At 32.1% G+C, this 72,089-nt stretch overlaps 3 protein-coding genes across 6 annotated transcripts in view; all 3 read left to right on the top strand.

Moving 5' to 3' along the window:
• The window catches only part of LOC111707671 (CD63 antigen), a 14,300-nt gene extending 7,427 nt beyond the window's left edge, over positions 1-6,873 (top strand). Inside the window, exons 3-10 of the mRNA XM_023480813.1 lie at positions 1,334-1,446; positions 2,756-2,858; positions 2,987-3,087; positions 3,394-3,452; positions 4,005-4,077; positions 4,654-4,751; positions 5,158-5,272; positions 5,486-6,873. Of these exons, the coding sequence (XP_023336581.1) occupies positions 1,334-1,446; positions 2,756-2,858; positions 2,987-3,087; positions 3,394-3,452; positions 4,005-4,077; positions 4,654-4,751; positions 5,158-5,272; positions 5,486-5,555 (732 nt within the window). The 3' untranslated portion in view covers positions 5,556-6,873. The remainder of the gene's footprint in view (positions 1-1,333; positions 1,447-2,755; positions 2,859-2,986; positions 3,088-3,393; positions 3,453-4,004; positions 4,078-4,653; positions 4,752-5,157; positions 5,273-5,485) is intronic.
• An 8,792-nt stretch (positions 6,874-15,665) lies between these two features.
• LOC111707674 (A-agglutinin anchorage subunit) lies at positions 15,666-23,876 on the top strand. Its single transcript, XM_023480816.1, has 6 exons — positions 15,666-16,052; positions 17,690-17,736; positions 18,054-18,944; positions 19,313-19,429; positions 22,354-22,403; positions 23,563-23,876. Exons 1-6 carry the CDS (start codon positions 15,972-15,974, stop codon positions 23,805-23,807), a joined length of 1,431 nt encoding a protein of 476 aa, XP_023336584.1. The 5' UTR covers positions 15,666-15,971; the 3' UTR covers positions 23,808-23,876.
• A 14,753-nt stretch (positions 23,877-38,629) lies between these two features.
• LOC111707669 (uncharacterized) lies at positions 38,630-68,293 on the top strand. Of its 4 annotated transcripts, XR_002766495.1 has the most exons (23): positions 38,630-38,713; positions 39,673-39,743; positions 43,737-43,822; positions 44,534-44,605; positions 45,415-45,491; positions 47,752-47,799; positions 52,889-52,964; positions 54,487-54,585; positions 54,817-54,889; positions 55,084-55,135; positions 55,279-55,317; positions 56,215-56,305; positions 57,422-57,490; positions 58,543-58,635; positions 59,999-60,096; positions 61,807-61,871; positions 61,944-62,035; positions 63,359-63,438; positions 64,166-64,200; positions 64,663-64,717; positions 65,429-65,478; positions 66,699-66,813; positions 67,598-68,293. XR_002766495.1 is itself a non-coding variant. In XM_023480811.1 (22 exons), the coding sequence occupies exons 1-21, from the start codon at positions 38,641-38,643 to the stop codon at positions 65,455-65,457; spliced, it is 1,473 nt and encodes a 490-aa protein (XP_023336579.1). In that variant the 5' UTR covers positions 38,630-38,640; the 3' UTR covers positions 65,458-65,478; positions 66,449-66,472. The 4 variants fall into 4 exon arrangements, 3 of the variants coding, with proteins under 3 accessions (XP_023336579.1, XP_023336578.1, XP_023336580.1); XM_023480811.1 differs by lacking the exons at positions 66,699-66,813; positions 67,598-68,293 and adding an exon at positions 66,449-66,472; XM_023480810.1 differs by lacking the exons at positions 65,429-65,478; positions 66,699-66,813; positions 67,598-68,293 and having other exon boundaries at positions 64,663-65,377.
• Positions 68,294-72,089: the final 3,796 nt, after the last annotated feature.

The raw sequence follows: 72,089 nt of genomic DNA, 5'->3' as shown, positions 1-72,089 counted from the left end.
AAACATTATAGAAACCTAAAGTATAGAAACAGCTAGGTACAACAACAAGGCGTATTTTGCGGGAGAATATTTTTTTATATTATAGAGAAATTAAACTTTTTTGTAAAACATTTTAGCTTATAATTATCATTATCATTATTTTTGTTTTTACATACCCTAGACTATACTACTACCTATTTTATTATATACATTTGTACTGCTCTCTTTTGTGTTTAAGGTCCCCCCAGATTTTTTGTACTGGCATCATTATTGAAGCTTACATGGTTACATAAAATTGCGTGTTACTTTTAAAAAAAGAACAGTTTTATGAAAATGATACAGTGAAACCCTTAATAACGAATACATCGGAAGAATTTATCAAATGTCGTCTTGACAATTTTTCAATGAATTTTATACTGTATTACATAAATTTCAGTATTTGCGAAAATAAATAAATAGCTATTAATATGCGGTAACAGTTTTAATGAGTTCCATATAATCATTTAATTAAAAAACTAAATATCTGCAACATTCCATTATCAGAAAGTGAAGAATACGACATTTGATGAATACTTTCGATGTATTCGTTATTAAGGGTTTCACTGTATCTGTTTTATTTTTACAAAAAAAAAAATCTCAAAAATACTAAAAAAAGTTCTCCGGTAATGCTATAATATGATTTCATAAAATTCCGTTTTACCATTTGAATAAATGGATTTTATGAAAATTATATTTACTCTACAATGATTATTTAATTTCTCTGAAATATGAAAAGTATTCTCCTGCAAAATAAACCTTGTTGCTATATACCTAGCGGTTTATTTACGTTCAGTTTCTATAATGTTTGACTCCGTCAGTAGTTTATGTCAATTGTAGAGTATGCAGGGCTACCAACAAAGAATGATAGTATAAAGACGACCGGCCTGAAACTTTTAAAATTGATGATCCATTGAACTTAATCTTACGCACCCCTGACCCTATAGTTAAAGTAAATTCAACCTAAAATCTGACAGCGTCAACCTTGTTGCACTGGCTAGTTCGGCTAGTCCTATTGAGTGTCTGATTTATTTACCCAATTTCCGGGCGATACAGTACAAACAGGGACCGGAAAGGTTGACCCGGCTCGGAAATTCAAATGTCCTACGTCTGCCCGTTTAATTATATAGTTTATTCAATGGCTCACTTTGCAAAGATAGAAACAATTGTAGAATAGTAATTATTAGGAATCAGTTGTATGAATTCCTCACTGTCGTCTTTTGAGGTCTCTTAGTCCGAGTAACTCTGTATCAACCCGAAGAGAATAAATACATGTTTCAAATGTCGTCTTCTGCCATGTTTATGTTTCTATGTTTAGTTAAACTTCTGGTCCTATTGGTTTTACGTCAACCCAATTTTAATGATATCTCTGGGCCTCTACACCTTCGCTGTATCAGTTTATGGATTCCTCATCTCAAACCAAGAAAACAGGTGTGTGCATACTAGACTACAGTTTACCCAAGAATTCCGGAGTCATCTAAAGAATTTAAAAAATGTTGTATTCTTAACTTACTGATAATGGAATTATGCTACAGATATTTAGTTTTTAATTGTATAATTTTTTGGAGCTCTTTAAAACTGTTTCCACATATTCGTGGCTATTTATTTATTTTTACAGTTACTGAGATTAAGGAATACGTTAGTGTAAACCCATTGAAAAATTGTCAAGACGACATTTTATAAATTCTTCTGATGTTTCTGAAGTACCGGGACGTTAAACTGTATCAGAAAGATTAATATGAAGCCATGATCTGTTTTGAAGACAAATTACGATGATATGGGGGAAATTACAATGATGTGGGGGAAATTACGATGATATGGGGGAAATTACGATGATGTGGGGAAAATTAGGATGATGTCGGGGAAAATTACGATGATGTGGGGGAAAATACGATGATGTGGGGGAAAGTGCGATGATGTAGGGGAAAATTACGATGTGGGGTAAATTACGATGATGAGGGGGAAATTACGATGATGTGGGGGAAATTACGATGATGTGGGGGAAATTACGATGATGTGGGGGAAAATTACGATGATGTGGGGGAAAATTACGATGATGCGGGGGAAAATACGATGATGTGGGGGAAAGTGCGATGATGTAGGGGAAAATTACGATGTGGGGTAAATTACGATGATGTGGGGAAAATTACGATGATGTGGGGGAAAATGTTTACAAAAAATCTATAGAATAAATGAATTAAAATTAAGATTTCGAATGAAATAGTTTTTGATTTTTACTTTTTGGTGCTCAAATACTAAAAAAAGAGTGATCAGCACGAAAACAATTAGTAATTGTTATTTACTAAAATCGAAGAAATTTTAGTCAGGATTGTATACAGAAAATTGTAATATCCTGATGAAAAATGTACTCTAATTTTCTTATCCATATACGTTTTCAACCTGATGGTGTAAACCATTTTTACTTCCAACATATACTATTTAATCTATTTCATAGCTTGAATATCAATGCATAATACAGGGTTACCCACAAAAGATGAGACTATAAAGACGACACAAAACTCTATAAATATGACGATTTAAAGCTTGATTTTTGGTTTCTGTATTCAATTGAGTATTTTATGGTTTATTAAATGAATAAGCAGAGAAAAAATCGTCTCTGAAGTCTCATCTTTTGTGGGTAACCCTGTATACGTCTACAAAATACGGTTGCAAATATATAAGGATTTATATATAACTACGATGAGAGTTTTATCAGTTCTTTCATTTGTTTTTGTTCTAGATGCCTGATATCCATGATAGCAGTATTCCTGGGAATAGCGTTCCTAGCTCAAGTATGCTCCGTTTTCAGCGCCATGGAAGTAAGGAACCTTATCAATAACGAGGTAGGAATACAATAATTTTTATTCTTATTTTCATTATCATTAGAATCATTATTATTATTATTGCTGTTAGCATTATCATTATTAATATTATTAGCTTTTTTTTTTGGACTATGAAAGAATATTTTTAGGTTATTGATCCCAGCGCTATACTTGAAGATATGCAACACTATGGTGAAGTAGGTTATGAGGCAAAAACAGCTAGCTGGGATGAAATGCAGAAAGATCTCAGGTTGGTAGATTTCAAAACAGTGGTTCCTTAAAAATGTGAAATTGCATCACCGACAAGTCATTTTAAGTAGAGATAAACATATTTGAAGAGGATAAGCAGTTCTATTCTCGTCTTCGGAACAATGACTCGAGGATTTTCTAACATCGTGTTGGTGGATTTCTTTATTGTCGAGGAAGACGACATTGGCTCCGCTGCAATATATATGTTATCTATCTATTTATCTTTCCATCTATGTATCTCTCTATCTATCTATCTGTCTATCTATCTATTTATCTTTCCATCTATCTATCATACCTATCTATCCAGGTGTTGCGGAGGTGACAAGTTTGATACTGGATATCAGGATTGGAGATCAGCTACCATTGGTAATCATCCTTCTAAAAAAATTTTAAAAATTGTGTAAAATTGTTTGGTTTGGCACCGGAAAAAATCTTGGTCAAAGACGACCTTGCAGCCGAGCAAGATCATTTGTTTTGGTTAACAAAATCCTACTTATAAAATGATTAACAGATCATCGTCAGAACTATGACTGAACATAACAATTATATTGTTCTGAGAATAGTGTTTTTTGTTTTTATATTTAAAAAGGAAATTCCAGTAATCATTAGATTAAACTTTGGGCTACAGGGTTACCCACAAAGAATGAGACTTCAGAGACGACTGTATGGAATTTATACTTGTAATAAGCCAATACATTTAATAAACCAATACATTTAATAAGCCAATACTTTAAATAAGCCAATACATTTAATAAGCCAATACATTTAATAAGCCAATACATTTAATAAGCCAATAAAAAACTATATACAAGGCAGAATACTTGTAGAACTTTCAGCTGCCGTATCAAAAGTCTCCTGCTTAGTGGGTCCCCCTGTATTTTATCTGAAACAAAGTAAAACTATTGAATGTAAAATCAGGAATCCAGAAGAAAAGTGTCCCAGACTCCTGCTGTCATGAAATGAGAGAAGGATGTGGAGATCAAATTGCGAAGTAAGTTTTTTTATAAATCATTTCATTTTTAGCAAACTTGAAAACTGGGAAATATGTGGGCTGAATATCAAGATATTCTTAAACCCTATGTGTTAAGGACAAAAAACGAAACGGTCGTTTCAAAAATTGTCGTTATTTAAAAAATGTTTTTTAAATTAAAAACGAAGAAGTTGTTTTATAGTTTTAGTTCGTTGTTTCGTTAACGAAGGTAGGTCGTTTCTAATTGTTGACAATCTTTAGCCACCGTTAACGATCCTTCGTTAACAATAGTTATACAAAGATTCAGACCCCCCCCCCCTCCCCAGCTTTTATGGGGTAAAACTATTTCACTGTAAAACAAATTGACCTTAAATCGAAAAACCCATATAATCGAAAAAAAACTAAAAACAAAACGAAAAGTGATCGTTTTTCGATAGTTTTTAAAAACGATTAACAACCCTATATACATAAGACTAACTATTGCTCATGCAAGCTGAATTTGGATTAAAGATTAGTAAAGATACTTGAAGAAGGAAACCCGACTGAGCGTGTTTTAAACAGTTTACAATCCAAAAGTACTGACTTCTGATTGTTTAGAGCGAGTCCGTCCCAGATATCGCTAGGAATCTACAAGGATGGATGTGTGGCAATTCTCACCCAAAAACTCAAAACTGATGTAGAGCCTATGATGATAGGTGATAATTTGATTAAAAATTACTTTGTGTAACGTCAAAAGATGTATCTTCTTCTAAATTTTTATTGAAAAATCATTAAATGGTCAAAATTACAAAAGTTTGATGGCCAATCAGGAAAAGATTTAAAATAAGAAACCAAAAACATTAAATGTAAGATAGCTTGGACCTTAAAAAATGTGAAATAGCAAGACGACATTTAAGCAATAGTTTGAAATTAACTTATTAAGTAAAATCCTTGATTGTACACTGCACAATGGCTGTGTTAATATTTCAATGACTATTCAAAATTATAAATTGAGTCTATACAGTCTTCCTCCCATTCCACAGCTTTATTGGGCCCACTGTATGATCTTTACTTTGTGAATAGTGACTATCTTAAACTATTTAAAATACTTGAAATGTCTAGTTTATTCCTGTGTTGGAGTTGTCCTTGCTATTGTTGAGCTAATCACAGTTGTTCTGGCCTGTGCATACGTTGCTCAAATCAACAGGAGAAGAAAGAGAGATGAACTCTTTACCAGGTAGATTTGTCTTTGACTTTGTCTTTGACTTTGTCTTTGACTTTGTCTTTGACTTTGTCTTTGACTTTGTCTTTGACTTTGTCTTTGACTTTGTCTTTGACTTTGTCTTTAACTTTGTCTTTGACTTTGTCTTTGACTTTGTCTTTGACTTTGTCTTTGACTTTGTCTTTGACTCTGTCTATGTCTATTATATCTAATTTGTGTGTGTTTAAGAGTGGGGAATGCGGGGGCCCAAGATGAAGAGTTCCTCCCCTCCCTAACTACAAAGGAAACTAACTTCTGACTTCCGGGGAACTCGGAACACGTGAATTTGCCTCCGAAACACGTGACTTCACCTGCGGAACAAGTGACTTCGCCTGCTGAACACGTGACTTCACCTGCGGAACATGTGACTTCACCTGCGGAACACGTGACTTCATCTGCGGAACACGTGTTCTTAGACTATTCCCACGATGGTGTACCTGACAGCAGTACGACTAGTTTACGTTTAAGCCTTTACGAGAAAAAAATTCTGTTAAAGCGAGAATTTTTCAAATAACTTTTTTTAACCGTTTCATTGATTTTTTAAATTTTTCATTTATTGCTTAATGAAAGAACTTTAAAGAAACCGAACCCCCCAGAATTGAATGCTTTTACTGTTTGCAAAACGTTGAAAAAACGTTAATTAACCTTCACCCTATACATAGCATTGCATATTTGTATATACTCAATACTTAGTGTAACAGTAGTGCCAAATTAAAATCGTTATGCAATTAGTAATTTGTATCAAAATGGCCTAGATATTTTGCATCAGTCACTTTTTTTCTGTATTGTCATTTACTTTGTTTGCAACCCATTTTGCAAATTTTACAATAAAACTACTACTCTTCATCCAGTGTATGCGAGTTTTAAAGGTCTATTCAGTTTTAAACCGGTTCTATGTAGGACAGTAGGGCTAGGGATGTTCAGCTTTTTATTCAACCTGTTCATTAACTAAAATCGTTCAAAAGACCAACCTTTCAATAAATCCGTTTGTTTTTAGCAAAGATGAAAGAATTGAACGTCTCGTTCAGGTAAAGGCATTTTCCATTCTTCCGTTCGTTAACGATCTTAATCTTATTAATGACGTTAACGGAAGATATTTAAAAAATTAAACACGTTAAATGGAAATTTATATTTTATTGTCTGTAAGATTATGCAATTTTAAGCAGAATTGTTTTTTATTTTGAAACACATCTGTTCGTTCTTTTTTATTTTACGTTCTTTTTCTTTGTGAACGGATATTCACGTTCATTAACGATTTCAAAACGGATTTTGAGATTTGTTAATAGAAACCTTTGTTAATTTTAAAAAACTTAACGTTCCTTAACGAACAATATCCTAGTCCTGGTTCTAGGATTTTGATTTGAACATCTGCTGGGATTAAGTCAAGATCAAAACTGAATCGGGCTTTTAGATTCACAACTCCGGCCGAATCTTTTTCTTCAGTCTTGTATACAATGCAGTACAGTACAACACCATTATGTACATGTTATCAAGGCATATTATCAAGTTGAGTACATAACGTGCAAACCTTGTAAAGTTGTACACAATGCTACTAAATCAATAAAAAGATAAATTAATTCGTTTCAAATAAAGTATACTAGCATTATGTTTGATACCGTACAAAAAATGTTAAATATCTAGCAAAAAATGATTTTTAAAATATTGAAAAATAAAAAAATTATTTTAATTCAGTAGGAAACTCATAATTTTTATTTTTACACCTCTAAGGTTGAAATCAAAATAATTGTATGAACAAACAAAATCTGAAAGTAAGTGAAAAAAAATGATAAAGATTGGAGAATTTTGTCCAAAAATTAACTGTCCATGAGTAAATTCTGTACAGTCGTCTCCGAAGTCTGATCCTTGTGTATTATGTATATAGCTGAAAGTAAGGTGTGGACTAATGAATGTCAACTCTCTTCATGAATTAATTATTTAAATCAGAGAATGTAGCATACGTATCTATTGTTTAAAACCTTTAAAATATTTAAATCAAGAATTACTTTAACAAAGACATTTAAATATATAATGTTTTTATACATTAAACTAGGAGTACTATTAGCTTGAAGGAACTATAAACATATTTTCAGATTTTGTTGTTTTTTATCGTAATAATTGTTTAGTTCTGTTGATCGTCAACTTTTTCTTTGCTGCAGAAATCTGCAAGTCATTTTTGTAAAGAAACCACTATCCAAAAGTATCAATCAAAAGTGGGCCCACTCAACTTAGAATCTCAAAACCAAGCTAAGAACCGTGGTCCTAAGTTTCCCAATAAAACGTTGAGGCAAATCGGTCCAGGGTTCATAAGTTATGATCGGACAAACAAACAGAAAAAGACAGACAAACAGAGATTACAACTTTATATACATACTAAAAATTACTCCTGCCGTTTACCCGCACTTAAACGCGCGATTTTATCGGGAATCTAAATTGTCGCTATTAAAGTTGACCTACTCAACTTAGAATATCAAAACCAAGCTTCACGTGACCTGTCACCTGAGTTCCCCAAAGGCAAATTGGAGTTATGATCGGACAAACAAACTGACAAACACCCAGACATAAAAACAGAGATTACAACTTAATATTTATATTTTTATTCATCATTTATATTTGTTAAAAGCAAAATATAAAAGTTTACAAACTAATACTCTTTTCTCTGGATATCGCATTTTATGATTGACAGGGTTTGCCAAAAAAACAGGTGCAATACAAGACTTTTAGCGTATAGTTTAGTTATTCAGAGGTGGTTTTCAGAAATGGAGTTTCTTGGTCCCAGTCTAGTGCTTTTCGTTTTCTAAAAATGTGGTATGATGACAGCACTGCAAGGCTTCATAGATATTCGCTCATTGCTTTGAAACTAACACTGGGTTTGCAGAACTTATGGAGTTTCTTTAGATTTGCTTTATTTGATGGTGAGATATATCCTGTTCAGCCGATTTCGAAAGGATGAATTGACACATCCCTAGTTGTTATATCTGTGATAAAATGTTCATACTTGTTCATCTTTTGAGCGTTGGCATTTTTGATATTTGTTTCCAACGGGACAGTAAGCTCAAAATATCCATCTTTTCCTCCATTCTATCGATTATTACTAGATCTGATTTCTCTGCGGTCACAAGGAGGTGGGGGGGGAACAGTACCTCCCCCTGGAAGTGTATGGGACGGGATGTCGGCATACATCAAAAATCGGTCAATATCAATTAATCCAGTGATATACTTGATAATCTTTTTTGGTGTAGTGCAACCTAGTAGCCATTCAAAAAATGGTTTGTAGTTTCTTGTCTTCTTCCTTGCAATTCAGCGCTTGCCTGTAAACATAGTTTACAGAGATCTGATGCAGATTTTCCCCATTGTAGAAGGTTAGCTTGTATTGGCAGTGTGTCCAAACAGGAGTTGAGTAGGAATTTCAGTGAACCTTTCTTCAGATTGAACATGTAAGATTTCCAGATCATGTCAGATTTTTCAAGCATTGCCAGGCAGAGAAAATGTCCTTGTTTTATGAGTGTTTCTGTATGTTCTCTCCAGAAATTTTCGTTTTCAAAAGATACTTTTTCACTGACAGTTGTTTTCATTTTTTTATTGCATTGGTGTTTGAAAGCTTGGTCATCCCACTCAGGCATTTCTGCTTGACCAGAGTTCTCTAATGTGGCTTGTAGAAACATTTTTTCTGCATAGTCTGTGATGGAATTTTTGCGGAGCCAATTTTTTCCCCGGTCTAATTTAGATTGTAAGGCAGAGTTAACTGTTTCATCACCCAGTATTCTTATTCTAGTGTATGCTTGCGTCATAGTTGTTTTGTACAGGGTGGATATTGAAGTGATGTCTAGGCCAGGTTTCAAGTGTAGAGCAGCATTTGTTGCACAGGGTGGTAATCCAGTCCATTTTTTCAGAAATTTATCAGTGAATGTATCATAGTTTCTTCAGATGACTTTGTGGTATGAACAGTGAGCAGAAATCGAATAGAAGGAATGAAATAATGTTTGTAGATCCAGACTTTATATTCATCTCGAATAAGTAGTGCATTAATGTTTATTAGTTTTTTTTCAAATTCACTCTTGATGTAATCGAACGCATAACTAAGTTTACCAATAGGAAATAGAAGTTTGTCAAGGAATTTCTGCTCTTCATGAAATATATTTGGAATTTCAGTTTCACCAATAGTAAAGTTTATTCTTCTAGGTACACCTGATCTGATGGAAAATGATCTACATTTTGCTGGTTTTAATCTCATTCCCATACTTTCAATCTTGGATTTGATTTCATTTTGAATTTTTTTATGTTTACTCAGATCTGTTGTTATCTTAATATTTATATAGGTATAGATATAAAAATTATATGTTTAGAAACCACAAGGAAGTTACAAACTAAGACCTTTCTATAAATCTGCATATTTTATTATAAAGTGCGTGCCAAGCTAAGTGCCCGTGAATACCTATATGTGTGCTGTGTAGATAAAATTTGTATTTTAGTAGCTCTACTCCACACTACACTATAACCACTACTCAGTTACTGACGGACCCTCGAGTAGTGAACATCTCACAGAGAAACGACTGATTAAATTGCATTGTTACAGGCAGTCTGTATATACTGACTTATAAATTAATTAAACTATAATTTTCTAAACAAAAACAATTATGCATAATAAAGAATATATTTTGTTGGTTAGGACTCGAGGAAAAGAATTAAGTTTAAACCCAAACTTTTGTGACAATCTGTATTTGGCTTTATTGCTTTAGCTTAAATATACTTGCATTCCTTTATATATATTTCCGCATAGTTATCAACTATACCCTAAAAGGTAGTGTCAACATAATACTAACAGACCTATCTGTAGAAGAAAAGAACCATTGGCAGCTTGGGAGACCAGTGGATTTTTTACACTCTAAACCTCAAGATATAATTCTCAGACAGACTATGTTTGTTGACAATCGTTTTAAAGGGACTGTTAACGTAATATCATGTGACCCCACAATTAGCAAGTCGTTTACCCGATTCACAAGGGTACTCAATTAACTTTTATCGAGGAAAATATCGTCGTTTTTCTTAAAAGGTTTAAATTCTCGTAATATCCTACTTTTTCTTTGGTACATAAACATTCAATTCATAGTTACAGAGAAACTGCGATCAAAAATAATAAATTTTTGGATAGAAAACAAGGATAACTCAGCATTTTTGCCCTGTAAACTGCTGAAAATGGACCATCAGGTTTCAAAACATCTAAACTTTTTCTTCAGAATATATTAGAATGCAGTCTACTGAGTTATAATCTCAATTTTCTTTTTTTGCGATATTTTTTTAACTGTTGATGGCAATGTCCTCAAATTTTTTAACTTTTCATGAACAGTCATAAAACATATTGTAAAAAAATCAAAGCACTAAGTCAACTGCCTGACTGACTAAAAACGGCTTGAAAAAAGTCTTTATGATGTGATTTTTAAGGATTTCACTTCAAAACCCTATATATTAGGCAGTACATGATAGTCATGGCTTTGATTTTTTGCTAAAAGATGTCTTACTTAAGACTGTAAAGGACAACTCACAAAGTATGTGGACCCTGCCATTAACGGTTTAAAAATATCGCAAAAAAACAGAATCAGCTTAATCATGTCTTAAACCTTAAGATATGTTTGTTTTTAGACCTGAAAATGCTCTTGCTTACTGCAGTATTTTAAAAATGAATTTGCTCAAAATTCCATGGTTGGCATTTCCGGAAAGTTGAGATTATAATTCAGTAGACTGCATATTAATATATTCCAAAGACAACGTTCAGGTGTTTTGACTTGAAACCTGATGGTCCATTTTCAGCAGTATGTGAGTGTGACAAGAGTTAAAGAGTAAAATCATGATTTAGACGTGCAAATCTTTAAATGAAGTTTCACAGTCCCTTTAATCCTGCTTGCATGCAGTATGGTTGGTTGAATGCTTGCATGATGATTACTCCAGATGCAGTTGAAAAAGAAGGACGTTAATTGTTTTTCAATTCTTTAGATATTTCAATCCTATATATGTCCTTTGATATATAAATAAAAAAGACAAGTCACGCATTTTAAAGGGGGGGGGGGTTAAATAATGTTTATAGAAAAAATAGATAATCTCTGCTTGGGAGTGGATTCAAAACGCCCCAAAACAAAATGTCCAATAACAAAACACCCAAGATTTCAAAATGTCCAATGTTACAAAATGTCCAAAGCAACAAAAAGCCCAAATAACATAATGTTTAACTTTAAATTGAGGGTGTTTAATTTGTTAGAGAAAATTCAGATTCCAGGCGAGGCTGGGTTCCCAGGAGGCTAGCAACTACTAACTCATATATGCTCATGCAACCCTTTTATGAAAACTAGGACTAAGTATGTCCTGCCTGCATAAATAAAACCATCATGTTTTTACGTCTTTTTCTTAAACATTAAAAATTACCTAATTGAATACAAAAAAATATTAGCTAACGGGTAAAAACGTTGAGACTATCTAACTGTCCTATAAAGCTCAAATCCATTTGAGAAAGATTTTTTTAAATTACTGAATTGTTAGTAAATCAAAAATTTAAATTAAAAAATCGAAAAATTAGTTTCCAAAAATATTTTGATTACTCTTGGTGAATAGTATTTTACAACATTTATATCTTTGATTTCAATTAATTTGTTTCTTTATATTTTAATTTTTGCTTCCTAATAAGGGCATATCTTATAGTCTATTTGAAACTTTATCAAGAAAACTCGTGATAACCCTGACATTCAAAGGTTTAAAAAAGAAATAAAACTGGTTAAAAAAAGCTTATATTACCCATTTAAACCCTGTATAATTAAATAAGTGCATATACAGACCTTCAAATTCACATATTTGCCAAGCCAAGGCAAACTTGTATTGAAGATTGAAATCCTATCTCACACGGATTCAAGCCACTATAGGACAGGTTCATATTTGCCCAAAATACAGTGTTACTCTCAAAATACGATATATTAATGACGACCTAAGAACGCCAAAAAATCGGATTTTATCCCTCTACCTTTGCAACCCAATGTCGTAGACCATATATATTTTAAACTATGAATTCTGTAAAATCAAATAATCTAAGTTTGAAATATCAAATGTCTATCAGATTAAAAAGATAAAATAATAAGAAAATTTGAGTTTGTGGCAAAGACTCAATACCTGAGGTCTTCTACCATCTGTTAATTATTTATTTAATATTTTAAAAGGAAATTAGATGCGGGAAATCCAATGTTTAAGAAAAAATAAAGAAATTCCGCAGTTGTCTTAGAAGTCTCATTCTTTATGGGTAACCTTGTGGATTAAATATTTGGGATGAAAGTGACCCCGGAACAAAAGGAAAATCAGTGACAATCTTAGATTGCCGAGAAACATCCTAGATTTTGTAATATCAGGAAGGTTTGCATGATTCAATAAAAAGGTGGGGCTCCCCTTTCCCTTGGAAGTTCTAAAGAGACTGCAAAATTATTAAATATTAGCAATTTAAGGGGGTCGAGAATCATCAGAATTTAATGGTGATTTTCAGTTTTAAGAGCCGAAAATGCTATTATACTAGTTTTGGGTAGGCATGGCGTAATGTACGTCAACAATTTTTAAGTAAACAATTCTTTAAATTTTGTTTAAGTCTTGAAGTTTTGTAGTTTTTTATTAAATGATGTTGCTAATCAAACTTTTATGTTTCTGTTCGTTTATGGGTTTTAGAGTTTATCTGATAACGATTGTAAAATATTTATAGTAAAACTTGTTATTTCTAATGTTGTCATGTGAGAATTAAAAGTCATGCTATTTAATTTTTGTGAGCAAAACACCCAAAATTGTTTACAATGGTGTTTTTCTTATCATCAACATTTCAAATGCTTAAACCTAACCAAAAAAAATACACTTTAAAGTAACAAAGATTTAAACCATAGACAAAGATAGACACTCAACCAACTCATCTCACGAAACCTCGATTTCAAGAGGAAGTGGGGTTCATACAGTACACATACTGCAAGGTTTGTTTTCAATTACTAAATACTAAATGATCTTAAATAAAGATAGATAGATATGTTTCCCCTAAAATGTAAACAAAAAATAAAAAAACAAAGGATGCACAGGAAAAATAACTTGTTTTTAAGAATACGTTCACAAACGACCCCGATTTTTCTAAAATTGTGCAGTTTTTCCCAGCTTTCCTGTTGTACGCAGTACACTGAACCTCTATTAATATCTACTTTGAATTGACTTGAAGTACAAAAAAGAAGATGACTTCATCATTGTAACTGCAAACGAGGCTTAAAGGGACTGTTATTGTAATTTCAAGTGACCTTCCATTGAGACATTTGTATCCTGCATTCACAACTGTCTCCTTTAAACCTTTATGTGATCAATAATGTAAACATATATCATGAATATCTTATTTAAGACAATCAGACAATGATTTAACCCTATTCCTGCTGGGGGGGGGGGTCAATTTGACCCCCCCTGTAGTTTTTTTTTACATAACTCAAAAAGTATTGGTCTGAGGCTGCTGAAATTTCTGACTTTTCTTACATACCCAAAGCCCTCCCTTTAGGTCTAAAACCGGGCTTTAATACTAACTGCCTGAGTCCTCAGGCACACTGCCTGAATGACTGCTTTTGCCTGTAACAAACTAAATCTTTGTTTTGACCCACTTTTACTTGTCAGATTTTGATAAAATTTAGCTTTTTGGAAAGCCTATGACATTAGGAAACGGATTGCACAAGTTTTGCGAAAAAAAATTGCAAATTTTTTGCAAACAACCTGTCAAAGGAAAATTGCACATTTTTAGTTTTTCTTGATTAAAAATCAGGTTATTTGAAATTTTGCAAAAAATTTTGCATATTTGAAATGGCATGGTCAAGGGCTTTTCAAAAATGCATAATTTTTCATTTTTTGGACAAATTTTTTTTTGCAAACATTTTTACTATAAAACTGGATTTTGCGATAAAAAATTCAATTTTCGCAAATTTGCAATTTTTTTTGCAGATTCTAAAAGTAGAGCACAAGAGCTTTCTAATGATGTATCATTTGTCATATTTGGACATAAAACATGGGATTTAGAGGGGGGGATCAAATTGACCCCCCCCCCCCAGCGTATCCTGGTTTTCAAGTACCCCAGCAGGGATAGGGTTAATTGGTATTGTTGTCAATCGGACATGCCATTCCCTAAATGAAGGGTCTTTGACAGTACTTCTTCAGTCTTTTGATGATATGCTTTAAACAACAGGTGTCCAATATTTAGCTGGTTCATTCAATTCAAAGAACCTAGTAAAATACCCTACCCTGGTTAGGCGGGTCCAAACTGCATATTAAATTGTGATTGTTTATTTGTAGTTGAATAAAATATGAATGCAATATTAATGAAGAAATTTTTGAATTATTTTTTGTTTTTGTTGTTGTTCGTATATTGATGATGATTCACAGCTATGTATTGGATTATAATCTCCGAATACGGTGTTGTCCGCCTGGGATCAGGGCGGTTTTAATAACAGAGATTATTATCGTTAAACGCTATATCTTTAAACTCTGTCATTCTGTAGATAAATTATTTAGAAACCTGTTTCTTTAACACCCCCACATCCCACCCTTATGTATATTATACACCTTGGAAAGCTTAAGAAAGTACAAAACTATTTTGTTAAAGTTAAAAGGACCCTGTAGAGTGTAGACTTACTTCCAAAAAAACATAATAACTTTTTTTTAATTTTGAAGACTTTTTGTTAAATACTAAAATGCCTGTATTTTTTGGGGGTGAGAGGGATATATAAATATCAAAGATTAGCTGAAGTGCCAGGCGTTGCCCGTGGAATTTTAAACACACATTTAAAAAAAAGCCATTTAAAAAAAAACTTTTTTAGCCTATGTTACCCACAGGGTAGCCATGGGTTTTCTCAAAAAAAATCAGCCAAGTTTTGCCAGCATTTTGTCCAGATAACTAACATATATATATATATGAGCGAAGAGCTTTAATATATAGATTATTTATATTTTTGGTGGCTTATAATAAGTTTATGATGTTTAGAGTTTATTTTGATATATCCTAAGCGTATCTTATATACAATGATACCAATTTAGCATTTTTTGTTGGTGTCCCTTTTAATGTTTGTATTTCTTAAAATTATACATTTTATAATTTATTTTAAAACATTTTTCAGATAAAAATGGGCCAATCTAGGAACACAAGTCAATCATTTAAAATATTTTAATAATAATATTCACATTTCACATTTTTCTGGTTTTCATTGAATGAATTTTATAAATTTCCATTTTAATTTTTTTCAAGTTATTAATTGATTGTGTACACTGCATAGGAATGGTGTATTAATCTCAAGATAATCAAACCATAAATCAGATTCTAAATACAGGAATTAATTCCTACCAGTTCCAGATGTCAACATGCCAACAGCTATGCATAAATCATGCATAAGAAGTATTTAGATCTATCAAACAGACCCTTAATGCACGAACGTTCTGAGAAAAATGACAAAATCTAACATATAAACAGATTATTAGTGTAAATCTACTAAAAGTTATTTGAAATCTACAAATCATCTAACATTGTTTTAAATTTAGCGAACATTAAGTTCACAGGCTAACAGTGAAGAATGTGTATCTAAAAACTAAGTTAAAATAGATAAACACTGAGTTAAGAATACCTAACATTGTGTGAAAACAAGAACACAATATGAATGAAATCTATCTGAACCTGCATAATAGGAGTCCAAAACATCAAGCAATGAACACATTGGATGTGCAAGTAAAAAAGGTGACAGTTAAAAAAAATATTAAGGTTTATGTACATAAAGTTGTATCGCAATTTCTTAGAGTTAATTGACCTTTTGCCTGAAAAACCCTTATTTCTTATACTTATGTCTTTGCAACCCGGTGAGTTATGTTAAATCAAATAATCTAAGTTTGCACATGAAGGACTTACACTACTATCAGGTTACAAAGATATAGCAAAAAGAAAATTTGAGCTTGGGCAAATACTAAATTCTTTTTATTTAATACAGTTATCTCCCAGCCGGAATAGGGTTAAAGGCTCTCTATTATAGGCTATTAAAGGAAAAGACAAATTGAGTCTCCAATTTCTTCCTTAAAGCAGGCTGAAGTCGATTAATATCCTACTTTTCCCCTGCTGCATTTTTACGAAACCCTCCAATTGAATTTAATCGATTTTTTTTTAAACCAAGATATCTTCTTTGTTTGCTTAAAAAATGTAAATGGTTCCGTTTTGTATTGGGAATGGCGCATGCCCCATACCCCTCTGTTAATGGTTGGCTACTTAAAATTCCCTTTGTAAATCGGGTATGCTCTCTTAAAACGGAGAGTCAGCTAAAATTACAACGACATTTCCTTTAAGGAAGAAAACACACTTTTAAAGACTTTTATTCAATTTTGATGGAAATCACACCTAATATTTCCCGTTTTAGGATGATTAAATGACTTTATCGCCCTACAACAGGGCGAAAATGTAACTTTTTCACCCTGCTATTAAAATTTTAAATTTCATACTGTGAAGATTATAATTTGTATCATTGTAGGGTGATAAAGTTACTTAATCACCCTACAACAGGGTGATTAAGTAGCTTCATCGACCTGCTTTTAAATAATCTGAGTAAAACTGGATAAAACTATAATATATGTAATCGAAATGGGTATCATGAGTGCGAAAAAGTTCTTGCTGTGATTCTTACTTTTTCTAGTTTGTTTTCGATCTTAAACAAACTAGAAAAAATAAAAATCCGGCAAAATCTTTTTCGCACTTAATAATACCCATTACAATGGCATAAATAGATATTGAATGTTCACTAAAGTCTCATCTTATATTTTCTCTTTCTTCTATACATAATTTAACAAAGACAAATAAGACAAATGAAGTAGTCAACCAACGAAGAGCAGATGTTAAGACTTAGAATTATAACATATATTATTGCATGGCTGAATCAATGACAAGAAATTAATTAAGAAGATTTAATCTTTTGATTACAAAAAAACAGACCATATATATACATTTATATACAATCAAGTATTTCTTAATGATTCCAGTTTCTTAAGCTTACATTTGATCTAAAAGCCAATCTTTTTTTTTAATTTTAAATTTTAAACAGAAAAATATATATATAATTCGGTGCTTTTTTGTTCCCTGTCACTATTAGTATGGAAAATTATAAAAAAATTTCTTATTGATTTTTTCTAAGAACAGAAACTCGTTTGATTTTTTTAAAGTTATTTTAAATTGTGCAACTTTTAAAGTTTGCACAAGATGGAATAAGATGTCAATATAGAATATACCAATCGCTTAAACACATCTTAACTTCAGACTTGCAGACTTGCATTATCTTTAACGAATTTGAAAAGTAAAAGTTTCTAAAATCTTTAAATTTATCATTATACATTTAGATGAGAAGAAATGGAAACTATGGATTTTCGGGTCCTTCTGTCAGCAGGTATCTTGTTCAATGTTTTTTTCAAATCCCAAATCCCACCAATTTGATAGATCTATAAAAATCCTAAATTTTATTTGAATTATTTAACACAGCCTGGAACCCCAGCTTTTTAAGGAGTTTTCCCTATAAAAGTCAAATTGCTACTCAAGTTAGATTATTCCCCCAGGCTTAGAACATTCGTGTAGTTCTACCGAGTTCCCCTGAACAAAATTTGAGACAAAACGGCCTAGGGGTTCATGAGTTATGGACAGACATCAATAGAAACAAATAGACAGACAAACATAGATTACTACTTTATATAGATTAAATCATTTCAGATTTTCCTTCAGATCTTCAGATCCGTTCTCATCTTCATCATCCCCAGTCCGGTCATCTATATCATCTTCGTCTACTGAATCTCATCCCTCAACTCAATCTAGTCTTCTGTCTTTATCCCAAGCAAAACCTCTTTCAGTCTCCTTGTCACTAAAAGCATCACTATCCTCCCCAGCATCCTCTTCAGGAGTATCCTCAGACCACTCTTCTGGATCATCTGGATCTTCAGGTTTCACAAGCTCAAGGCTCAACAGATCATTTGAAATTAACGATAAATTAAGCAGATATGATGGTATTGGTTACACAGAGAGAAACGATGGAAAGGATACTAGTTCTGATATGATTACTGTAAGCAAAGACATTGTCAGTTCTACTGGTGGTTACCGTACTTTAGACAGAACTAGTTCCAACAAAAAGGTTACCTCAGAAACAGTCAATTTATCTACCAGCATTGTCATATCTGAAGATGATTGTTCTATGCGCAAAATCTGCACACTAGACAGAGGAAGCTCTTCTAGGAGAGACGCTGCCACAGAAGAACTTGTCATCACTGAAGGCAGCAGTTCTTCTGGCACTGTCAGTACCCTCGACAGAGGTAGTTCTAAGGATAAAGATGTTTCCTCCGAAAAAGACAAATTTGATGGAAGTTTTGACATCAGAGACAGGGTCAGTTTAAACAATGGTATTAATACCTTAGATCGAGACAGTTCTAGCGTGCATAAAGAAGCTAACAATGAAGACATTGCTGATACTTCTGTAAAAGTTTCCAACCCAGACACTACTGACACAAAAGACAATGGTAATTCAGCCAGACAACGCAGTTGTTCATTCTCTCAATCCAGACCTTTTCCAGAAGGAAGAAGTCGGAGAAAACTGTCAAACTTCTCATTCAGGTACAGGATTTGGGTAAAATATAGTCTAAGGGACTGTAAGCCTAATTTCAAGCGACCCCCCATGCAAAGATAACAACAAGTCCGATTCACATCGGCACCATTGCAAAGACATTTATCTGATCAGAAACGTGGAAGAATTTGTAGTTTTTCCATGTTCTGACAATTTAAAATAATCAACGTGTTCAACATTTTAAACAATGATATTGAATTTTCTTGATCCAACAATCTGTGCAAAGAGAGTTATAACAAGTAATTAAGTGCTTATTTTTAGAAAAAATATTTTTTAGCGATGTCTCACCGACTTTTAGAGATATCCAGAAGGAACTAACTTAATCTGTTTCTACAATCTCTTATCGACAATTTTTTAGGATTCGTTCTTCATCTGTTTCCTCCTTCTCCTCCTCCTCCTCCCAGGAGTCAGGGCAGGGGTCGGAGGAGTTCTGGAATCAATATCGGAGGCAACCAAATCCCTCTCTCATATCCAGGTACCAACCTACTTTCACAAATACAGTAAGGTATAGAATATTGTTTAGAAAATTATGTCCAACCTTCCTTCGGTCCTTTCATTAAATTCAAAAGTGACTGTACGCGGGAAATTTCAAGTTCCCCCCCCCTTTAATCCTTTGACTAAAATTAGATAAGATTAGAATCTAAAATAAAAATGTTTTTTATCATAGCTTATTTTTCCGAGGACATATTGTGGGGAAAATAAGTTTGAATAATTAAAATATGCAACCCAATATTCTCATAATTAATGTGAACATAACTATAAAACCCACGAGGTCACAGAGTTGTAACAGTATTTCCGCATATTTCTGATATTTTCTTCATCTAGATCTGAGTGTAATAAGTATATACAAGCCATATATACAAGTACCCAGGCATATACATATATATATATACCAAGGGTATATAATTTTAGTTTAGGTTTACAGCAAGGTTTATCAATTAAATATATCATTTGTATAATTGAATGTGTAAACCGACATTTATATTCGAGCCCTCCCCCCCCCCCCCATTTCCTGGACCTATTAACCTTGTAATGAGATAAAATGCTAAATCCTTCTTGATAGGAAATAGATCCAATTTAACGCTATTATATCTCATTAGATATTAGATTTATATATATGTAGATATTAGATATATTTCTCACATTTAGATGAAATATCTCGTTAGATAAAAGATTTATATATTTGTAGATATCAGATATGTCTCACATTTAGATGAAATATCTCGTTAGATAAAAGATTTATATATTTGTAGATATCAGATATGTCTCACATTTAGATGAAATATCTCGTTAGATAAAAGATTTATATATTTGTAGATATCAGATATGTCTCACATTTAGATGAAATATCTCGTTAGATAAAAGATTTATATATTTGTAGATATCAGATATGTCTCACATTTAGATGAAATATCTCGTTAGATAAAAGATTTATATATTTGTAGATATCAGATATGTCTCACATTTTAGAAAAAATATCTCGTTAGATAAAAGATTTATATATATATATATGTAGATATCAGATATACCTCAACAAATATATCTAAAAATATTGAGCCGAAGTGAGTGAAACATCACATCTATTTCACCCTGTATCTATCTATCTATCATTTCCGAAGTACTGATGTATCCATGTTCTTATAATGCTTATAATACATGTGTAACATAATAGCATTACGTATCTTCTATTTCCGCTATTTTTCACAGAATTAATTATTTTATACTTCGTCTTCGAGGATGTATAATGCCAAACTTATATAAACAAAATGTTGTTTAGAATCTCATTTACCCTATTTATCCTGGGGGTTAAAGGAAGCTCAAATTTTCTGGCTTTTCTAATTAACATATGCCCCTTACTCTTAAGGCTAAAAGCTGGGCTTTATACCTACTGCCTGAGTCCTCAGGCGTACTGCCTAAATGCCTTATTTTACCTTTATAACTAGATTTCCCAAAGGAATTGAGTTTTTGCCACAAACTGAAATTTTCTCATCCTTATATCTTGGCAACCTAATGATGGAAACCCTTGATATTTCAATCTTAGGCTATTTGATCTAACAGAATTCATAGTTTGAAATATCTAACGTCTACGAAATTGGATTGCAAAGATATAGGTATTAGAAAATCAGAGTCTGTGACAAGAGTCAATTTCTTTGACATTATTTTTGTACATTATTGAAGTAAAGCACAAGGACTTTCCATACGTTTGTATATGTTATACGTTTGTATCACAATACGAAAATAGAGGGGGGGGCAACCAGTCATGAAACTACACGTCAGGATAAATAGGTTAAAAATTGAACAAAATATTAAAAATATTATTTTTAATGAATTTGACAACAAAAATGTTAACCCTAAATATATCTACCTATCTATCTATCTATCTATCAATATTTATCTTTATATCTATCTATTCGATCTATCTATCTATTCGATCTATCTATCTATCTATCTTTATATCTTTCCATCTATATATCCATCTATCTATCTATCTATCTATATACTTTATATTTCTTGTATCCATCTATCTTTATATTTATCTACCTATCTATCTATCTATCTATCTGTATTGTTTACTAAATGGACTAACAATGGATCTAGGACATGAATTAGTTTGAATATGTGAATATGGAATGTGAACTAGCTATATATTATATATAAAATTTATGTCTATATGTATAGTTTGCTTGTCTGTTTGGGTGTCTGTCTGTTTGTTTGTATCCAATAAACGTAAAACAGCTGAACCGATCGGGCCCAAATTTCAAAAATTTGTGTTTAGATTTTTTTAATTTTGAAAATGCGTGAAAAAAATATATGAAATCCGCAAACTTGTGTTTGTTCTTGTTTTATACAGTACAAAGCGAAGTTCCTCACAGATAAAGCCATAATTAAAAGTTGAAATAGAAGATGGGCGCAAAGCGCTCTAAAAGCTTAGCATACATAATGTATTTACATATAATATATAGGTTATATAGACTATAGTGTATATAGACCATCCTATTCATAAAAATATAATTAATCATTCTTAGTTTTCAATATATTCAGATTTATGCAAGGGGATTCAGAATTCTTAGATTAATTTTGAGAAAAATAGTAAAATCTTTCAAAAACTTAAATTTTTCATGATGTTAATTAAAACTAAATTTCACATTTAATTTAATATTTCAAGGCAGAAATTGTCTTCATCAAATAATCATAGTTGAAAGATATTGTTGGGGATTACAAAGTTTAAATTTAAAAGGAGTAAACAGTTTTTGTAAACCTATTGAACAAATATCATTCTTTCAGGGTATTTATGTTAGGTTTCTTGACTTATGTCTTGTCCTAAAATGATTTATTTCAACAAACAATGTACTCCCTTACAATTAGATTTTCAATACTTTAAATTTTGTTTTATTTTAGAATTGTAAGAAAAGCGATTCAAAGACATTCATCAAGTGCTGGCAAAACAGGTTAGTAATTTTTAATCAGCTGGAAACTTTTGAAACTGAGGAATTAGATAAACCTGTTCTAAGCAGGTTAGTAATTTTTAATCAGCTGGAAACTTTTGAAACTGAGGAATTAGATAAACCTGTTCTAAACAGGCTAGTAATTTTTAATCAGCTGGAAACTTTTGAAACGGAGGAATTAGATAAACCTGTTCTAAACAGGTTAGTAATTTTTTATCAGCTGGAAACTTTTGAAACGGAGGAATTGGATAAACTTGTTCTAAACAGGTTAGTAATTTTTAATCAGCTGGAAACTTTTGAAACTGAGGAATTCGATAAACCTGTTCTAAGCAGGTTAGTAATTTTTAATCAGCTGGAAACTTTTGAAACTGAGGAATAAGATAAACCTGTTCTAACAGGTTAGTAATTTTTAATCAGCTGGAAACTTTTGAAACGGAGGAATTAGATAAACCTGTTCTGAAAATCGTTTCCCTTACAAAGTAAGACAAACGTTCTGAAGAAATTTTAAAAGTTAAAAACCTGAAAACAAAAAAATCAATTTAAGCTGTCAGCGTAAATTAAAGTGACCACATCCCGAATTATATTTTTTTGTCTGTCCTTAAAACTTCTTGAATGCTTAAAATTACTTTTAAATAAAATCAGTCTTATTCAAAAAATTAAAGATCTGATTTTATTCTTTAAGATTCTTACCATTAACCAGGAAAATTAAAAAGAGTTTAGTTTTTATCTTTAAATGTTATCCGTAAATTTGATGTGGGAATTTGCATGAGTTGTATACTGATTTTCTTTTAACGAATATGAAGAATATATTAACAAATATTTTAACCTAGCCGAAGTAAAAAAAATCTATTTAATCCTTAAACAATTCAAGATTTTATCATAATTCATCTTTACAAATGTAGTATTTACTTATAATAATTTATTGTAAATATTCATATGTCTTTGAATAATTAAGTATCTTATGGGGTGAAAGTATAAAAAGGGGTTTACAGACGGCCCTATTTCTTGTAATAATTGCAACTTTTTTATTTTATTTTATTCAACAAAAATATCTGATTTTGATCGGATTTAAGAACTTAGAAACCTCTCTTTAAAAACCCCTGTGTTAAAGAGAGTTCACAATTACGTTTTAACAAATAATTAATATTAGTTTTTGTTGCAGTGTTCACCACTAAATATCCTGCTAAAGATGCAAACCTAACTTCCACCACGAACACGGATACAGGGTGGAACAAGCATAAAGACCTTGTGAAAATACCTACAGGGTGTTCCTGGATAAACCCGCACAGCCAGACCGGGCCTGGTCGAAGGCTCAGTGAGCTTGGGAGTAGAAAAGAATGGATAAAAAACTATGAATTGTCAACGGAGAAAATGAACCAAGTCAGTCTTAAGATCAAATGTAGTTAAACTACCTGAATTTGGTGATTTGAAACATTGTGTTAAAAATACTTTTAAATAAAAGAAGTTTAAGGTTAATTTTAAATTAGGCAATATCTGACAGGTTTAAGAAGATTGATTCTACCGACGAAAAGATTGGTTTTCATTCACCAAAAGGAAATTATTTGTTGAGACTTCCCACTTCCGGTTTAGTTTCCGGCATTTCCTGTTTCAATTTCCGGTTTCTAAAGATGCTACAGAGTGTCCATAAAAAACTCACTACAGTAAGATTTCTATAATCCTGAATATGCCCCTCCCCCCCTTTCCCCTTCTTTTAGAAAATGTTGTAAGATAAACATTTTTTTGGGACGCCCCTTGTAAAGTGTAAATTAGTTAAAGCTGAAACCACAAATATTATTTTAAAAATTCAGATTCCAATGTTGGTAAAAATAATTCAGTTAAGAAACCAAAATTATTATTTATTATTTTCCGGGTTGGTTCCTTTTTTTACACTGCCTTATATTTTTCTATATTTAAAAATTGTTTTTCGTCTTTCAAATTTTCAATTTCAATATAAGAATATTTTTCCTTTGATCATCAAATTTCATCAAAATGCTCATCAATATGTTCATCATCATTATCATCATTATCATCATCATCATCATCATCATCACTATAATCATCATCATTATCATTATCATCATCATCATCATCATCATCATCATAATCATCATCATCATTATTATCATCATCATTATCATCATCATCATCATCATCATCATCATCATCATCATCATCATCATCATCATCATCATCATTATCATCACATTATCATCAAATGAAGGAACCCATGAAAAACCAAATTGTGTATTGCCAAAAGATATAAAAAACGTTAAATATACTGGTCTGGTAGATAATTAAGTTATTATATTATGAATGATTAACTGATAATTGGCTGCAAATACCTGAAGCTATTGAAAAACTGCATGACAATGTATTTCAAGAAAATGGCAAAATATTCTCTCTGGTTTTACAAAAACTTAACATTTTATTCATTTATTCAAGAATTAAATGACCAAATATCGAAACTGTTGTCTAGATTATCGTCAATCTTGAACGCTTGATCTCGATATCCAATTTGACCATTTCTAAATTAGATGATAATTGCTTGATCCCTCAACTAAAGTTATCCCTGAAGGGTATGATCAATATGATAGAGAAATTAAATAAATCCGCGGGTCAACACAAAAGATTTACAAAACAAAATTTCTAACTTTAGGGTGAAAGAAAGGGAGTATAACAATCACTATAGATTTATATTAGAAGTATTACAAAAATTATCTAATTTGATTCTCAAAAAAGTGACAATTGTATTTTGCGATCTCTTAAGTTTAAAAGTTGAGTGAGTTAGTACACGTAAGTACTTAACTTCTTTTGAATTATTTCAAATTAAAATTTGTTAGTTCTGTTAAAGAAAAGAGGTATGATCTGAACCCGAATACTCACAGGGTACAATTACTACAGTCTACACTGTAATCAAAGCGGAGTTCTGATTTAAAATGATCTCTATTTCCAAATCTATATGTTACATGTTAAGTTCCAATATGTATTCACAATATTACGTAGGTATATAATCTAATGACAATATGTAGCATCTGTAAACTTATTTCTTTTTTGGATCGTCATACTTACAGAGTTTAAGGTCGTCTTTACATTCTCATCTTTTGTGGCTTACCCTGTATGTTCTGCTATTTTTAATGCTTTAAATGATTTATAGTACAGCATACACAGATATACAACTGGTGTTGGGTTTATGATTGTAAAAGGTCAAAACTATTTTCTGTAAAAGCACTTATATATTGCGTGAGTAAATAAATAAACAAATATATAAAAATCAAGATAAATTGCAGATAAATGACAATGTGTGCGCTTTGCAGACATAAATACGCGCTTAACACGCACACTGGACAGGGTGATTAAAACTATACATGGTTTAATATTGCACTTGATGATGATAGTACAGGGCGTTCAAGAAAAAAATGCTGTACTTTAAACTGAAAATATGGTTTACAAGTAAGCTGTAAAGAGGTTTAGAAGGGACATTTTTGATTTTATTTTTTTAAATAGTATTTCGCTGACGCTGGATTTTCGAACATTCCTGGAAAATATGAAAATGTCGTCTTCATTATCAAAATCCTCTCTCAGATCATAATAAATAAACAATATTATGAAATATTAACTATATCTATATACGAATGCGTCGTATGAGTCGTTTTTAACAATCATATCCTTATAGACGCAACAGATAGCAGTAAGATTAGTTGCAATCAAAAGCGCTTATTTTTTGTGGTAAGCCTATATATATATCCCCTTTTATTTTTCGCGAACACTCCCAAAAATATTTAGTAAGTTTAAAGATTGTTGAATTACAGACCAAAATGCGATTGAATTCGAATATAAGAAACCAAAATCTTGCCCTAGTTAGTCCAAAGTGTACACTTAACTACACAGAAAGTCAAATTTATGCAACATTATTCGTATGATTTTATGACTATTTGACATCGCAGCTCCCCTGGTTATAATTTTTCTCAAGAGTTTAAGTAAAATAAGTTTATTCGGGTATATGCTTAATGTTCAAAACTTTTTGTTCTTTTCAATAACCCTTTCAAAAACGGAGTTCTAATTGTAAACATGTAAAATTCAATTGTACAAGAAATTTACTTTGCGTGGGTTGTAAATGATATATCTTCCTTATTTCTTCCATTAATCCAGCTAGGAATTATTTAAACTGAGTCTGACGCACCATTTACGCATAAAACACAAAATCAAAACTTAAATAAAATGCAGATAATTCCTCGTTCATGGTATTTATAAAATGCGTCACACCTGTAAAAAATATTCTAATTCCTGAATTGTGCGTACAGCGTGGCCAATTTGAATTAATAATGGATATTATTTATACATATTTATACATAATATCCAAATATTCAAGATTTAATCAAAACCGTGCCCGATAACCAAACCTACAAAAATGCTGGCCTACACGTTAATTTAAAATATATAAAACATATTTATCAATCAAATCAATAAATCAATGAATTAATGAATCAATGAATTAATGAATCAATGAATCAATGAATTAATGAATCAATGAATCAATGAATTAATGAATAAATGAATCAATGAATCAATGAATCAATGAATCAATGAATCAATGAATCAATGAATCAATAAATCAATGAATCAATGAATCAATGAATCAATGAATCAATTAATCAATGATTCAATGAATCAATGTCAATGAATCAATGAATCAATGAATCAATGAATCAATGAATTAATGAACCAATGAATTAATGAATCAATAAATCAATAAATCAATGAATAAATGAATCAATGAATCAATGAATCAATGAATCAATGAATCAATAAAACAATGAATCAATGAATCAATGAATCAATAAATTAATGAATCAATGAATCAATGAATCAATGAATCAATGAATCAATGAATCAATGAATCAATGAATCAATGAATCAATGAATCAATGAATCGATGAATCAATGAATAAATGAATCAATGAATCAATTGATTAATTATTATATAAATCAATCGATATGAACCAATCAATCAGGCAAACAATCCATTAATCAATCAATCAATGAACCAATGAATCTATTAATCTATAAACCAATGGATGAAATAGATCAAAAATCTTGTTTGCTACAACGAATCCCAAATATATGAATACATAGCAAGAGCTTTTAATAATGTTGTATTAAATATTTGAGATCAAATGCCGCGGAAAAATGAGTTTAATATTAATACATCAATTGCATTCACATTTCAGGGCTATTAATTTGCCTAGAATTAAAAATAAAAAGAAGTTTCTTTGGAATTATACATTATACAAAACTTTTGCGGTTCGTCTGTAGATCAAGGCAGAATTCAAGGCAACGATCTTATAGCTATGTCGAAAACGAAAACTAAATTACTCTCAACACTGTAATCAAAGCGGAGATTCTGTATCAACTAAGGTATATTTCTTCAGTTTAGATTAAAATTGGGTCTTTAACAGCGTAATTACAAATTATGCGCTGTTATATATAACGTAGATAAGCAATCACAATATGGGTATGACAGATATATATAATATATATATCTACGTACATTGAATGGTTTAATCGCAATACATGATTTACGTATTTTCTTATAGGCACATTTAGCTATATGAAAAATATACAACGTAATTTACTATGGACCTCTATATTTGCTACATGTCCAAAATAAGTCAATGTTTCAATGAACTTATTAACTCCCGAACATTGTTGAGATTGAAATATTAAGAGAATTGGAAACGTCATTAATAAATAAATTCATGATTAAAGTATTGACTTCACATATATCTTATTATTATCAAGGAGACTTCAGATCCTTCAGACGTATTCAAGGTTTCAGAAACCTAATAATATCATTTATATTCAATTAAACATTTCATATACCATACTGAATGTGCAGATACAGATACAGATACAGACTACAACTACAGATACAAATACAGATACAATATACTTACAGATACTGATACAAAATACAAATACAAATACGCACAAATATAGATACTGATACAAAATACAAATACATAAAGTTACAAATATAGATACTGATACAAATACAGATACAGAAAAAGGCATTACAAATGCAAGGTACTTCTGATTATGAACCCAATTGAAATAATTAATTTTGATCAATTTAATTTAATCTGTATCTAAATTTATCTGCTTGATGCTAAACCATCCATTAATAACTCGGAGGCTAAAAGTTTTGATTGAATCGACTAAAGTCTTCTTCTACGTAAAATTCAAAGGGGCTGTAAACGTAAATTCAAGTGAGCCGGTTGTAACTCCCGATTTACAACGGTACCCTTAAAAGCTTTGTCTGATCAAGAGTGAATTAGATATCAATGCTTTTGTTTCTTAAAACTGTTTAATTTCATTATTGGTTTCTCTGCGACTTGCGCATTTCTTGCTTACAATTAAAGCAATGGAGAAACTCCCATAAATAGACATTTTTCGATTCAGAAAACGTCAGCTGTAAATCGTAATTGCCACCTTTACATGGAGGGTCAGACTCAATTTAAATTACGCTTACAGTCCCTTTAAGTTATATAAAATTCAAATGATTTAAAGAAAAAGGTGTCTGTGTTCAACGACTTAGATTAAACCACCAAAGGGATGAGAACTAGCTGATCTCCTCACGAACAGGTTTAAGTTTTGGCTTCTCTAAAGAGTACATTGTTTATGGTACAATCAATAAAATCTAATGAATAATATTTGCAAAATTTATCAGTCGGCAGTCGGCGCTTATCAAACCTCTACCCTCTTTTGTTTAATTAGGGATCCAGATAAGCTAGGTATAGTTGATGATTAAAAACAAATGTTGTCTCTTATTCTCTCATATCAAATAGTACTCGGTTTTCTATTTAAAAAAATATTTTATTGCAATAAAATTTAAAGTTTCGATTTTTTATGTAGATTGAAAAAGTTTCAACATTTATTATTAATTGAGGATTAATAATAAATATTGAAATGATCAAGTCCTTGGACCACTTTCATGTACCTCCAAACCTTGCAAGAAGTATTATGTATCAATCATTCTCTTTTAATTAAACAATGCATTGTGCACATGCATTCCTGTCCATTTTAAGCCACTGTATAATGTACATCAACCCCTCTTTAAACCACTGTACAATGTATATCAAGCCCTCTTTAAACCACTGTACAATGTACATAACCCCCTCTTTAAACCACTGTGCAATGTACATCAACCCCTCTTTAAACCACTGTACAATGTACATCAACCCCTCTTTAAACCACTGTTCAGTTCATCTCCTTTTAAACCGCTTAGCAGTTAATCCCTTTGTAAAGCATTGTGCAGTCCATCTCCCTTTAAACCACTGTTCAATCAATCACCCCTTAAAGCATTGTGCATTTCTTCCCTCCTTAAACCACTGTACAATGTACCCCCTTTAAACCACAGCACAATGTACATTAACCCCTTTAAACCACTGTACAGTACTGCCCCTTTAAACAACTGTGCAATTCATCTCCCTGTAAGCCACTGTGTAGTGATGTAGTCAATCCCTCCATTAAGCATTATACATTCTTACCCCTCTAAAATCAGTGTACAATATGCATTAACCCTGCTTTAAACCACTGTTCTGCTAGGCCTGCCCCCTTTAAATCACTGTGCACCTTATGCCCCTATAAACAGACCCATTACCACCCGGTAACATGTGTCAAGTTTTTATCTTAAACAGAACTGTGCACAGCAGAGGATAATGCAATCTTTCAAAAGTGCAACTAGGGGGGTTGTGAACACTGAATTAATGTCTTAAAAACTCTTTTTCCTTAAATTATACTTTACTGGAATAGAGTTGATACGTCCTGGTTGGTGCCGTTATCAGTAATCGAACTATAATCGATTATTTTATGAAGTAATGAACAAATCCTTTATAGTGATTGATGAACGAGAACGACGGGTTTCTATGGAAAAAAAGTACAAATCTACCACTATTTTGACAACAACGGATGCTTTAGATGATAGTTTTTAAAAATACGTTTTTCCCCCCCCCCCCCCCCTCCACACGTACATATTGTTAATATTGTTAACAATAAACCTTTGTTAACGACCATAAATGTATTCTAGAACGGTAAAAATAGCTATTTCAAAAACCGGATTGGATATTTTGGAACAAGTCGATTTGGAAAAGAACGAAAGTGGAACAAAATAGGAACGAACGATTCCACTGAGGGTCAAAGTTGAAAAATGTGAAGCAGACGGTGTTTTAAATGAAGAACGTTCCCTCTCCTATTTCATATACAAACTACGGAACTATAGTTTAATACAGAGTCACCCAAAAAGGAGGAGACATTAATGAAGACCTAAAGTTGTATAGATATGAATAATTGCACGTTTAACTTAATCTTTTTGCTTGAAAATGAATTACAAAGAAAAAATAAAGAATAATAAACATAAATGAAGGAGGTAAATTTTAATAAACTCCGTACAGTCGTCTCTACAGAATCATTCTTTGTGAGTATCCCTGTACTACTTGTATAAACGTGTATACTAGTATACTACTAATATACGTGTATACTAGTATACTACTAATATACGTGTATACTTGTATACTATACTACAGGTGCCAAGTTCCTCAACTATTCCTCACCTCTACAGTCAGGATTCACCCATTTAGTTTGGATTTAAACATTAAACAATCAATTTAGGAGTTAACGAGCTCATCTAAACATCTGGACATTTTAACATTCTTAAACACTCACACCACCCAATACAGTGCAGACCCATTAGACTATGGATAAGGAAGACGACAGTTAGACGAAATGTTTGATTTTGAATTGTACACTAAACATGAAACACAGAAATTGTGAAGTGTACATTGTACATAGGCCTTTTTAACTTGATCAGTTGATTTTAAAGCTACTGTTAAAATTCTTTACTTTGTAACGTACAATATTAAATACAAATAAGATTCATGAAAGAGACCTTAATAGAGATATTCTCATAAAAGAGATATAAACTTTCCATAAAAGAGATATAAACTTTCCATAATAAAGGTATAAACTTTCCACAATAGAGATATGAACTTCCCTTAAAAGATGTATGAACTTCCATAATAGAGATATGAACTTCCATAATAGAGATATGAACTTCCCATAAAAGAGATAAGATCTTCCCATAACAGAGATATGAACTTCCATAATAGAGATATGAACTTCCCATACTAGAGATATGACCTTCTCATAATAGAGATTGAACTTCCCATAATAAAGATGTGAAGCGTTATATACTAGAGATATGAGCTTCTCATAATAGAAATATGAACTTCTCATAATAGAGATATGAACTTCTCATAATAGAGATATGAACTTCTCATAATAGAGATATGAACTCCCATAATAAAGATGTGAATCTTCCATACTAGAGATATGAGCTTTTCATAATAGAGATATGAACTTCCCATAATAAAGATGTAAACTTCCCATAATAAAGATGTAAACTTTCCATAATAAAGGTATGAAATTATCAAATATTCTATCCTGCGTATATTCTTCTATTCTGTCCTGTCTATCAATTCTGTCCTGTCTATCTGTTCTGTCCTGTCTATATATTCTGCCTTTTTATCTTTTCTATCTTGTGTAACTTGTCTATCCTGTCTATCCTGTTTATCCTGTTCAACTTTTCTGTGCTATTTATCTATTCTATCCTGTCTCTCTGTTCCATCCTGTCTATCTTTTCTATCCTTTATATCTCTTAAATCTTTTACATAATGTCTATTTTTTTTAATCCTGCATATCTATTCCATCCTGTCTATCTTTTATATTCTGTATATCTTTTATATCCATTCTTTCCTGTCTGTCTATTTTACCCTGTCCATCCTTTACATGGAGTCTATTTTTTTTATCCTATATATCTATTATATCCTGTCTATCTTTTCTATCTTGTCTATCTATTCTTTCCAGTTTATCTTTTCCATCATGTCTATCATATCTATCCTGTCTATTTATTCTCTTCTGTCTATCTATTCTATTATGTCTATCTTATCTATCATGTCTTTCTATTCTAATCCTAGCTATCTTTGCTTTTCTCTTTTCTTTGTCTGTCTTGTTGTGGTATGTCTGTCCTATAAGTTAAACCAAAAAAACATTTTGAAATATATATAACCGCGCCTAATTTCCCTTGTTCTGTCAGATGCCAATATATAATTCTTATAATTAAAAAATATTCAAATATATTTGTGAGTCAGTATGAGAATGTCTGAATGAATTGTATCTGGATATCTGAATGAATTGTATCTGGATATCTGAATGAATTGTACCTGTATGTCTGGATGAATTTTATCTGTGTGTCTGAAAGAATTTTATCTGTATATCTAAATAAATTGTTTCTGTGTGTCTGAATGAATTTCATCTTTATATCTAAATGAATTGTATCTGTATGTCTGGATGAATTGTATCTTTATGTCAGAATGAATTGTATCTGTATGTCTGAATGAATTGTATCTGTATGTCTGAATTAATTGTATCTGTATGTCTGAATGAATAGTATCTGTATGTCTGAATGAATTGTATCTGTATGTCTGTATGAATTGTATCTGTATGTCTGAATGAATTGTATCTGTATGTCTTTATGAATTGTATCTTTATGTCAGAATGAATGGACTGTGATTGTGTTTGTGTAAATTTCTTGTTGTTCTTGATATGTGTCCTTAAACTGCCATGCAGTGTCCTAAACAGGAGATCTAACAAGTCATTTGTCTTCCTAACAATGTTCCCAAATCCTGGAAACCATTTTAGAAAAATGCAAGAAGTGAAGATTGTCCCAGAGTGTACAACACACTGTGTGTACACAACCCAAACTCACTCGTCAGGGAGATTTGAACTGGTAATGTCAAGGCAGCGTATAATGTAATGATCAGGGTTACAATATGAATCCTAATACGAGCTATATATATATACACCTAACCCAATGATTACTAAATACAGGGCAGATCAATATTTTGATAATGGTATAAAATTACAGTAAAAAAGTAAATGAAGTTCTAAAATGTATATTATTATATCTTATATATCGTCTATATTGTATATTCGTCTATTAGCCCGGAGCTGTGAATAGATTCAACATATATATTTAAGAATGAATAAAATCTGTTCCGTTACAAACATTAAAATATATACATAATTCCTAAATTAAAATGCAGAAAATGAATGATAAAAATCAAACCAAATTATTAAAAGATATATATGCATAATCCTAACTAAAGGTTCCTCTATTATATGCGATATAGTTCAAACACGCAATTGTCCATTTTTTCTATATTTGAAACAAAAGAGAAGTTTAAAGTTTGCAAAATGTTGAAGATTAAACGTAAATTGGAGGTTATGTGTTGGTATATTTTATATATTACCTACGGGGTTTTATGCACTTTTTAAGCAAAAATCAACTTCCGTCTTTTTTGTCAGATTTTTACTTCATTCTTAAACAACAAATTTAAAGATTCTAAGAACGCAATTTTCAAACCGTGATTTGGCTCAGCCCTGACACTGATCCTAAAAACTTAATTTTTTAATTTTTACCCATTTCAAACACTCAATGGGCCATAAAAAATGAAAAATTTACATCAAAACAAAATCAAATTCAAATTCAAATGACTGTAGACCACGGGTTACCGTATAATACATTAGAATTTCTAAGCCGGGTCAACCTTTCCGGTCCCAGTTTGTACTGCACCTAGCTCTATGGACAGGACAAGCCGGTGCAACAAGGTTGACGCAGTCAGACTTTATGCTTCATAAAGGTTGAATTTAGTTTTACTAAAGTGTCACAGGTGTGTGAGACCAATGTCAACTTACTTTTGATCACAATTAAAAAATATGAATAGACCCATTTTAATGCTGTAGAGATTTTGATTTGAAATATCAAAAAATGTATTTTATTTTAAAGCAAGTTTAACAATTTTTACGTGAAATTAGAATCTTAAATGTTTCCAATAAAGCTTCTCTTCTTAAAGAATCACGCTGAGTAATAGGACAGTTTTAAATTCCTTTTTAATGCCAAGATGTAAATTTTAAAAAAAGGAAGCTACGAGGTCATACAGACGTACCAGTAACATAAAATAAATTTGATCTTTTCCTTCTATAAAAGTGAACCCAACCTATTATTTCATGTTTTGTGGGGACCTCTGTAAGGATCGTGCCAAGGGAAGTAAGCTAACTAGCTTTGATCGATATATGTGTCATTCTGCACAAATATAATGGGAACCAGGATACAGAGAAATAGATGCATAGATAGACAAACAGAAAGATAGATAAACAGATTATTAACAGGTAAGCAGATAGAAAATAAACATATAGATATAAACAGATAGACAGATAAACAGAATTATGCTAAAATAGATAGATAGATAAACAGATTAATAGATAAACAGGTAGGAAAGTAAAGACATAGATAGATAAAGAGATATATTGATAAACAAATAGATAGATAAACAGATAATTAATCCATAGATAAAAAAAGCGCTTCGTTCATTTATATGTTAGCTAAAGCTGGCCAAACGGACCAAATTAGTTGAAATTTATTAGGGAATCTATCACGCGAATTTTCTTAGGAAGGGTCTGGTTCCTTTGGTGTACCGTCCGGTTTTTCCTGGTATAATCTGTATGTGTACTGCACAGCTTACTCTGGCTGGTTAGATGTCGGACCGGTTCATCAGCTCACTCTGGCTGGAATAGATGTCGGACCGGTTCAACAGCTCACTCTGGCTGGTACAGATGTCGGCCCGGTTCTTGAAATGAACCGAACTTAACTGTGCCATGATACCCAATTGCTAAAAAATTCTACTTTTTTGTTTCTTTTAAGAATCGGTTTTTCTACACTGATAACCAAAAAACTGTAGAATAGGAAGACGACGTTAGTGCAATAATTAATTTAACTTGATGTGGTTACAAAGTAGATAGTTTACTAGTTTACTAGTAACTTAACAAATTACTCATTAACTGAATTGATAATTTTTACATAACACGAAGTGATGTCTCCTGTTCATTACACTATTTAAAATCATTAATTGCGTCTGCTTCCTATTCCAGAGTTTTCTGGTTATCACTGTGAACAATTTTTTTATTTCGTTTATTCATGTTTCCAAAGTCCTGTGAAGATATTTACCCCAACGCTGTAAAAATAAAAAGTCCCATAGTTATTATTTACATTTAGAATTAGCTGATGGTGGATTGCGTAGCTTAATAACAATTGATATAGAACACTAGAGATCGTCTTTTCAAGATTTAGGGGTTTTTCGTTCACAATAACCCTGAGGCAGTTTCGCGAATGCTCTCCCTCTCTGTGTCTTTTCATTCAACGCAGCATGCTCGTAACTCCTTTGGGTTTCTGCCTCAGGTGTGAAAGCAAGCAAATAAAGCCATTTTTAGACAAATTGTAAATTTGTTATAGTTTTAGAAAATGTCAATTTGAACTCTATTTAGATAATGATAATCAATAACTCAACTTTAGTCCCGCAAATGCCACATCATGATGTTGTGTTTGAAAATAATACAGTGATAACCATCATGATGTTGTGTTTGAAAATAATACAGTGATAACCAAAAAACTGTAGAATAGAAAGACGACAATAAAGCAATGCTGAAGTCCATTTGATATTGTTGCAAAGCAAATAGCTTCACTATTCAAGACCGTTTACAGGGGGGGCATGGGGGGCAGTGCCCCCCCCTTGTGTGCCTTTTAAGTATCTTATACTTATGCCTGATATCCAAGAAGCCAAGTGTTATGAATTTACAGTTCGAATTTTGCCCCCCAGGAGCTCCTAGGGGGGGGCAAAAAAAAATTTTGCGCTTCGCGCAAATCTTGCCCCCCCCTAGATTTATTTCTGTATACGCCCAATTGTCACTATTCAGTAATTAAATCACTTATTATTGAAATGGATTTGTTTAAACTGCACAATTGCTGTGTCTCATGTTCATTGGCCTATTTAAAGTCATAACTTGAGTCTAAAAGTCGACTTTATATTCCAGAGTTTTCTGGTTATTACTGTGTTATCAAGTTGTGTTTTGACAAAATTAACCCTATCCACGCAATCCCAATTATGTGTTCATCAATTCCAAAGTCTATGACGTCCAAAGTACATTTCATGAAGGGACCCCCTGAAATGAAAAATCATACATTTGATTAAAATAGGAGCATACCTGAAATGTTTAGGCACCTCCAAATAATCGTAATTTTCAGATTTGTTCCTTTTTTGCTGATTATGAGATCTATTTAAATTTTTTAAGAACGACGAAGAAAAAACGAAAAACGAACATTTTTAAAAACGATCGAAAAATATTTTCGTTAACGGTTGTTTGTATTAATACCGGCGTTAACGATTTGTCAAGACTAAAAAAATGTTATCAAAATTCATAGATTTAGGGTAAACACAAGACGACATTTAAAAACGTCAAAATTCAATAAAAAAAAAATTTACCACTTTTATGCAATTCTAAGCAGATTTCTATGTTTTTTAAATATACATCCGCTTTTTTCGGTTATAATTTTTTTTCAAAATCGGCTAATTACTTTGTTAATAATTTAAATATTAATGGTTTTTGCCGTTTGTTAACGATCTCTTCCGTTAATTTACGAAAACCTCCGTTTAGAGAACAGAACTTTGGCCAAGCCCAACGGCTAAAAGTAAGGTTGTTTAACGAGGTTGCTAACTCTTGACGCGCACCCGTTGTCGAAAAATGTCGTCTTCTTTAAGCATTGAACACTGAACAGTGAAATCCGAGAATGGTTCACAGATTATAAAGGAAATTACTAGAGGAATTATATCTTTGCCACAAGCTCAAATTTCAAATGCCCAATATCTATTCAACCTGATGGTGTGTGTAAACCTTTAATACTTCAAATTTAAACTATTTTAAGAAAAAATATACCGGCAAAGCAAGAATTTTAAAAATTGTATTTTTTTTTAAATATTTGCATAGTTGAATAATAATAATAATTTAATAGTAATAATATAATAGTCGATCAAATATCGTCCCGTCCAATGTTCTGTATAACAAATAATTAAGCAGGCCTCCCGCAAATCATGTTTTTGTGGTAAGATTGCAAATTATTGCCCGGATTGATTGTTAATTAAACTGTTAATATGCATAGAAAATAGTTATTGGTTTGTTTTGGAAAAGAGAAGTATTGAATTGCAAGCTCTGATCCCAATTCTCAACAGTTTACCCGCGCCTCTCGGAGAACGATATGTTTTTCCTTCTGGCTAGTTACAAACAATATTAATCACCGAATGTATAGATAGTTTTCTACGATATGACAGAGTAAATCAATCATCTAGAAATCTCCGCGTTTCATAACAATCCGTAAAATTTGAGAAAATTCTACCATTCAAAACTTAAAACAAAAATTTTCAAAATTTACAGAATAAAGCGCAAATCAAATCACAAATCACATAATTTTTTCGTACAAATAAACAATTTTAAGATGTGTTTCCACATTTTACTTTTAAATGTTAAAGATACAAATACAAAAATACATTTTAAAACGATCGTTTAGTTTATATATTTTTGATCGTTAGTGAAGCGATCATTGTCTTCTTAAAAACAGCCCATCCCTAATTAAGAAGAAACCTTATATCTTATTATCTTGTAAACCCCCCCCCCCCCGTTCTGTAATTGGACTTATTAAAAATAGATTAAATCTCTCTGATGTACATCTGTTGCATTTTGGAGCAAATTGTCCGGAATTACTTCGCAGGCTTCCTCAGAAGGAGGTTCGCAGTGATCTGAAAAGTTGTAAAGAGGCCAGAGGCGTATTCAGGGTGTGGGGGGGGGGCTAAATTCCAATTTCTAATGAAACCATTTGATTCGACATACGTTTTATTAATAAAAGACCAAAAGATCCAAATCGGATCTGAACTTATGTAAAATTGGTTTAAAGTCAGGGTACACCTGTACCTGTTCAGTAAAAAAAAACTGAAGATACAGGGTGTCCCACAAAACATGGAAGTTGGTGAATAGTTTTGAATGTCTTTTTCCACATAGTGTATTAGATCATGAAGACTTTTAGCAATTTATTTTTTTAAAACGTATTTAACTCATATATATTTTACTGTAAAATTGATTTTACTATAGTATCTGTCATATCAAACAACTTATCAAATTATGGAAGAATACATTTTAAACTATTCACCAACTATCATGTTCGTGGGACACCCTGTAGAATATTTATTCTACCAGTTACACCACGGTACCACCAATTTCCTTTCAGATGAGACCAAAATGCATGAGGGTTTATAAAACTGGTTTTAGTATCGGGGTTTCTATATCTATATATATATATCTATATATCATTTCAGGAACTAAAATTAATCATTTTATTAGCAAACAAAGAATATTAACTAATGCTACAGTGAAACCCTGAAAAACGAATACAACGAAAGAATTCATCAAATGTCGTATTCTTCACTTTCTGATAATGGAATATTGCATTTATTTAGTTTTTTAATTAAATGATTATATTGAGCTCTTTAAAACTTTTCCCGCATATTCATGGCTATTTATTTATTTTCGCAAATACTGAAATTTACGAAATATAGTATAAAACTCATTGAAAAATTGTTAAGACGACATTTGATAAATTCTTCCGATGTATTCTTTATTTAGGGTTTCACTGTATGAGAATAATTATGAATTCTTTTTTAATTTCGTATCATTTCTCTACTTTTTCTAACTTATCCCGGCTGAATCTTTATAAACTTTTCAAACATCACTTTATTGTCCCGTCTGACCCTTTTTGACCCCGCCTGGACTCAAGCTATAATTGAAAAGATTTTTTTTCTTGATATTTTAAACCAAGGATTGATATTTGAGAACTTCCATGCGTGTAACTTATGGTTTTTGCGAACGGAAAAGAGACGAAATTTCGCGAAAACTTTCTTTTGTATTTAACAAACTTTTTCGCGAAAGAAATTGAGTCTTTGCCGCAAACTCAAATTTTCTAATTTCTAAACCTTTGCGATCTGATGGTGTAGAACTTTAATATTTCAAACTTAGATGATTTGATCGAATAGAAATCATAGTTTAAAATATCCTAGACCTGTGACATTGGATAAAGGAGTTAGAAAATCAATTCCTTTCGCATTTTTCTCAAAAATGTTTTTTTGCGAACGGAAGCAAACAGGAGGCGGAAATTTTGTGAAAAAATTAAGAAAGTTTCGAGAAAAATTGCTTAAACCCTTATAGCCAGGTAAAAAAAAGTCCAATTTGTCTGTGCAATAAATATTAAAGTTTGAATTGATTGATTGAAATAAATTAGATGAAAACCCAATAAATCTAATCTCCGAAAAAGAGCCTGAGTTTAGTGCCCCACAGCAGCTCAGAATATGGGTAAGCTTTCCGACTGTTGCAGGGATAACAAAAAAACTCTTAAAAGGAAGACGACTTTTAGAATAAAGTTATAACTTTAACAACTCCATTGTGCATGAGACACAGCAATTGCAGGTCAATTACACGAGCTATTCCATTGTTTTCTGGTTATCCCTGATGAACGAAGGGGTACTGTAAGTGTAGTTTTAAGTGACTCTGAGTCCGAATTTAATGAATTTGAGCCGCGTCTCAAACCGGTTTCAATTGAGCGCTGACTTAAATCTTGAAACATTGAATACGATTTTAAGTGGAACCACCCATATTTGAGCCACGGTTTAAATTTAAGCCGCAGCTCAAATTCTTTAAATTCGAGTGCATAGTCGACGTTCAAAATCATTAATTTTGGTGGGTACGTTTTCAGAATCGGTTTTTTTTATTATTAAATAATTAGATGGCTAGGAACATATTTCTCAAAAGAAATTTGTCAATAAATCAATGGTAGAATCAATTATATCGTTTTCATCATTATATTTAATTTCTTATTTTCTATGAATTTAATGGTAGATTTCTTCAAATTCTTCAAATGTCGTCTTTTCAATAATACTTCCAGAAAATCTGCAGAAATAATGTGAATAATGAGAGACTTGAATAGTGAGAAAATAGGAACTAATTATTGAACAATATTACTTATTTTCGATGATAAGATTAATTTTTATTTTCTCAACCTGTTCCTAAACAACTGATAAGTTTACTGTAGAATTTTGTTTACATTTTTTGTCGTTATTTAATAATTTGAAAAAAAAAATTCTGAAAACGTGTCCACCCAAAAGTACGATTTTGAACGTCGACTTTGCGCTCAAACTCAGGATTTACAGATCTTAAAAAAGTTTTCTTTGTATCAAATGAATCCTAAAGAATGTGTCCACAACACTGCATACTCAGTTCAACTTATACTATACATAGCCGGTCACTTCTTTTAAACATGTTAAATTCTGAAAATTCCTTTTATTCTCCTGCAGTAGAAACGCGCGATTTCGTTTTGTAGAATACCACAATTGAAAATAATACCGACTGTTAACGTTAAAACCCAAGACTTTGCTAATTACCAAAGTCTTGGGTTAAAATGCAATATCTAGTTTATATATACTTGATCGGGAAAGGTTTTTAGGATACCATTGTCCATGGGTATTGTCATCTTTGCAGGGGCAATTATCATTATGCTTACACTTCCTTTGAGTTATGTACAAAATTTTTTCAATTCAAGTGGCGTAGTTGGAGATTTATTAAACTAAAGCTGTTGTGTTTAAGATGAAATTAACAACTGTTTAAAATATTGAAAATAATTTTTTGGCAATTAGTACTTTGTACTTAATTGAACAATTATGATAAGTTATGAAATAGAAAATATCTCCGAATTGTTTTAAATAAAAAGAAAAGTTATAGATCCCTAGGGCGTATACAGAGGGGGGGGGGGTAAGGGGACAGTGCCTCCCTCTAGAGCATTAAAGGGGCTAAGAACTCAGAGCTATCAAACTTTTTAAATCTCAAACTGAAGAGATTATTTTTTATTTCTATAAAGCATGGTACACAAAAACACAGAAATGGAGAGAAGCTGTCAAATAAAAAAGCTTAACTTTAATTGCTTATAAACTTATAAGTCGTTAAAAGCTTGCTAACAATTAAAAAGTTGTCTTCATTATATTGCTATAACCGCCTACCATTGTATGTTATTTATAACTGGCAAAGCGGCTGGACCAAATTAGCTGAAAAATTATATAAGGAAACTCATGTGTGAACCGGGGATGGTAGAGAAAAAAAAATTGTAATTTTTTTTCAAAAATTCGTTTTTCCAAAATGTTATAAAATTTCATCTAGTGTTATATACAGTGAAACCGTTAATAACGAATACATCGGAAGAATTTATCAAATTTCGTCTTGACAATTGTTCAATGAGTTTTATACTATATTTCAATTTGTTGTCGGATTGCAGCAAGATTCTCAATAATGAACAGTTAGACAACGGGATAACCCTCAAATCGAAAATCGATAATGCAGAGAAACTCTTTATTTCCTAAAAAAATGAAATGGATAATAATGCATGAATTTGTTACAACGTTATATAATTTTACAATGAAAAGATTCTTACGATCTATTTAGTGATAAGAAGGTTAAACTGTCGGAGAGTCCTAAAANAATAGAAGGAAATTAAATGTTTATATGGTTGATTCCTGCGTTGATTTGCAAATGTTTGGCTTAATTCACAAATAAAAGTAACCGTTTGTTGTGATGTCCTTGTTGTCTGATGAGAGCGGTCGAATGTGTTTGATCTTGGTTGGAGTTCTAGTTTGAGCTTAGAATGCAATTCAGTTGCTCAGTTTCGGTGTGATCTGCATGGAACTCATCCTGAGCAGGCTCTGGTCTGGAACTCGGAGCTGGAGCTATATTCCTCGCTTCTGTGGAGTCCGAGGTGTGGCTGGGGATCAGGCTCGATGGGTTGGGCCGGCTTGGCGAGAGGGTCAGGTTCAAGCGGATGAGTTGGATTGGTCGTAGGGTTAGGATTGGTTGGAGGATCAGGTTCAAGTGGGTTGGTTGGAACCCCTGGATTGGACCAAGGGGTCTGGTTCAATAGGAGGGTTAGGATAGGTTGGGGAAACCAGTGAATTTGAGGAACCTGGTTTAGTAGGGGTTTGACTGATCATGCATCCTGGTAGTTTGCAGGGAGTGTTTCTTGTACATCTTTGAACTTCCTGATGAGGGGTTTCAGGAGGTTGGCCATTAGAGGTATCCTCGTGGAGAGGAGTAGCTGAATTCATCTCAAAGGTGAGAGTATCCTCGTGTAGAGGAGTAGTTGGGTTCATCTCAAAAGTGAGAGTGTCCTCGTGTAGAGGAGTAGTTGGGTTTATCTCAAAAGTGAGAGTATCCTCATGTAGAGGAGTAGTTGGGTTCATCTCGAAAATGTGAGTATCCTCATGTAGATGAGTAGTTGGTTTAGGAGGTTTGAAACTAGCACGAGGTTGGAGGCTGTGCAGAGAGGGGGTGGGGGGTCAGTTGTGATGGTGGCGTGGGAGTTGATGATGTTATTCTCGGTTTGATAACAGGCCTCGAGGTCGAAGGGATCGTATATGAAGAACTCCAGATTGGTGAAGGTTCCCATTTCCTCGGTTAGGTTGCAAACATGGTTGGTGGGTGTAGGGCATATTATACAATCTTGCATTCTACAAGGATTATTTCTTGTACATCTTTGAGCTTCCTGATGAGGGGTTTCAAGAGGAAGGTCATGTGGATCCTCGTGGAGAGGAGTAGTTGGGTTCATCTCGAGGCTTTCTTGAAACTTCGACAAGTCTGTAGATCGAAATGTTGTCGGATCGCAGCAAGATTCTCAATAATGAACAGTTAGACAATGGGATAACCCTCAAATCGAAAATCGATAATGCAGAGAAACTCTTTATTTCCTAAAAAAATGAAATGGATAATAATGCATGAATTTGTTACAACGTTTTATAATTTTACAATGAAAAGATTCTTACGATCTATTTAGTGATAAGAAGGTTAAACTGTCGGGGATTCCTAAGACATTTTTATATATTAAAATTTCTGAAAAGAATGACAATTAATTGTTAGCGAAATTCACTAATTCTTTATATGAAAATATTTTGTTCACAATAATAAAAGTGTTTAGACTCCGTTACCAGAGAACAAAGAGAATTATTTGGTTTAGTGTCTCCGAGAGGGGATTTTAAGTTAAAGACGACATTACATGGATGGGCGGGGGGGGGAGTCTTGTAGTTAATGGTTGACAATATTACGTAAATTTCAGTATTTGCAAAAATAAATAAATAGCCTTGAATATGCGGGAACAGTTTTAAAGAGGCTCATATAATCATTTTATTAAAAAACTAAATATCTGCAACATTCCATTATCAGAAAATGAAGAATACGACATTTGATGAATTCTTTCGATGTATTTGTTATTAAGGGTTTCACTGTATAATATAATATACGGTTTGTAAACAGATTGATGTTCCAAATGATTTCCCGTGGAGGAAGTGTTTGTTGGACTACAATGGTGTAGCAGCAACATCAGAATGTATCCTAAAAAGGGAAAATAGAAATGAATCGGAAAACTATTTTTTTTTTCAGTTCAAGAGACGGAAAGTGTAATTTGAAGTGACCCCTCAGCAATGTCCGATTTACAACCTTTAACCGATTAAAAATGTGGAAAAATCTGACTCGAAAAGTATTTTTCTTACAAATAAACAAGGAATTTTTGCAGAGAAACAACAAATAGATAATCAAAACCATGCATATCTTATCATAATTGATCAGAGCTGAAAACTTTAGAATGAGATATCCTTAATCCCGATTACTTAATCTGAGTGTCAAATGGACACACTCGATTTTCTTCTTAAATCGTTCTTTCTTGGATATAGTAGAGAAAAATCAAAAACCGTTTTTTTAAATTAGTGAGTCCCACCCGTTTCTGTATATAATCTTAAATGCCGCGCAAAATTTCAAATTTATCGGCTTCATATATGCGGCTCTGATTGGTTGAATTTTTACACTTTTCAGGATACAAGTGCAAGATTAGATTAGTCTCGATATTAAAAAAAAGAGAGGATCAAGCATTAATCTTGAGATCCACCATTCTGAAGTTTTCAGCTCAGACAGGACTTTTAACTTTTTAAAGTATAAATTGTTCAAAATTTAAATGGGGCAGTGCCAACTTTGCGTGGAGGATCACTTGAAAATACATTTACAGATTTATTTCTGCTTAACATTTTTCAGCAATTTTTTTCTATTCTCTGTTATAGCCACCCGGCCGCAACTTGGTATATCCCATTGCGGAGTTCAAAATTCAAAATAATCAACAAAGAAAATGACAGGTAGGTGGATGACAGCTAGATGGATGAACCTCAATTATTTGCAAAATTTTTAATCAAAAAATTAAATATTTCAAGGGTTACTGATTTAAAACATATCTTCAATTTTCTAAATCTATTCATAGATTAATAACATTACAGATATAACCCTAGATGTCGTCTTTTCAAGATTATGAGGTTTTTCGTTCACAATAACCCTGAGGCAGAAGCCCAAAGAAGTTACGCGCATGCCGTCTTGAATTACAAGATAGAGATAGAGGCTGTTTTTCGACAACATAAAGTGTTTTATCTGTATTGTTATTAATCTATGAATCTATCAATGAAAACCAAAATTAACGTGCTGGCTCTCTTATTGTGAACAAAAATCCTTAAATCTTAAAAAGACATCATCTAGTGTGCTATCTGTTATTGTTAATTAATCTATGGGCTCAGACCTAAATCCAATAATGGTAATAATAATAATAATTATAATAATAATAATAATAATAATAATAATAATAATACTAATACTAATAATAATAATAATAATAATGGTAATATCAACCAATCTGTAAGCAGAACTGCAGGATGCAAAATTTGTCTTGTCATAAGTTCATAGCTGGGGAGTTAACACAAACTTTAAACCCGTTGTTAAAAACTGGAATTAAAAAGTCGAGGTAGATACGAGTTTTAAGGCACGACTATTGCTGAGTTTTACAACATTAAAAATCCACTTCTGGGTGAAAAATAGAGTGTAACGCCTGTTTAACTCCATTCTATGTTTTAGGTGAAATCTGTGAACCATCTTTTTATTTTTTTTAACAATTTTTCAGATGTCTTCAACCCGACCAAACTGTTGATATGTCGGAGAAGATTGTAGTTATTACTGGGCCTTGTCATAATAAAACTGGTAAAAAAATATGTTTAACACAGCAATGAAAAAAAATTTAGCCTTTGCCACAAACTCAAATTTATATCTTTGAAATCCTATAGTTACGTATATCTTATCATTGGGTCGATGGTATATTGTGTGAATCAGTGAGGGTTCACAGAAATAAATACAGATTACAGTTAATGCTCCAGGGTTAATGGGGAATTAGAATAAACAGATTACAGTTAATGCTCCAGGGTTATAAATAGGGATTAGAATAGACAGATTACAGTTAATGCTCCAGGGTTAATAGGGATTAGAATAGACAGATTACAGTTAATGCTCCAGGGTTAATAGGGATTAGAATAGATAGATTACAGTTAATGCTCCAGGGTTAATAGGGATTAGAATTAGGGATTAGAATAGATAGATTACAGTTAATGCTCCAGGGTTAATAGGGATTAGAATAGATAGATTACAGTTAATGCTCCAGGGTTAATAGGGATTAATGCTCCAGGGTTAATAGGGATTAGAATAGATAGATTACAGTTAATGCTCCAGGGTTGATAGGGATTAGAATAGATAGATTACAGTTAATGCTCCAGGGTTGATAGGGATTAGAATAGACAGATTACAGTTAATGCTCCAGGGTCAGGGTTGATAGGGATTAGAATAGATAGATTACAGTTAATGCTCGTTAATGCTCCAGGGTTAATAGGGATTAGAATAGATAGATTACAGTTAATGCTCCAGGGTTAATAGGGATTAGAATAGATAGATTACAGTTACTGCTCCAGGGTTAATTGGGATTAGAATAGATAGATTACAGTTAATGCTCCAGGGTTAATTAGAATTTTAAGAGTCTAAGGCAAACACTCAATTGTGATTTTTAAATATTTATTATTTACAAAAGAGAACAGGGTGTCCTACGAAACATGACAGTTGAGAGACGACTATAAGGTCGTCTTTTATTTGAAATAATTTGCGGCATTGGTATGTAAATCTACTTTTACATGTATAATTCTTAAAACACTAAATTTCCTTGGTCTTGGCATTTCAAAATGTGGTCTAACCGTTTTTGTGCTGTCAATATTCCCAAAGATATTTAGAATTTCATTCAGATTTCAATATTTTGAATAAACGAAAAATGTCGAAAGCTGAACAAAAGTCTTTATATCTCCCGTAATAATGAAAACAAAAAAAGGCAAAAACATTTTAGAAAGGTCAAACCAAGGGATATTGTGAGATTATTAACTCTTGAATCTTAATTCAGAAATTAGGGTTACGATCAACAGGTGCAAACTATTTCCAAGATCAAAGACGACCTTTGAAGTCGCATTGCCACTGACATGTTTGTGGTTCAACTAGGTAGTAAGGAATAGAAGGGAGATATGATTATACGTGCTTTGCAGACGGGTACTCCATTTGTATATGAAATATTCAGAACAGAATAGGTTATTGTATACGCGGTAATTGTACATCAGACAAATAATTCTTATTCAAATGAGGTACCGTCTGCAAAGCATGTATAATCAGATGGTAGGGCGAACCGCGTCAGTTATATCTCCCTTCTATTCCTTACTCCCTAGGTAAACCAAGATAAACTCTCGGCCACCCAAAAGAAAAAATGACATTATTTTCACCTTGTTAAACTAAATTTAAATTCATACAAATTTTATTAACATTATAATTGTAAATTATTACTGTATATAGTTTTACCATGCAAAAGCTTGGCAATCAATTATCAAATAAAATGGACTGTTAAAATCTTATCTTGTGTATAAAAGTCTATTCAAGTCTAAACAGGTTCTGTTTACTATTTTGTAGTCTAGATGAAAAATAAATGAAGTCTGAAAAGTGCAAAGGGTTGTCTGTTTCTAATTTTATGTTTCAAAAAGTATAATTAAAATTTTTATTATTCAAATCTTTTTATTGATCAAAAGTACAAAGACAACAAGTAAACTTTATATATATATATCAAAGATAGGTACATTTTGATTTTAATATTTTACATGGAGCATCTGTTTATTTATGTGGAAATCTTAGAGATTTGGTAAATGACACATTTTTCATTTTTATTTTGAAGTTAAGTAAATTCAGTAATGACAGTAAAATGAGCTGACAACATTTAATGAGGGCTCGTAGGGATATGTTTTCACTTTTCAGTTCAAATAAAGGCCAATTGCAACAAAGGCAGAATCTAAGACGGTGATCCGAAAAAATAAAAACAACAACACGAGATGCGAATAACGTAATTTGATCCCGGCAGATTTATTTGATTTTTTTTATATTTTTGAAGATGACCAATGGGAGCACACACCAACAGGGCAACTAAAGTGGAGTACAGGTAATGGCAAACAACATTCTTCAGGAGCTTTTGAAATAAATTGTTATCGAAAAAAGTGCCAGATAGTTTTGGATAAAACCGTATGAATGTTATTCTATTCCATGTATTTAACATGTACGTACTAAAATCGAGTGCATATGAGAAATGGCGCTGGTAGGGTTTCCAGTCGTAATTACTCGTAATTACGCGTAACACTTTCTTTCACTTACGCAGGAGCATTACACGTAATTACGCGTGTATTACGTATACGAAAGAATTAATGCGTAATTACCCGAAATTACGTAATACGAAACAACAACGTAATAAATAAAGTACATATTAATTCTCAGAAATAATTATTGCGGGAAAGTATGTATAATGATATGCCCGCTGCAAGCATATCAAACATATTTTGACGATTTTGTTGACATTTTTTTCAAACAAGGAAGGTAAACTTGAGAGAATAGGTTGAAATATTAACAAGTCGTCGAAAATTGAAAATTTATAGATAATGTATTTTTTTGATAAAAATAAATTGTTGGTTGGCCCTTTGTTAAACTTTTTAGTTGTCGAGCGTGAAAATTACATCAACATAGTATTGGCTGAAATTTCTGATTCAACTTGCGTGACATTAATTTCCTTGTAAGTTAGTTCTTTTATTTAAATTAAAAGTTAAAACTTCAAAATTTCATAGATGTAATTATTGCAAAATTTCTCAAAATTACTTTGTAGAAATTACAGCGTAATTTCTCGAAATTACCTTGTAGAAATAACGCGAAATTACGTCTTAATTATGCGTAATTATAGTTTCGCTTACTAATTCATTACGAAATTTCGCGAAATTACGATGTATAAATTAAGTGAAATTACGCCGTAATCATGCGCAATTATAGTTTCTCTTATTACGCATAGTCATTACAAAATTTCGCGAAATTACGTTGTAGAAATTACGCGAAATTACACCTTAATTTCGCGAAATGGATATTTCCACAGTTACATGTAATCCTGTGAAATTACACGAAATGAAAATCATTACGCGTAACTGCACGTAATTACGCGTAAGAGAATGATCTATTACGTTGGAAACCCCGCACTGGTCTGGCATCAGAAAGCCAGTCGCACTGCTTTGCAGACGAGTTCGTTATCACACACACACACTCTTGTGGTACTGACACAAAACATGACAACAGTCAAGGAAATTGCAGAACAATGCCATCCATTATAATTAAGCTTGCATGACCAGGGGCGGATACAGGGGCGGGGGGGCATTCAACCCCCCCCGACAGATTCAGGGAGGGGCGTAGCCCCCCCCCCCTGAATTTGGAATTTTTTGTTCCTATTTTCAGAATAACTTCTCAATAGCATGCTTAAGGGAAAGAAACCCTATTGCAAAACAGGAAAAATATCTGTCTTAATAAACTATAATGTGTGAAAAATTAAAAATCTAGTTTTTTAGTCTTTAGTCATTAATTTTGACTCTTTTTGAGTCTTTTAAGTCAAAAAATTTTCGCCTGCCGCGCGATTTTTTGTTCCTAATTATGAATTTTTTAATACTTAAAAATCTTGCCCCCCCCCCCTCACTTAAATCCTGAATCCGCCCCTGTGCATAACTAGTAGTTTATTGTAAACTTTAATAAAATTATATTCTTTGCATGAAAATGTGGCTTATAGTGTTGACTTAAATATATAAATAAAATATTATATGTTTATTAAACTTATTTTTAAGTAAACAATTAACAATAAACAACTGTACTCTCCTAGGCTGTACTGCAAATACCGAGATTCGTATGTACTATGTACTTATAAACCTACAGTACACGCCTTCGGTTTGGTATCACTTACACACACTCTTTTGATACAGACACACATGCATGACGTTTCCATCCCCTGAATGAGCCCCGTCTTAAAGGGACTGAAAACTTAATTACAACTGACTCTCCATGCAAAGATGGCAATGTCTGATTCATATGACAGATACTTTTAAAGCTTTATTAGAATCAAACACTTTTAGAGACATTTAAACAACAACATCCTCCACATTATTGGTCTGATAAAGGTTTCAAGGTTTAGACCTATATAAAAGAACATTATTGGTCTGATAAAGGTTTCTAGGTTTAGACCTATATAAACAACAGCATCCTCCACATTATTGGTCTGATTATGGTCTGATAAAGGTTTCAAGGTTTAGACCTATATAAAAGAACATTATTGGTCTGATAAAGGTTTCAAGGTTTAGACCTATGTAAAAGAACATTATGGGTCTGATAAAGGTTTCAAGGTTTAGACCTATGTAAAAGAACATTATTGGTCTGATAAAGGTTTCAAGGTTTAGACCTGTATAAACAACAGCATCCTCCACATTATTGGTCTGATAAAGGTTTCAAGGTTTAGACCTGTATAAAAGAACATTATTGGTCTGATAAAGGTTTCAAGGTTTAGACCTATATAAAAGAACAGTATTGGTCTGATAAAGGTTTCTTAGGTTTAGACATATATAAAAGAACGTTATTGGTCTGATAAAGGTTTCAAGGTTTAGACCTATATAAAAGAACATTATTGGTCTGATAAAGGTTTCTTAGGTTTAGACCTATATAAAAGAATATTATTGGTCTGATAAAGGTTTCAAGGTTTAGACCTATGTAAAAGACAGCATCCTCCACATTATTGGTCTGTTAAAGGTTTCAAGGTTTAGACCTATATAAAAGACAGCATCATCTACATTATTGGTCTGATGAGGGGGGGAGTCCAGAACTCCTCAACGAGTAATCACCGCCACCCAAATGTGTTTTGCGGCAAGCGCCTCCTCAATTGGCAATCTCCACCACCTCAATTGGTAATCAGCCAAAAAAAGCGTAACATTGAATCGGTTATTTCTTACAAATAAGACCATTTTGACCTCTGTTAATGGCTCTATGGTGTACAATATTGCTAAAGCTTTCTTTATTGCTCCTTAGTTTCGAAAAATAAATCTATAAATATGCCACATATATTACTTTTTTTTTAGTTTCAAGTGTGGCTTTACGAATGATTTCGGCATTTTCCTCTGAATGTTATTGTTTTAAACTAGCTTATATAGAGAGGGAGGGAGTCCAGAGTTCCTCAAATAGTAATCACCGGCACCCAAATCTGTTTTGCGGCAAGCGCGCTCCTCAATTGGTAATCTCCACCACCTCAAATAGTAATCAGCCCAAAAAAGCATAAAATTAAATCGTTTATTTCTTAGAAATAAGACCATATTGACCTCTTTTAATGGCCCTATGGTGTACAATATTGTTAAAGCTTTCTTTATTGCTCCTTAGTTTCGAAAATAAATCAATAAATAAACCACACTAAGTGCTAGAAATATATTACGTTTTTTAGTTTCAAGTTTCGCTTTAAGAATGTTTGCGGCATTTTCCTCTGAATATTGTTTTAAACTCCTTATATAGAGAGGAAACTTTAACCCATTATTAGTGGACTAAATACTTCATTTTCAGTAGTGGGTGTGATGAGACTAATTTTTCAAAACTTTATGTTCTTTCTATGCATATAATTAGTTTTGTTGTAGATGTTGAACTCAAGTAGGCGATACAAAAATCTAAACACTGTAAAGGTTTTTTGAAAATATCTTTTAAATGGAGATGGATATTACTTTGGGTGGGATGAGATAATTTTTAGTAAACAGACAGCCCGACCTTTTTTGTATCTTGACGCCAATTATGAAATGCAGTCATTAAAGTGGCGAATTGGATTTAAGATTCGGCTAAAATGAACTGGGCCTTGATTCTCAGTTTTTGTTGACCAAACAAATCTGAAAATAATTGAAAATTTAGTTTAAGTCAATACAGATTCCATAAAACCCCGATATATGTCGAAAATTGTGTTAAAGTGCATTAAATTCAAATCACAGGAAACAAAATATTACGGTGATTACTAATTGGGGTGGTGGAGATTACCAATTGAGGAGCGCGCTTGCCGCAAAACAGATTTGGGTGGTGGATTACTATTTGAGGAACTCTGGACTCCCTCCCTCATATAGAGAGGAAACTTTAACCCATTATTAGTGGACTAAATACTTCATTTTCAGTAGGGGGTGGGATGAGACTAATTTTTCAGAATTTTATGTTCTTTCTATGCATATAATTAGTTTTGTTGTAGCTGTTGAACTTGAGTAGGCGAATACAAAAATCTAAACACTGTAAAGGTTTTTTAAAAATATCTTTTAAATGGAGATGGATATTACTTTGCGTGGGATGAGATAATTTTTAGTAAACGGGCAGCCCGACCTTTTAGTATCTTGACGCCAATCATGAAATGCATCATTAAATGAGCGAATTGGATCTAAGATTCGACTAATATGAACTGTGCCTTCAAGATTCTCAGTTCTTGTTGACCAAACAAATCAGAAAACAATTTGAAAATTTAGTTTAAGTCAATACAGATGCCATGAAACCCCGATAGATGTCGAAAATTGTGTTAAAAGTGAATTAAATTAAAATCTCAGAAAACAAAATTTTACGGTGATTACTAATTGAGGTGGTGGAGATTAACAATTGATGAGCGCGCTTGCCGCAAAACACATTTGGGTGGCATTGATTACTCGTTGAGGAACTCTGGACTCCCCCCTCGTCTGATAAAAGTTTCAAGGTTTAGACCTGTATAAACAACAGCATCCTCCACATTATTGGTCTGATAAAGGTTTCAAGATTTAGACTTATATAAAAGAACATTATTGGTCTGATAAAGGTTTCAAGGTTTAGACCTGTATAAAAGAACATTATTGGTCTGATAAAGGTTTCAAGGTTTAGACCTATATAAAGATAAAGGTTTCAAGGTTTAGACCTATATAAAAGAACATTATTGGTCTGATAAAGGTTTTTAGGTTTAGACCTATTTAAACAACAGCAACCTCCACATTATTGGTCTGATAAAGGTTTCAAGGTTTAGACCTATGTAAAAGAACATTATTGATCTGATATAGGTTTCTAGGTTTAGACCTATATAAAAGAAGATTATTGATCTGATAAAGGTTTCAAGGGTTATATCTTTGGTTTATAGTTGATTGATTTAATAATCGATTGATATTTAGATTGATTGATTGAGTGTTCAATTGATTGCATAATTACTTAAGGTGGGTGTTTGACCAGCCAAGGAAATGGAAATTCTGTTCTGCTGACACCCTGCAATTCATCCCTTGCAGAGCAGAGGTGACACCTGGGCAGGGGAATACTTAGAAATTTTTTAACATTACTAACCATAGATTTTACTGACCCAGGGGGGCTGATCCCTCCTAGCCCCCCCCTGAGTTCGCCTTCAGACAGTATATTTTTAGCTCAGAGCTGAAAACTTTAAAATGGTTGATATGAGATCAATGCCTGATCCCAAGCCTGATCCTATCTTTTTCTTAATCTCGAGACTAACCAAATCTTGCGTTTGTATCCTGAAAAGTGTATTAAAGTAAACCAATCAGAGTGGTGTATCAGAGGGCGGGAAATTGAAAATTGAAATACGGAGACGGGAGAGAAGAGCTTTCTAATTTTGAAAAACCGGTTTTTGATTTGCCTTTACTTTTGGTGTCATATCAATTTGACTAATGTTCCATTGAACCAATACAAGTTTGGACTAATTTTCATTTGGACTAATTTTTAAAATAAATGAATTTGAATTTTGTTCTAAAAAAAGAGGATTAAGAAGAAAATCAAAAGTGTGTACATTAGATACTCAGATTAAGAAATTGGGATTAAGGATATACCATTCTAAGTTTTCAGCTCTGAGTAAGTGAGTATGTTAAGAAGAATAAAACAATTTTTAAATCCTAATATTCAACAAAACAAAGATGGAATTTAAAGAATTTGAGCCGTGGTTTAAATCTGCCAAAACCCGGTTTAAATTAAGCGTTGGCTTAAATCTTGAAACATTTGATACAATTTTAAGTGGAACCAACCCTATTTAAGCTGCGGCTTAAATTTAAACCGCCGTTCAAATTCTTTAAATTCGGCCACTGGTTTGCTCTTCCATTCTTGGGTAAAAAATTTAAGAGGAGCAACGAGTCCGCAAATTCTTGCGAGCAACTCTGCATATGTTGAGATTGGAGAACAGGCTCCCTTGAGATTAGTTTTGGTGTCCTGCATCCAAAAATGTAAAAATTTATCTTAGGTTTTAAGGCAAAGGAACTGAGTTTTTACCACAAACTTTGATTTTCTAACCCCTATCTATTCAACCGTATTTTGTAGACCTTAGATATTTCAAAAGATCTAAGATAGAAGTATCAAAGGTTTACATCATTAGGTTGCAATGATATAGGGATTAGAAAATTTGATTTTTTGGCAAAGCTCATGGTTCCAAAAGGGAGGTTTCCCTTATTTCCCAGTTTTTACTCTGGATCAGATTTTTTAGCTGAAAAAAACAGGTTCGAATGTTGATGAAATTATAACAGAAAAAATTGAGTCTTTGCTACAAAATTAAATTGTATAACCTCTATATCTTTGCAACCTGATGTTGTTGATCTTTGATAATTCAAACTTTTAATTCAGTTAGATCCAAAATATCAAAGGTTTACACAATCAGGTTGCAAAAATATAAGAATTAAAAATTTGATTTCCTGGTAAACAATTTTCTTAAAATATTTATTTTTTATTTTCCCTGTCATACCAAAAGTGCTCCATGAAGGTTGGGGCGAGGAGGGAGAGGGGTATTTGCCCATCTTTTTGTATAATTCCATTTTTCCAGGTTTGAGTTTGGACTGGTGGATTATAATGACCAGCTGGACGAATATAAACTGTGGCCCCTGGATTTAGAAAATTACAAGAGTAGACAGAAGAAACTCAGGTTATTTTTATTGTAATTTCCCGAGTTGTAAAGCTAAATTGTTTTATTTACTGGGTTAACCACAAAGGATGAGACTTCAGGGACGACATTGTACGGACTGTCTACTGTGTAAACTCAAATTGTACGGAATATGTGTACTGTGTGAACTCAACGCAGATAACGTCACATTTACTCCTAAAAAATCAATTCAAAAATTCAATTGTGAACATTTATTTCAAAACAATATGTTAGGGATGATGAGCTAAAGGAGGCTAAGGAGGAAGTGATGAAAACCTTGACGGTTGAGTTTAAACGAGAAATCAAGGCACATTGAGCCAGTCTGAATTATAAAACGATGCGTTATCTTTTAAAACTTTGAAGTGTCACAGCACCTTGGCTTTTGATTTTACCGCCCTAATTCAGTTCTACCTTTACATGAGAACTTTATCAACATAAATAATTGGCGAAATTCTCATGTTTTTGAGTGCCAAAGCTTACAACCTTTGGATCTCTGTGAAGGAAAAGAGAAGAGCGGCTGTTTTTTATCTGGACAAAGGAACAGGGCCTTTAGGTCAGTACTTTTGGACAATCAACAATAAAATATTATTTACGATAATAAAGATCTAATAAAACTTGGTCTATTTGTCTTTTGAGTTTAAAATTTCTAAAAGCATTTGATAAAAAATCGAGCCAAATTTTTTTTCTTTTTTTCAGCATTTGTAAACTGGTGGCTTCTAGCGTGGAAGTTATTGGGTAAATAGTTAATTTTGCTTATTAAAGAAATTTAAACCGAAATTTTAGATATTAGAAATTGTTTGTGTAGTGTTTTTTTTTTACATTAGACAGGGTTTATTGTCCACTGCATCTGCAGGTTTACTAGTATGTTGTCAAAATTCAAGAAATTTTCATGAAAGGTTTGAATTTTCAAAGTTTGAACTCTAAGAGAGAAAGGTTTGATATTTTCTAGGTTTGAACTCTAAGAAAGAAAGGTTTGAATTTTCTAGGTTTGAACTCTAAGAAAGAAAGGTTTAATATTTTCTAGGTTTGAACTCTAAGAAAGGTGTAATATTTTCTAGGTTTAAACTCTAAGAAAGAAAGGTTTAATATTTTCTAGGTTTGAACTCTAAGAAAGGTGTAATATTTTCTAGGTTTGAACTCTAAGAAAGAAAGGTTTAATATTTTCTAGGTTTGAACTCTAAGAAAGGTGTAATATTTTTTAGGTTTGAACTCTAAGAAAGGTTTAATGGTTTGAACTCTAAGAAAGAAAGGTTTGATATTTTCTAGGTTTGAACTCTAAGAAAGAAAGGTTTGATATTTTCTAGGTTTGAACTCTGAGAAAGGTTTGATATATTCTAGGTTTGAACTCTAAGAAAGAAAGGTTTGAATTTTCTAGGTTTGAACTCTAAGAAAGAAAGGTTTGAATTTTCTAGGTTTGAACTCTAAGAAAGGTTTGATATCTTCTAGGTTTAAACTCCAAGAAAGAAAGGTTTGATATTTTCTAGGTTTGAACTCTAAGAAAGAAAGGTTTGATATTTTCTAGGTTTGAACTTTAAGAAAGAAAGGTTTGATATTTTTTAGGTTTGAACTCTAAGAAAGAAAGGTTTGATATTTTCTAGGTTTGAACTTTAAGAAAGGTTTGATATCTTCTAGGTTTGAACTCTAAGAAAGAAAGGTTTGATATTGTCCTGTTTACTCACCCTGACTCTATTCCTCATCTACCAAAAGAATGCAAAGAATACAGGTAAATCACATACAGGGTTATCCATTAAGAATGACACTTCAGAGACGACTGTATGGAATTATACTTGCTGTTTCCTTATATTTATGATTTCTGCAACTTTTTTCTTTCTTTGACAAATCATTGAATATACCATTTAAAGAAAATATTTTAAGCAGAAGGCTTAATTCAAACTTGGGATCGTCCCAATATTTTCATGTTTAGCGGGTAACCCTGCAGATTCAGCTTTAGCGGGTAACCCTGCAGATTCAGCTTTAGCGGGTAACCCTGCAGATTCATGTTTAGCGGGTAACCCTGCAGATTCAGCTTTAGCGGGTAACCCTGCAGATTCATGTTTATGCAGATTCATGTTTAGCGGGTAACCCTGCAGATTCAGCTTTAGCGGGTAACCCTGCAGATTCATGTTTAGCGGGTAACCCTGCAGATTCAGCTTGCTATGCAAATTTTTAAGGCAGGGTCGAATTCAAGTGTCGCGACACATTGGGCTTTGATTATACCGTTTTGGATCTGTTATGCTTTTTTTCAGCGCTGGGCATGCACTTTTTACACAATAGAGCACTTTTTCAGCTTTAGTTTTTAGGAGAAATAGGCGTAAATTTTGCGTGATAGCTTGCAAGTAGTAACCTTTAAATTTCAAATCCAAATCATCAGATTTGACCGACAAAGGAATTGAGTCTTTAAATTTTCTAACCTCTATATTTTTGCAACCTAATTGTATTGGCCTTTACCTTTTAAATTTGACTATTTGATCTAGCAGACTTAAGAATTTGTATTATGGAAGGTTTAAAGCTTGGAAGTATTACAAATTAAGACAGAAAATTCTTTNGTCACCCCCATGAGTGTCAGCAACAAATTTCAGGGCATTTGGTTCAGCTGTTTGGCCAGCTATAGGAAACATATATACGAACGTCTTGTTTTATTATATAGATAATAGTTTTCAATTATATATAATATAATATTATTTAAGTAAAATGTGAAGTGTAAAAACTTAAGAATATGTAGTTTTACTTCATTTTCGTTTCTTTTTATCAAAAAAAGAGGTTTTTTAAAGATATTAATCTAATGTAAAGTAGTTTTTTCTGAAATATTGTTATTTATTCTATTTTATATATTTGAAAGGGACAATGTGAAAGATTTGAAAGGAGTTGGAAAATGTCTGTTTGTACCCCTGTATGGAATATCTTACAGGAATATTCATCACAATTGGTTAGTCAAGCTATTAATACGTACATAGATTAATAACAATACAGATAGCACACTAGATGTCGTCTTTTTAAGATTTATGGGTTTTTCGTTCACAATAACCCTAAGGTAGTTCCGCGTAGGCAGCGTTGAATTTCAAGACAAAGAGAGAGCACGCGCGGAACTCCTTTGGGATTCTACCTCAGGGTTATTGTGAACAAAAAAACCTTAAATGATGTAAAGGCGACATCTTTGTTCCATCTTGTATTGTTATTAATCGATTAATAAATAAAAAAGCCAAAGTTAATAAAGCAATAAATTAAATAATTTGTTAATCAATAAATATGTCTTCGGGGCAAGGTTGTAATGTACATATTGAAACCAGTTCTCTCTGAGCGGAATTTGTAAACAAGAATAGATGCATCCGTGTTCGTTTAGTATCCGAGGAGATTTTGATAACTTTGATAATTCACATAATAGTTTCCTATGATCAGTAATCAGTATATTTCATTTATTTTTTATTTATGGATCACCTGTCTGGCTGTGACATCTGTCTTGTGTTTACATAACCGCCCAGAGACAGTACTCTGCAGTACAAAAGATGCGTACACCTCTGAAATAACTTTCCTTGCATTACAACCTTGTTCGGCTGAACTGAATGGTTTTTGATGATTTGGGGGGAAAATAGAAGTCAAGTTTTTTCATACTTTATGATACTTTTTGATACTTTTTGATACTTTTTCATACTTTATGATACGTTTTCATACTTTATGATACTTTTTCATACTTTATGATACTTTTTCATACTTTATGATACTTTTTCATACTTTATGATACTTTTTCATTCTTTATGATACTTTTTACCCAAAAATTCATTTATTTTTCCCTAAAATGAATTTAATTTCCCCAAATCAGAGAACAAAAGACCTTAAAATAGTTTTCTAGGAAGCAAAATAATTTTCAAAAGTACGGGGGGGGGGAGTTTATTTTTCAAGAAAACATCCACCACTGCACTGGTTGAATAGATAAATGAAAATAATGAATGATTATGGATTCAGAGATAATAACAGATATGATTCCTACGTGAATAGCCAATATTGTCTTGTAAGCCCACATTCTAGATTTCTTTCTCAATATTCACATATACTCAGGTTGGGACTTAGATAGACAATACATTTTATAGACATGACATTTCATAGACAATACATTTCGTAGATAGGACATTTTACATACAATACATCTCGTAAATATGACATTTCCTAGACAATACATTTCATAGACAATACATTTCATAGAAAATACATTTCATAGACATGACATTTCATAAACAATACATTTCGTAGTATAGGACATTTTACATATAATACATCTCGTAAATATGACATTTCCTAGACAATACATTTTATAGACAATACATTTTATAGACAATAAATTTCATAGACAATACATTTTATAGACATGACATTTCATAAACAATACATTTCATAGACAATACATTTCATTGACAATACATTTCATACACAATACATTTCATAGACAATACATTTCATAGTCAATACATTTCATAGACAATCCATTTCATTGACAATACATTTCATAGACAATAAATTGCATAGACAATTCATTTCGTTAACAATACATTTCGTAAAATATATTATTTACTTTTTCAAATACAATTTTATTTTTACGTCATGAAAACGTCTGATGATTCTCTTATTTATGAAATATCTTGTCTATCAATCTATCTATCGATCTATCTATTGATCTATCTATCGATCTATCTATCGATCTATCTATCGATCTATCTATCGATCTATCTATCGATTAACATTGGTTTCTTCCATCTTAAAATACTTCTCCTGAAGTATATTTAATTAAATATTCATATGTCAATAAACTATCTATTTGAAGAATTCAACAACTTTTTTATGAATTTACTTTGCTTCTTTTTTGATTAATTTCATATAACGTTTCCACCCCCAAAGTAGGAGTTTTGAACGTCGAATTTGTGCTCAAACTTAGGATTTACATATCTTTAAAAAGTTTAATATGTCTCAAATGAATCCGGAAGAAGTTTTCCACAACACTGCATACTCAGTTCAACTACCTTACATAGCCGGTCACTCCCTTTAAAATTGCCAAGAAGCCAAATTTTTTTAAGTTACAGGTCAAATTTTGCCCCCCCCCCATTCCCCCAATTCGCCCAGCCCTAGATTTATCTCTGTGTAAGCCCTTCCTATTTATCTGTCGTTCTCGATAAAGAACACAAAGAACGGAACGGGGCCGGTTGGAACGATTGGAATAAGAACAAACGAGGAACAAACTGTCTAGCGGAACGAACGGCTAGCACCGTTCTCCTCAAAGAACGGAACGGAACGAAACCTAAAAATAACGTGGAACTAACGATCTAGCTGAAGACCCTCGTTCTAGAACGAGCAACGAATGATTTGGAAACTTTCACTTTTGAAGAGCCAAAAAATATTTTTTGTAAATAAAACAAAATGATCCTGATAGGGCTGATATTGATACCTTCCCAACCCCTGGTATAGTCGGATCCTGGCCGGATAGAGTTCTAGTCAACAAATATCAAGCATACACCTTCAGAAACTCAAGTAAGAAGAAAATAGAAATAAGAGAAGATTAAATCGCATGTTTTATTCCTTTCATTGGACTTTGGGAGTAATTTGAAATGAACCGTTGTAAATCTGGAATGTCATCTTTGCTTTGAGGGACATTTTAAGGTACACATGCCCTTTAAGATTTATAAAACTTTTGATTAGGAGAAATCATACAATAATCAACAGTTTGGTATTTCATCATCAATATATCATAATATCTTTAATGGGGAAATAAGTCTTGATTCTTAATTTGGGTTCGGCTATGCCTAAAAAAAGCAATGTGCAGTTTATTTGAAGTTAAAGAGACTGATCATGCAACTTTAAAGAATTTGTTAACCATGCACAACGGTACCCTTATGCTCTTTATCTGATTATCAACGAGAAAAATGTTGTTGGTTATTTTGGCTTAAAAAATATAAATTCTGTTTGATTTTTTAGTTTGATAGTTGTTTTGATTTGTTGTTATATTGTTAGATTGATTGTAAGTTTGATAGTTATATTTTAATTGTTAGTTTTACTGACGATTTGATTGTTAATTTAGTATTTAGTTTGGTAATTAGTTTTACTGTTAGTTTGATTGATATTTTTACTGTAAGTTTTACTGTAAGTTTGATTTTTAGTTTAACTGTAAATTTGATTATTAGTTTGACTGTCAGTTTGATTGTTAGTTTGGTTGTTAGTTTGATTGTTAGTTTGATTGTTAGTTTGATTGTTAGTTTGATTGTTAGTTTGATTGTTAGTTTGATTGTCAGTTTGATTGTTAGTTTGATTGTCAGTTTGATTGTTAGTTGATTATTAGTTGATTGTTAGTTTGATTTTTATAGTTTAATTGTTCGTTTGACTGTCAGTATGATTGTTAATTTAATATTTAGTTTGGTTATTAGTTTTACTGTAGGTTTGATTGTTAGTTTTACTGTAAGTTTGATTGTCAGTTTGATTGTTAGTTGATTCTTAGTTTTACTGTAAGTTTGATTGCTAGTTTAGTTGTCAGTTTGATTGTTAATTTAATATTTAGTTTGATTATTAGATTTACTTTAAGTTTGATTGTCAGTTTGACTGTTAGTTTAATTCTTAGTTTGATTGTTAGTTTAACTGTTTATTTAATATTTAGTTTGGTTATTAGTTTTACTGTAAGTTTGATTGATATTTTTACTGTAAGTTTGATTGTTAGTTTAATTCTTATTTTGATTGTTAGTTGATTGTTAGTTTGATTGATATAGTTTGATTTTTAGCTAGATTGTTATTTTGATTTTCAGTTTGATTGTTAGTTTGATTGTCAGTTTGATTGTTAGCTTGATTGTTAGTTGATTGTTAGTTTGATTGTTATAGTTTGATTTTTAGCTAGATTGTTAGTTTAATTTTCAGTTTAAATGCTAGTTTGATTTTCAGTTTGAATGCTAGTTTGATTTTCAGTTTGATTGTTATATTGATTGTTAGTTTGATTGCTAGTTTGATTGTTAGTTTGATTTTCAGTTTGAATGCTAGTTTGATTGTTAGTTTGAATGTTAGTTTGATTGTTAGTTTGATTGTTTGTTTGAATGTTAGTTTGATTGTTAGTTTGATTGTTAGTTTGATTGATAGTTTGATTGCTAGTTTGATTGTCAGTTTGATTGTTAGTTTGATTGTTAGTTTGATTGTTAGTTTGATTGTTAGTTTTATTGTTAGTTTGATTGTTAGTTTGATTGCTAGTTTGATTTTCTTCAGGTGGGATATCAAAGACAACAGAGGCCTTGAAGGATGTTACATCATCATTGGGATTAAAACACAATGTAAAAAAACAAATTGCAAGATAAAAAATGCAAATTTTTGTCTTGAATTAGAAATGAAATTATTCTGTTAAGGGTTGGCATGATTTTGGTTCTAGTTGGTTTGGTCCATCTGAGAAAATATTAAGATTATCCTTGATAACGGTAGCTATCTCCCGATACCTGAGGTTAGAGACCAAACATTAACAATAGATGAAAGCTTTTCTTAAGGATAAATGCATGTTTTTTCATAAAGCGTCAATTTGAATTATATTTTAAATTTATCATAAAACCGTTAACATTTTTGAAATTTACGCATATCTAGATTTTTTAATTCCTGAATATGATTCTAGCTAAATACAGTGTGTCCCACGAAACTTGACAGTTGGTGAATAGTTTAAAATGTCTTCTTCCATAATTTCAAAAGTTGTTTGATACCAAAGAGAATAATTAAAAATATTGTATAGGAGTCATCTTTTAGTAAAATTGATTTCAAAGTCAAATAAATTTGAGTGAAAGATTTTTAACGAAATAAAGAAGACATTCATGAATATTCACCAACTGTCATGTTTCGTGGGACACGCTGTATATTCTAATGGATTGTGACAATCAATGTAACCTTTAGGAACCTTCTATTCGTTTAAGAATATTCTAAGTAATAATGAGGAAGATATCGAGGTTCCATTGATCAAAAAAAATACAAATAAAAAACTAGATGTCGTCTTTTCAAGAATTAGGAGTTTTTCGTTCCAAAAAAACCTTAGACAGAAGCCCAAAGGAGTTACTCACAAGCTTTCTCTTTGTCTTGTCATTCAACGTAGTATGCGCGTAACTCCTTTGGGCTTTTGCCTCAGGACTATTTTGAACAAAATACCCCTAAATCTTGAAAGGACGACATCTAGAGTTCTATCTTTATTGTGTTTTATGGTTGTTTCTCTCTCTTGATTAAAGATAAACTTTGTCGATTGTCTTTCTTGTTCTTGCTACTTTTATATACAGATGGGCCTCGTTTTTTGTAGAAAAAACGAACGATGAAGGAACAAAATGGAACATTTAGAAAACTGAAAAATGATTGTTTCATAAAAACGATCGAAAAAAAAACAACAAAAACGAACGATTTAAAATCATTTTGTTTTTTACTGAATTTTCGGACATTTTTTTAGAAAAACGAACGATTTTTTTCAAACACTCAATTTAAAAACATTAGTTTTGAACTAATGATTTTATCGAAAAACTTTTGAAAAAATATTAGTTTTTTTCTGAAGGAACCATTCTAATTTTCTGAAAAAATTTTTTACTGAATGACCGATTTTATTGAACTGTTGTTCAGTAACGAAACAAACGATACGAATGGAAAATGAACGATAATTTTGAGAACGAACGAAATCGATTCTTTTTAACAATTGAAAAAAAGAACGAAATGAGCCGATCATGAACGCGATGATCGAACGAAATAAAAAAGCTGAACGCGCCCATCTCTACCCGTCTATAGTCTCTTTATTGTCTTTCAGGGTTTATTTGTTTGGGCCTGGTACACACTGCCGCTGTCCCAGTTGTACAGCACTGCCACAAGATTGTCAATGGGGTTCAGGCAAAGATGATGTATACATATTGATAAACAGGCGGGTAGAAACCTTCTGCCTTACTTTTAATCCTTTTATATTTGTTTTTTGAAAAAAAATTCGATATAACTTCAAAGATTTCAAAACTGCTTTGCTTTTGTTTAATAATTTGCAATATCTTTACAGTCAATAAGTAAAAAAATGGTCGAAAAACATGTTTTTTTTCGTTTTTGCATCGTTTCTGGTACGAGAATTTTTTGGGCTTTTTTACATTTATCTTCTGTCATGTTCAAAACTTGACAGAGACAAGAAACGAGCAAAAAAAAACCTGATTTGCATTTGTACCTCTCCTTCAGAGCGAAAGAGGAGAGAAGGGAAATACGCTTTTTAATAGTACATAATTTTGATGTGCCTTCTGGAGGTTCGTTTTTAAGGTCGTTTTTTTATGTATATTTTCTTTCAGAAAAAAAATGTTTAACATAGTTTTAGAAAAACAAAAGTATTTTAAATTGTTCACTTTTTCTTACACTTTAACAAACTTTAACCCTGGCAGAAGTTATAAGCAAAATATTAAGTTAAAAATATTGCTATGTTTAACAAAATCAAACATTTTACAGTTTTAAAATCCTTAAAGTTTCGGATAATTTTTATCTAAAAATTATCCGATATGATTAGCAACAATGAGTACATTGTTTGCCGCCAAGACAAGAAGGTGAAACGTCCGGCCGGCTATCGATAAATTATCTTTGGGTTTAGGAACATATGCTGGTACTATACTCACATATTCACAGGTAAGAACAATAAATAATGTAATTTTTTTATTGTTTTTTTGCTGTAGAAATTCACTTGGTGCTCTCTGGCGATATTAATGATCAGATTCAACATCTTCGTTGTCTCTGTATAGTTTAATTGATGTTAAGTCTTTTTGCTTTAGTCTTTGATTTAGGAATCACTTTCAATAATGTTCTCAGTCCCTTCACAATCAAGGGATATTGATTTAAATACATTTATTTTTGATGAAGATTAAGTTTTAGGAGGCCTTTTATTCTTTATATTCATCTTATTTTTTGTGAACCATTTAAAAGCAGAAGGATCATTAAATTAAGCTTTACGGCGCTTTACTTCTTCTCTCAAGTAATCATTTATGTATGTTATAAATGTTGCTTTTATGTCGCCATTTCTTTTATCATCACTAAATTAAGATCTGCCTGGGGTCGTTAGAATCAATAAACCCAAATAAAAAATATTTTTAGGAAATTGCAATAAATCTAGTTTGGACTCAGGAAGATTATGACTCCTTGAAAGCAGGTTTTTTTAATTTACTTTCTGGTTTTTCTCTCTTTGTAAGGTTAAGATTTCAAACCTAAAAAGTCAAATACAAGGTTTAGACTGACCCTCCACTTTTAAACTGGTATATTTAATGCCCTTTTAACCTTTATCTGAGGAAATATGGTGGAGATATTCCTGATTTTCTATCTTAGAAGTGATCATTTACAATTACCTTTTTCTTTAAAAGCGTCTTGCAGATTTTTGCCAGGGGAGATAAAAAATAAACTGTGATTTCGATTGTAGTTCTTATTGCTAAAAGAACGGTTTTTAGGGTAATAAAATATATCATTTAATAAGATGAGATTTTAAAAAAGCAGCTTTTGCCTTTAACTATAGCCTATAGGCACATCAACGCCATATTTCTTTGATTATCAGGGTTAATTTAAGCAAAAACTGATTCTACTGAGTCACAGAAAGTTACCAACTGAGATTGTATCTCTAATATCAGAAAAAATTTCAGCAGAATTATAAAAAAAAACTTATTAAAAAGACGATTGTAACAAATTCAAGAAAACACGAAGACGATTACTACTGTGTAGCGAAGTTGACCGCGCAAGATTCACAATACATAATACTATATCCGCTCCAAATGTGTCTCCTCATGTTCCCCCCCCCCCCTTTACCGCCTCTACTTGTGGAGAACAGCNAATAATAATAATAATAATAATAATAATAATAATAATTATGTAGATGCTCGAGCTTCATGTTTTCCATACTGATGAGCCATTTAGCAAATTCAGGTGGGTCACTGCTTAGCAAGGTTGTATAAATAGGTTGATATTCTGGATGCGCTCCAATGTAGGTAGAGACGACCTTTACAGTAATGGACACGCTAAATCCTCATATGACATCACTGTTTATTTTATAGAATGATAATAATTTCGTGACTCACTAAATTTAAACAAATCAAAAAATTTCAAACTTGAATTAGAGGTTGCATTTTTAGCTTAAACTTGTTTGCACGAGTCAATATTTGTTAATGTGATGATTGTTAGTTAAATATCAGTGACGTCATGTGAGGATTTAGAGTTTCTCTTGCAATATAAACGATATTTTTCTACATTGGAGTGCATTCATAATATCTAACCTTTTATACAACCTTGCTGGGTAGTCAATAGTTATGAACGAAAATGGTTTAAAGTAATTGAGTCTTTGCCACAAACATAAGTTTTTGTATCCCTATATCCTTGCAACCTAATAATGTAAACGTTTGATATTTCAAACTTTGAATATTTAATCTAACAGGACTCATAGTTTGAAATATCTAATGTCCACGACATTGGGTTCCAGAGATATAGTGAATTGAAAATCAGATTTTGTGACAAAGACTCAATTCCTTCAGGTCATCTTATTCATGTATATTCATGACTATCAAATGATTGTGTTATAGCACTTCGATACTAACAATATGTTCCTCAGATAATTGCAAGGGAAGACTTGAAGATCGTCTTTAAACTTGAGCTTGTATTTGCAGCAATAATTTGTCAATCCAATTCTAAAAGGAACCTTTTTGAACTACAGAAATAAAGAGATTTTTATAAAAACCCAGACTGATTTTAGTTTTCGTAGCGTGGAAGTATGATAATTGATAAATCTAGTCTGATTTTAGTTTTCGTAGCGTGGAAGTATAAAGAGTATGATGAATCTAGTCTGATTTTAGTTTTCGTAGCGTGGAAGTATAAAGAGTATGATAAATCTAGACTGATTTAGTTTTGAAAGCGGGCAGTATAAAGAATATGATAAATCTAGACTGATTTTAGTTTTGAAAGCGGGCAGTATAAAGAATATGATAAATCTAGTCTGATTTTAGTTTTAAAAGCGGGAAGTATAAAGAGTATGATAAATCTAGTCTGATTTTAGTTTTGAAAGCGGGAAGTATAAAGTGTATTATAAATCTAGTCTGATTTTAGTTTTAAAAGCCGAAAGTATAAAGTGTATTATAAATCTAGTCTGATTTTAGTTTTGAAAGCGGGCAGTATAAAGAGTATGATATGTCTGGTCTGATCTTGTCTCGAGTACGGGACTATGCAATGCATCTTGCGTTGAAATCTTCGGGACAAGGAGTTGGAGAGAAGGTAAATTGTAAAAAATTAAACAAAATTTAGTCTTTAAAAAATTGTATTACACTTTATTTTAATTGCCATTAATTGGGGTATTGTATTATAAACAATAAAATGTTACTCTTCAGAGTTTTATTTCACCAAAATTATCCAACCTAAACTAAAGATCTTGAAATATTTTAAATCGAAGATTTGCAGAGCAAAGAGTTGCTTTGGGAAGACCATAACCAACGAAAAATGTTATTTTGTAAGTCTTAATCTTTTGATAATAAAGTAAGATTAGGGCCAGTTGGACCACACGTTCCGTATGAGCTATTTTATTGCTGCATTAAAATTAAATTGAAGGTGCACAATAAATCAATTACAAAAGTACATTTTACTATTAATTTTTTTTCTAGAAATCTTTAATATTTTTTTGTAATTTTTTTAGTGTTTGTTTACAAAGATGCAGATATTTTTAACAGTCAGTATATTTTATATAAGATCGTCTTTGATCCCTGAAATAATTTGCAGCATTTATTTGTTATTTCTTGATAAAACAATCACAACAGAAGCCTAATTCTGGCATTTTCTAGCTGAGCTCTGTCCTTTTTATGCATTCAGAACATAAATAAGATGAAAAGCTAATGATTGAAACAAAAAATTTATAATTCTAAGAGAAATCATTCTTATATATCTCTGTCAATTTGAAATCCTTTTCCTTTTCTTTTCCTATGAACCGCAAATTGTAAACCAAACTTTAGACCAAAATAAAATTAATGTGATTTGAGGTAATCATTTCTATCTGATATTGTTTCAGATTGTTTCTGAGAAATATTCTATTGGAAAGGATGGATCTTTGGCAGATGTTTGTATTAAGGACGGAGACAAAACCAAAGTAGAGAAGGAAGATGAATAGATAATTAGGATTCGTCAAAAAATTGGGGGGGGGGGAGTTTTACTCATGGGGAATATTAATTTGGCTTACCGTCCTGTGTTGCCTCACAAAGTCTTTAATTGTACGGTACAGCTTGCTCTGTCTGGTTAGAAGTCGGCCCGGTAGTTAAACTAAACCGGAATAGGAAAGCTTCTTCAGTTATTTAACTACAGTGATAACCAGAAAATAATGGAATAGGAAGACGAGATTATAGCCATACTTCAGTGCATTTGAGGTTGTTACAAAGCAAATAGCTGTACTACACAGTACACACTTATTAAATTACTGAATAAGTGAAGTGGGTCTGTTTACACTTCACAATTGTTGTGTCTCATGTTCAGTGCACTATTTAGAGTCATAATTTGAACCTAAAAGTCTTCTTCCTTATCATTTGCCCCCCTCCCTCTCCTTAATCAGGCTAGAGTGGGGCTTTGCTCCCACTGCCCCCCCTTTCTTAGTTGCGCGCCTGCCTTATATGATACATCTGCACATTGTTATTGTTGTTTATATTTAGATTATGTATTTTTATGTGATTTTGTGAGCTTATATTTGTTGAACAAATAAGAAATTGGAATTTGCTGCTTTTTATTCAATTGTATCCAATTTATAAAATTTAAGAAATCCTAAATAATCGGCACAGAAAGGTTTTTACCTACTCTTGAAATAATACAAAATAAATATTTTTTGGTTGAAAATAGTTGAGATTTAGGCCACATAGGCGGTTTCAGGATTTAAGACAGGGGGGGGGGGGGTAAGGGGCACCCACCCCCTTATATTGATTTAACCCCCTCCCTGTATGTAATGTAATCAAACAAATTAAAAGCTAAAAAGTTCCATTTACCCTCCTAACCCTACTAAAATTACAGTTTCTTTTACCTTTTATTGCCGGGTAGGAAAAATGCCTTTATAATCCATTTATTTATCTAAAAAAATATTATAGATTGCTGAACTTATAATGGTAAACTGTATATTTACATACATACATTTTACATAAACTCTTTTTCTGCGAGAGTGCTAAACCCATGTAACAGTTTGCCGAACTACATAAAGGAGTCTAAATCTTTAAACATATTCAATTATTACAGTTATGATGAGCATGTAAAAAATGTCGAGAATACATTGTAAAAAAAAATCCAGTGCAGAATCGCTTTTTAATTAACAAAAATGGTATCTAAGCAAAACCAAAACAATATAGCAATTTAACATAACATATCAATCATGTTAGTCTAAGGAAGGTAGAATTATTTTTATTTTTCTTTCTCTTTTGTAAGTAATTCTTTTTTAAATCGTGCTAATTTTTCTTACCTGACTGCAAGTAGTTTCTATGTTAATTTTAGAGTTAAAAATAAAAGTATACCATAAGAAGGCTGAAAGTAAATAAAGAAATCCTGCCTTCTCTTAGTCTACGATAAACTAGTTTTCTTGGGCCACTAGAAATGAATGAATTAAAAACACTAATGTTTGAAATTGAGGCAAGCCTGTTGGGATGCATTGCCATCTGTCCCAGGTTGACCAACCTGTCAGGGGTCATAGATGACCTGTTCCAGGTCAAAAGCCTTCGGAGTAGGCTGAAACTCCTCTCCCCCTCGCAGCTTGTAACAGGATATGTTAACATAATCTGTATTAGACGGCTGATTTCCGGAAATATTTCCTGGGTTATTCCCAGGAGTTCTTTGATGCCATCTGTTAATATCAAAACATTCAAAAATCTAAAAAAACATCAGTTTTTCATTTTTTGTCTTGGAATTTTATGTTAAATTTTAATTTAACCAGGCTTAGAAAAATAGTGTCATATTGACTTTTGAGACTGTGTGTTGATACTGTTTCGTTTCATGTTTTCTGAAAATGCAAAGATAAAAATTTGGTCTGAGGACGTCAGTAAATTACAAGTAAAACATATAAATTATCCATATAGCGTTTTAATTTCAATTGTCAAATAGTAATTTATAGATGCAGGTTTCGAATCTTTCTTATCATTCTCATACTTCTCATCCTTCTCATCTTTCTCATATCCTTCTCATCTTTCTCATATCCTTCTCATCCTTCTCATCTTTCTGATATCCTTCTCATCCTTTCTTATCCTTCTCATCTTTCGCATCCTTCTCATCTTTCTCATATCCTTCTTATCCTTCTCATCTTTCTCATATCCTTCTCGTCCTATCCTTCTCATTCTTTCTTATCCTTCTCATACTTCTCATCCTTCTCATCCTTTCTTATCCTTCACGTCCTTCTCATCTTTCTTATCCTTCTCATCCTTCTCGTCCTATCCTTCTCATCCTTCTCATCCTTTTCATACTTCTCATTCTTCTCATTCTTCTCATTTTTCTCATCCTTCTCATTTTTCTCATCCTTCTCATCTTTCTCATATCCCTCTTATCCTTCTCATCCTTCTCATCTTTCTCATATCCTTCTTATCCTTCTCATTCTTCTTATCCTTCTCGTCCTATCCTTCTCATCCTTCTCATTCTTCTCATACTTCTCATATTTCTCATCCTTCTCATTCTTTTTTATCCTTCTCATCCTTCTCATACCTTCTTATCCTTCTTGTCCTTCTCATCCTTTCGAATCCTTCTTGTCCTTCTCATATTTTCTTATCCTTCTCAACCTTCTCATCCTTTTGTATCCTTCTCGTCCTTTCTTATCATTCTGATCCTTCTCATTCTTCTCATACTTCTCATCTTTCTCATCCTTCTCATCCTTTCTTATCCTTCTTGGCTTTCTCATCCTTTCTTATCCTTCTCATCTTTTCTTATCCTTCTCAACCTTCTTATCCTTTCGTATCCTTCTCATCTTTTCTTATCCTTCTCATCCTTCTCGTCCTTCTCTACCTTCCCATCCTTATAATCTTTTCGTATCCTTCTCTTCCTTCTCATCCTTATCGTCTTTTTCTTACATATAAATTAATCTATTATCTCATTATCTCAATCCCAAAATTTACCTTTTTTAAGACAGAAGAATAAAACCAACAGTTAATGAAATAAATCAGTTCAGGTTAAAAAGGAATTATAAAGATATAAATTCCAAGGAAAATGGGGACAGTTATATTTTCATAAATCCATTTAATATATTTTTATGAAAACAGTTTTTAGAAGAAAAGCTTAGTTAAAATGAAAACAGTAGCATAGTGGCATACATACATTTATTAACGACCTGGGATAACCTTGCGGAAAAAAATATTATTTTTCAAGGAAGTAACCTGCAAGGCCAGGGAAGTTTAAGCTGAGAGCCTAGCATTATTAAATACAATATTCAAATAGGCTATAGAGGTCAATTACAGATCTAATTATTCTGATTTTCATATTTTTCAAGCTCGTCTTACTTTTTAACCCTGATACACTTTTTATATGTTGTTCGTGTTTTTGTCCATATGTTTAACACAATCTCAATTAATCCTAATAATCTCATTCTTCTTTAAACACAATTTACACAAAAGTTACGGCATGATTGGCACACTAGCAAACATAGAAATTATACATAACCCTCCAGTGCTTAATTATTTAATGTCTTGACTTTTGATCGGTAAAATCTTTAATCATAATTTTATAAATTGAATTAGTACCAGTTTCAATTACAGTAGAAATTAATCAGTGATAAATGAACCAGTTAATACCAGATTTGAACTAATTATTTTGTAAATTTACTTTGTTTCTTTTGAACTAAATACAAGTTAGTTACCAACTTACCAAGCCACCTGATCAACAGATTAACCTCCAATCCTTGCATCTCAGAGTCTCCAAGCCTCTGCCATTCTGTCACCTCGTCCCTCATTCTGATTTAATATTTGGCTTTTGCATCCACCAAAAAAAATTTTTTTTCTAAAGGAGATAGTGGAGATATCCTATTTGATGAGGGGAGGGGGGGTGGTCTCGGTCTTCATTTTTGGTTCAAATCTTCCAATTTTTTGGGGTGCACGCCAAATTTTTAATCTATTTCCAAAAATTAAATAAAAATACAAAATTAATTACCTATAATGACCTATAATGACTTAAAATGACCTCGACAACAAGAAAATGTTTAAACTATGGCTTTATTTATATCAAACTAAACCCCCCCCCTCATTAAATAGTACATCTCCACCATCCCATTTCACAACATCCCAAACCCCTATCCCTGCTGGGGTACTTAAAAACCAGGAAATGCGGGGTAGGGGGGGTCAATTTGACCCCCCCTCTAAATCCCATGTTTGATGTCTAAATATGACAAATGATACATCATTGGAAAGCTCTTGTGCTCTACTTTTAGAATCTGCAAAAAAAATTGCAAATTTGCAAAAATTGAATTTTTTATCGCAAAATCCAGTTATATAGTAAAAATGTTTGCAAAAAAATTTGTCCAAAAAATGAGAAATTAAACATTTTTGAAAAGCCCTTGACCA

Source organism: Eurytemora carolleeae, unplaced genomic scaffold (assembly GCF_000591075.1).
Source record: "Eurytemora carolleeae unplaced genomic scaffold, Eaff_2.0 scaffold732, whole genome shotgun sequence".
Taxonomy (NCBI): domain Eukaryota; kingdom Metazoa; phylum Arthropoda; class Copepoda; order Calanoida; family Temoridae; genus Eurytemora; species Eurytemora carolleeae.
Note: the sequence above shows the minus strand (reverse complement) of the source record. Positions and strands in the feature narration are given on the sequence as shown.

Coding starts and splice junctions, on each gene's coding strand:
- LOC111707674 (XM_023480816.1), top strand. CDS start 15,972: ATGAATGAAATCTATCTGAACCTGCATAATAGGAGTCCAAAACATCAA. Junction 19,430..22,353: donor AATCCCTCTCTCATATCCAG/GTACCAACCTAC, acceptor GTTTTATTTTAG/AATTGTAAGAAAAGCGATTC. Junction 22,404..23,562: donor ATCAAGTGCTGGCAAAACAG/GTTAGTAATTTT, acceptor TTTTTGTTGCAG/TGTTCACCACTAAATATCCT.
- LOC111707669 (XM_023480810.1), top strand. CDS start 38,641: ATGAGGGTTTATAAAACTGGTTTTAGTATCGGGGTTTCTATATCTATA. Junction 38,714..39,672: donor ATATCTATATATCATTTCAG/GAACTAAAATTA, acceptor GAAATAAATTAG/ATGAAAACCCAATAAATCTA. Junction 64,201..64,662: donor CTATACTCACATATTCACAG/GTAAGAACAATA, acceptor AAATATTTTTAG/GAAATTGCAATAAATCTAGT.